The sequence below is a fragment of the Lygodium microphyllum genome, chromosome 1, assembly GCF_053477565.2.
Source record: "Lygodium microphyllum isolate KBCC chromosome 1, Lygodium_microphyllum_v1.1.10, whole genome shotgun sequence".
In the NCBI taxonomy this organism is placed as follows: domain Eukaryota; kingdom Viridiplantae; phylum Streptophyta; class Polypodiopsida; order Schizaeales; family Lygodiaceae; genus Lygodium; species Lygodium microphyllum.
The window spans coordinates 198,526,969-198,599,057 of NC_141135.1; the positions used below are offsets into that span (position 1 = coordinate 198,526,969).

A 72,089-nucleotide genomic window follows, 5' to 3' on the forward strand; every position below is an offset into this window, starting at 1 on the left:
TTCGGCCATATCTTCGTCCTCTTGTCTTCTCAACTCTGCCTCCTCTTTCCTAACTGTTTTTTCTCTCTCTTCTTCTATTTTCCTTGCTCCCTCGGCCAACCTTTCAGCTTCTTTCTTCTCCTTATTTTTCCACTCCATTGCCTCTCTCAAGGATTCCTTTTTTGCTCTTTCCAGATTTTCTTATTCCTTTTTCCTACCTGCCTTCTGTTTCTTCCTATGAGTTGCCTTCCCAGTGAACTCCTTTGTTTTTCTTCATTCGGATTGAGCCTCCCGCTCCACCTTCTCTGTTTCACTCAATTGCTCCGTTTTTTTATGGGTTAGCGACATGTCTAGGCCCTCATCTGCTCCTTTTCTTCCCTATTGGGCCTCTTTTACAGCCTCCTAGATGATTACCATTAGTATGCTTCCATACCCGATGAAGGAGGCTTTCGAGGAGGGTTTCTTTCTCTCCGTGTATTCTTAGATGAGGGGGATTCTCCACCTCCCTGTTTGTTACCCACGGCTAGTGCTTTGGCCACCTATTTTGCGCACATAGCCATTTCAATCCACCTCGTCCAGGGTGCAGGCTACCACATTCTCTAGTATAGGTACACTGATCTGGTGCATTAGGGAATTGTAGCATTGGCTAGAGAAAAGGGCATGCACCAACTTTGCTTGTAGGTGAATCTCAGCATCGGGGATGTCTTGTAAGCTACTACCGTCGTTTGTCAAGACCTCTTCTCTATTCGTCTTCAGCAGGGCATACACATCCCTTTTACGTTTTTTTTCCACCCTAGGTTCTAGTCCTAGTGCTTTCTCCACCAAGGCCTAGGTTAGTGGTACCTGCACTCGCCGGGCATTGTCCCCCCTTCCCATCGTCACCATTCCACACTCTCGATCGGGGTTGTACATTCTCAAGAACTCCACACACTTCGTGTGGTCAGGTTCCTGTGCAAACTTCTCTGGGTACTTGTGGAGGTGGCACTGTTCCACTATTCTCCTTGCAGCCTGCTCCTTGGCCACCATCTTCTCAAGGTTGTGAATGCTATGGAATTTTAGCTGACTGTAAGCTCGATTTTTCAGGCTGATGTTGTATTGTGCTCTCTCTTCTTCTGTGAAGGGGAGTCAGTGGGCCCGGTCTTGTTGTGACATCTTACATTCCTGTCATGAACCATACTTCCCATTAGTGCTATAATTATTATACATACAAGAATTTGCTGAAAAGAGAGATTTTATGTTTGTTGAAGGACAACATTAAACTCCAATACAAATTCTCCTCTTTAGACTTGGTTTGTGACATCCTTCCTTCATCACCCGTTTCTTAGGTGTTTATTGCATTTAGTTGATCTTAATTGGTTTTAATTTGGTTCACCTTCACCCTATTTGCCTTCACTCTACCCTCATACCCTCTCCCCTTCTAGATTGAGAAGAATCCTTCCTAGGATCGAAGGTTAGGAGATCCAAGGCATTCGGCTAGGAATAAGGCTTACTTGCTCATGAGCCAAGTATAGAATTCTGGGTTATATTGCAACTGAGCCTTGGGGTCTAGAGCAAAGGGTCGAGTACTTACATGTGTGATGTAAGTGAGGACATCGGTTAGGAAATTGTCAGAATTGATGTGGCTAGCGATTTGGAGCTCCTCCTCGGTCAAGAGGTGATCAAGATATGGGTGTCCCTTGACATGGTCTTCCATGGGTCGGCCACAAACAGTGGTTAATACTCTATATGAGGTGCGACGCAAGTTGGGTCATACTCCGATGTCTTGATTGCATGGTGCTGCTTAGCGTTGGTCATGATTTGGTATCCTTCGAGTTCCCACTGCAATCGTAGAGTGTACCAGTTTTGTAAAAATGGGGAGTCGATATCAACTAACGCTTTCAACTCCTCGACTTCTTTGTCAGTGATGGTCACACGCTTATCATAAGACATAACGAGGCATTGTTTGATGGCTTGGTCTCTTGATATCTCAGCGTGTAGCAATTCGGAAAATGATCGGGTTTTTTTGACAAAGGCGAATTCCAATGTTTCCCAAGAGCAAGGCATCGTGCAAACTTCCGTCGCTAAGGGCTCTTGCAGTAGGCCCAAGTCCAAGCGGTCATAACTTAGAGCCAGTGACATGAACATGGCATCCAAGCATCTAAGACAAGCAATAACGTCATCCCCTATGTCTTTGGCTAGGTTCTGTGGCGGCTAGAGTTAAGAATGATTTCTGCTTGTAAGATGGTTTAAGGCCAGCAGGTGGCTAGGGTTTGATGGGGCTAGTAAATGCAGCGGTAGATTGTGGTAGTTGCCCATGATGCGGTGGTTGAGTCCCGTGGACAGGCATTGGAGTAGTGGCTGCTATCGATGGGCTGCTACACTCGGATTGGGCTTGGCAAGTCTTATTGTCATTAGTAGGGGTTGAAGGGGGTGACACTATTTGGGGTTTGGGCCAATAGTCTTACTCAACTCCTTGGAGCTCATGCTGGGTGAGCTAGTAGCAGGCAAGCTCAGGAAACATTGTGGCTTCTAGTTCCAAGGTTCCACGGGGCTCGGGTTGGTTAAACAAGAGGGTGGTGTTTGAGTGATGTTTTGGGCTCTCTAGCCTTAAGGATCCATAGCCAGGCATTCCCCTCATAGTATCCCTAGCAGCGACTCTGTGCTCACATTTTTAGTGTTTGGCAACACGTAAAAGATCATTAGTACAGTCTCAGATGCAATAGCAATAGCGGTTCAATACTTGCCGAGGAGTGCATATGAGCGGCCCCCATATGGGTTTAATTGGGCATTAGTGGGCTGTAGTGGTGGTTTACCAAGTTGGGTCCAATGATTGTGAGTTAACACATTGAAGTCTACTCCCTCGTTGATCAAGGCATTGAAAGCGCATGTTTGTGTGGCAGTGACCGTGATGTGGAGGTATGTGGGTTCTATGACTTGCTCGTCCTCGTCACCAACTTCTATAATTGTGGCGACTCATATTGTGATAGGGGGTTCCAACATTGGTGGCTCATGCAGTAGATGCATGGGAGAGTAGTACTTCTTAATGCAACTGCCATTAAAGAAGCCGATGGCTTCGCCGTCTAGAGTCTCGAGCTCAATGTTGCCGGTTCGACTAATTGCGTGAACCTTGAAAGGCCCAAGACCTCTAAACTTCATTTTTTGCTTGTGTCCTTTGACTGAGTATAGAAGCAATAAGTCACCTCGTTCAAAGTCGCGATGTTTGACATGCTTGTCAAACTAGCTCTTACGTCATGCCTTCTCGCATATGAGCACATGAGTGGCCAAATGGCGTGCTTCCGAGAGGCGTTCAAGCTCTACCAGGTGTTGTGTCCATGCCTCCTTCCCTTTCCACCATTCTTGAAGTGTTATTCTCAAGATAGGGACAAAGAACTCTACTAGTAGAATTGCCTCAGTCCCATAGGTTAACCTAAAGGGGATATGGCCGACAGCCATTTTATAAGCTGTACAATAAGCCCAGAGGGCTGCCATCAGCTTGTTATCCCAGTCACTGCACAAAGCAGAGACTACTTTGGTCAAGACGTTTACAAGGATCTTATTTGTGGATTCTGCCTGTCCATTTGCCTAAGGGTAGTATGGAGAGGATTTTCGATGGATGATAAGAAGGAGGATAGAAGGTGCACTATCACTTCATTGATGAAGTGCATGCCCTGGTCACTGACCAGTTCAATGGGACAGCTGAATCGTGAGATCACCTGTTCCCATAAGAACTCGGCAGTAGTTCTAGCATCATTTTTGCGTGTCGCTCTCGCTTCCGCCCATTTCGTTAGGTAGTCTATGGCCATAATGATATATTTGGCATGCGAATACTGTGCCGCAAGACTAATGGGTCCTACAAAGTCGATTCCCCATTTTTTGAAGGGTTGTCGTGCAATGATTGGGATTAACTCCATTTGATCCTTGTGAATTGGTACCTTTGTTCATTGACACTCGTCGCAATGATTAACGAATCATGTTGCGTCACAAAAAAGCATGGACCACCACAATTGAAACTGCAACACCTTGCGGGTTGTGATGTTTTCGCTAAAGTTTCCTCCAGCAATTTCACTATGCACCTCTATGAGCACATCGTGCATCTCATGCTCGCATATGCATCTACGCAATAACCCATCTTGCCCTAACCTATATAGTTGGCGTGCTACCAACTGATAGGGCTGGATTTTGAGGATGAGTCGCCTAAGTCAACCCTTTTCTATTGGCCGCTCAAGCAGTCCGTGCTCTAGTATGTGGACGATGTTATATGCCCATTATGGTGTTAGATCAACCTTGAATAAATCTCTTTCGTTGGAAAGGTTAAACAAATGGGTGTCTGGCAATTTATCAGCAATGCCTTGTTTTGCAGCCTCTCCTCTGTGGGGATGCATGACATGTGGTCAGCCATGTAGTGTTGCTTTTCCTTCCGTACCACCACAGAGAAGTTGAATTCTAAAAGCAGAAGGAGCCATCAAGCTATGCGTCTTGTAGCGCAAGGTTTGTTCACTAGGCACAACCAGGCTTGATGGTCCACGAAGAAGGTAAAAGGCGTAGCCAAAAGATAATGCCGAAACTTTTTTACTGCAAATACCATGGCTAAGCCTTCTCTCTCAATGGTTGAGTAGTTCATTTTGGTCTCAGTGAGTTGTCTGCTAGCAAAGCTCACTGGGTAGTCAAGGTTGTGTTCACCAAGTTGGCACAATATTGTCCCCATGGCGAATTTCAAAGCATCAATATGTACGTGGAAGGTGACGGTCCAATCTGGGGCTCATAATATTGGTGCTATAGTCAAAGCCTTTTTCAATTCCTCGTAGGCTCGTTGACATGATTTAGTCCATTTGAAAACGATCAATAGCTTGTACAAATGTCTCGCAATCAATGCATAGTTCAGTACAAATCGTCAATAGTACCTCGTATGGCCTAGGAAGCATTTGAACTCCCTTATAGTTAATTGGGGGTGGAAGATCAACAATAACCCCGACTTTTGAGAAGTCAGTGGCAATGCCATTCTTCAACACCACATGCCCTAGGATGCACCCATGTTTCACCCAGAACTTGCACTTTAAGGGGTTCAAGGAGAGACGATATAGGTGATACCGCTCAAAGATTGCTTGAAGTTTGCCTAAGTGTTCTCGCCAAGTTGAGTGAACACACAAGTTGTCCATGAAGACCTCCAATTCCTTGTGAAGCATGTCTTTAAATATGGTGCACATGAGGTGTTGAAAGGTGGCTGGGGCATTAGTCAACCCGAAGGGCATGACTATGTAAGCAAAGATGCCCCATTCGATGGTGGCGTAGGCTGTCTTATGCATGTTGGCAAGATGCACTTGCACTTGATTGTATCCAGAGAAGCCATCTCGAAAATTGTAGGCCTCTTTGCTCGCCACTCTTTCGAGCATGTGCTTGGTGTATGGCAATGGGTAATTGTCTCTCTTAGTGGCAGCATTCACCTTCTTGTAATTGATGCACACTCTAATCTTTCTGTTCTTCTTCATTACTATGACTACAGGCGACTCCCAGTCCGTGTGCTCAATTTTGTAAATGAATCCTACTTTCATCAACTTGTCAATCTCTTCTTTGATTGCATGAGCGTGTTTTGGATTCATCGGGTATGGTCGCTGCTTGACCGGAGTTGCATCTAGTGTTATGGATATGTTATGGGTCACTACACTCAGATCCACCCCCTTAAGCTCCTCCAAGGACCAAGCGAACACATCTACATACTCTCGCAAGAGAGCAACAAGACTTGTCTCCTCTTCCTGAGTCAAGTCATCGACAATTAAGACTGGTAGGGGTGCCTCCCCTTCCTCTGCTAGGTTCACCTCCTTGACCTTGGCTGGTCCCTCAATGGGTTCACTCGTTTGCCCTTGGCATTTGGCACCCAACAGGATCATTACCCTGTCACCCTTTTTGAACTTTGTAAATCTCCTCAGGAGATCCTGCAGCTTCCTTTGCTCCTCCGTTTGTGTGTCCCTAGGCTGTTTTTCCCTATCTTCCTTCAACCGTTTGAGCCTTAGGTGGACGAGTAGGTCCCCCTTGGCGCATCTGGTCTTGGATGGTCGAGGTATCTCTAGGTCGCTATCTAAGCTCACTTCCGACTCGAAATCAAACTCACCATTTTCACTAGAAGAGGTGGTTTCTCCTGGTGGTCGCAGTTCAGAGGGTGACTCTACTCTAAGCACCGATGTTGTACCTAGTCAGGTTAGGTCTACTTGTTCAAAATCTATGGCTCCTATGTGTTCCAACCACGCACGGTCACATTCCATGTGCATGACCCCTCGCTCCATCCTAAAGGCACCCTTTTTTTGTGGCCTGGAGTCTGCTCATATCTGTTCTATTTCTCGTTCCTCAGTGTCATATTCCATCGTGTCTGTTTTGCCCTTACTTTCGTCATTGAAGGAATGACAGTCTTTGTACTCATCTATGGAATCATCTTCGTTTGACTTCTCATCGTCCGCTAGGTTTTGGCACAACTCTTGTCTTTGGTCAAAAACAAGAGCCCAATTGTACATGAGGTTTAAGTCATGCACCTTGGTCCATTGCTACCTAGGTCCATTTAACAGATCTTGGAGTGGCTTGAAGTTTGCTACTAGATTGCCAGCTAGCATGCTAGTCAAATACTCCAAAATCTCTTGGAGTTCCTTCTTGTTAATTGGCACTTGGAACGTGACAGTCTTAGGTCACCCACCAAGGGTTCCTGCCATTATACAGATTGGTGTGGAGGGTGTGTTTGTTGTCCTGCCAACTATCTGGATGGCTTGTTCGTATGCCTCATGATCTGAGAATAGCACGTCGATTGTAGCAAGGGTGTGCATCCAATCTCGCTCATCCTTCGAGCATTGGATATACTTGGTCAAGGGACCATAGGGCTTCTTGACCTGAGTGTTATCCTTAAGCATCGCAGAGATAGCATTCAAGTTGACTGGTGAGGTTTTCCACGTGTCCATCTCTACCCTCATAGCTTCTGTCCTACTGCCCAACAAGATTAAACCGTTACCCCAATCCTCGATGACTCTGGCATTGCGCATCCAGGGTCGGCCTCATAGGATGTCGTAGTCCACTCCCTTCATGATTATAAAGTCGACTGAGAACTGGACACCTGCGATCTTCACTAGCCAATTTTTAAGTACCCCGAATGGTTTCACTTTCATACCGTTTGCTAGTGTGACATTGAACCTGGTGGTCTCCATAGGCGGGCTTCCCCACATCTGAAGCACTGTGTGGCTTAGTACACTAACCCCCACTCCTGTGTCTACAATCCCCTTTCGAGTTGTGTTGCCCAAGGCTAAGGTAGGTAGGACTGCATGCGTCTTGGTGACTTCCTAGAAAGCATTAACATGCAAGGACTTAGGCATAGAGTGTAATGTTAGGCTTGGTATTTGTGTCTCTACCTCACGGTCGTACAGGTCTATAGCAGCTTGTTCTCATGATCCTTCAACCCACTGCTTCAAGTCTTGCCATAGGGTGGAATGCAATCTAAGCAGGTGTTAACCATCAGACGAACAAGGTGGAAAATCTAGAAAATCTAAAGCAGAAGACAAAGGCTAAGGCAAAAGTAAATGGAAGATGAAGACGCGCCATGAAAAATATGGAAACATAAGAAGTGCTGAAAAGTCCTAAATAAAGAAAAATTGCGCCCAAGAAAAAGCGTAAGTCAATACTTTTGTAAAAGAGCGCAAACGCATCATGATTTAATTTAAAGAGCATCGGGCTCTCACCCATGCAATTTGTAAAGGTAGATGGTTGATAGGAAGGAAGCTAGGAAGATAGCAAGACAATGGGAAAAAGGACCTAGACCACAGCCGGCCATGTAAAAAAGGGGATAAGGGGATGACCACCCATGGGGGTTTTAGGGTTTGTATATATAAAGTTCAAAAAGTGAATGAAAGCTCATTCTTTGGTGTGTGGTTAACAGGAGTTCTCTCTTCTTCCCTTCTTCTCCTCTTCTTGCTAGTGTGTGTGCTCTTGAGGGAGGGAGTGTGAGAGTGTGAGTGAGTGAGTGAGTGTGTGGAAGTGAGGGATCAAGAGGGTGAAGCTCTTCACCATCTCCTCTTCTCTTTTTCTCTCTCGTCCCTTCCCTTCTCTTACCTTTCACGTGGCTATGGAGAATGAAGCTTGGAGATGGAGGAGACTTGAGGATGCTTGAGCTAGCATCTAGGATCGTGGGGCTACCGGCTTGTGTAAGAGAGGAGGCAACTCGTTTCGGCATCATGATAAGCTCACTACAGCTCGAGCAGATCGACGACGCTTCGGCTAGGTGAGAGATAGCCATGAGAGCTCGCTTGGAACACTTGAAGCAATAAGCAGTCCGTGGGTCTTGGCGGTTGAGCAAAAGCTCCCACAGCAGGTCTCCCACACTCAGCGTCACAAGGGTGGTCATCAGCATGGTAAGGAGGTTGTTGACTGCTCGCATTTCTCCTATTCCGGATTATCTTGGCCAATGGCCATGATTGATTTTCTAGCCTGTAGCGTTGAGGCTTTGCCTATGCGATACTGCTTGCGACACAGTTGCATCTCTTGCTTTCGGTCGAGGGGTGAGACTGGCGTGCTTATGCTAGAGAGATCCTTGATCTCGTCCTCTAGGATGGGCTCTGCATCTTTTAGGTGCTCTTGGGCCTCTCTTACACATTCCTTCACTTTCTCAATAGCCTCTAGTTGGCGCTTAGGATGCGGGTACTCCTCTACCCTGGTACTTCCCTTTTCGACCATCTTAGGGACTAAGGTTTCTACCTCCATGTTAGTAACCTTCTTTTCCGCAAGTAGAGTGATGGCAATCTCAGTTTTCAGCGTGATCTTAGCTTCGGGTTTCTTCTTTCTCCATCTACGACTCTTCTTCCCAATTGAGGCTGCATCGAGGTTGCTCGGACCTGGCAACGATATGCCGGCATGCTTTATCTGTGCGCAAGTCATGACATGCAATGGGATAAGTGTGGCCTCCCCATCGAGATTCTCAACGCCGAACAGCCCTAATGGGACAACACATTGACTGAACTTGAGGATGGTTTTTGCTTGGGACAATCAATGAAGAGGTGAGTGATTTTGCATTCTGGGCATCTTAGGTTTGCCTTATCTCTATTTGATTTCTCCCGTTCAGGGCAACGTGATGAGACGTGCCTTGGATGACCGCAAGTCCAACATATGATTGGATCCTGCATCTGCCCTCCTAGGCCTCTACCTCGGCCTCTTCCTAAAACCATCACCGGCACTGGCCGATAGTCCATAAGGATTGCGTTGCCCTCATCTCATGCGAGACGTATGGGTATACATAAGTCTCCTCCTCATTTGGCTCCTCCACATAGTGGACTGGCGCGTCAGTTTGGTGGATGAGTCACGTAGGGACCAGGCGGTCTTGGTATACATGTAGGATTTATGTCCATTCTAGGAACAGCCGGTTTAACGTCATTAGGCGCAGGAAGGGCCAATGGGGCCACCCTTCCAAAGAATTGTTGGGGTTTGCTCGCTAGGTATGATTGGCAGTAGGGTCATAAGTAAGGGAGTCTTCTTGGTAAAATGCAATGCGCAACGTTGTGACCAAATCTACCGCAATTAGTGCAAGGTCGTGACCTAGGGTCTTGACACTCGGCCAGCAAGTGGCTTCTGCCACAATACATGCATTGTATGTGCAGGCATGTTGGTCGTCTCAACATGTCCTGCAGTTTGGCTATCTCCATTTTCACCTCAGTCAAGTCTTGGTTTGTCTCAGAGACCTTTCCCTTGTCCTAGGCTGTTGGACCTAATCGTTTGCTAGAGGCTGACGCTCTCTTCGAACTTTGCGAGTTGGTTTCTTCTGAATTTGAGCTCCTGGAGCTCCACTCTTTTAGCTAGTCATCCACTCGAATGGCCTCTTCAAATACCCTAGCTGTCGAGTCTCGTTGCAAGCTCGAATTACCTACCAATGTCTTATACAGCTCCTTGCTCCATATTCCACTGATAAATACGATGGACACTGCTCTCTCGGTAAGCCGTTCGCCCACGAGGATTCTCTTGAAGAGGCTCCTTACGTGGGTGACATAGTCGCGAATGTCCTCTTTCTCCTTCTACTTGACATTCATCAGTCTCACTAGCAGATTGACAGATTATCTAGGCTTGGAGAACCTCTTAATGAAGAGGTCTTTGAGGCCGTTGAAATTCACTCGTTCTTCGGCATCTAGACTCGTGTACTAAGTCCTACCCTTGTTGCCTAAACAAAGCCTGAATGCTTGAGAGTATTGAGTCAAGTCGATGAGGCTGATGGCCTCGCAAACTTGCTCGAATTGCTCCACAACACTGTATGGGTCGTCGTGGGGTTGGTACTTGTCGAGTTCCTTTGCAATGATTGGGATTCTAGACTGGCCCTTAGAGCCTTAGTTTGTTCCTAATCCTGTTAGTAATGATGTTGCTAGTGCTGCAACACTGTGCTCTACTGCGGTGTTATCAAGCAATCGCTTCATGAGAAGCTCACTCAATGTCAAGTCTCCTTCCAGGGCTCTCTTGTGATCGGTACGATTTCCACTTGCCAGGTTTAGTGCCCATTGTACCTCGTGCAATTCTGTGTTCTGGCTTAAGCTCATAGCATGTTGGTCCTGGTTGTATTTCACTATGCCTTGCAATGCCTTGTGGGCTAGCTTTCGTTCCTCCTCCAAGTTTGTTATGATGGCTTATGTTGTTCTACCGCGGTGCTCATATCGAGTGTGCACATCGTAGCTGCTTACCAGCTATTGGATTGCCTCTGGAAAAACTCCTAAGTCGAGTTCCTCATTTGGCCTATGGTCTGAGCTTTCCTCTGACATGATCGTATTCTCGTGCTCCACCAAGCTGTCGATCAGGTTGCACAAACTGGTGAGATCCACTTCTCTAGTGCTGCTTGCTTGGTCCTACTCTGTACTTTGGCTGTCTGTCTATGTCTTGGAATCTTCTCCTACTAGTGGGTTCCTTGAGATGTTTATTTGAGCGAGTTTCTTGACTTATTGCATCCAATCCTCAATTTACCCCTCCTCAATGTGTGTGTTCTTTCCCGTGCACTTGTGCTCAATCAGGCTTTCCACTATCCTTAAGTGTACTTTAGGTGTAAAAATTCAGGGTGAGTGCAGAAAACAAGTGTCTAAATGGCTTATGTACCCTCTCGCTTCGTTTTAGGCCTAGTAGGCTTGTTGACCTACGTTTGGCCATCTTGTCCGTCTTTGGGTCATTCTTCCAAGTTGCAGGGGCCAAATGTGTCACCCGAGCGGGCCGAGGGCCGAATGGGATCGTAGGCTGAGTGAATTCACTCGAACGGGCCAAGGGTTGAATGGTAACTAGCCCGAATGGGCCGAGGGCTGAGTCAAGAGGGCCGAGGCTAATGGGCCAAGGGTCGAATGGTATTGCAGGCCGAATGGGCTGAGGGTCGAATGGTGTTGCAGGCCGCGTGGCCGAGTCAAGTGGGCCAAGGGCCAAGTGGTGTATTCACATCGAGCCAAATGTCAACTTGTCCAAGCAGGGTTGGGCCATCTCAGCAGGGCCAAGGGCCGAATTTCAAAGTTGGTCCGAATGCTTCACTCGGACGGGCCGAGTGAAAGGTGTCCGAGTGTAGTGGGCCAAATGGTGGAGTGGTTCGAGGGCCGAATGGCCGAATGGTCCGAGGGCCGATTCTGAGACTCAGCCCAAAATCGTCGACACTTGGATGAGCCAAGTTGTGCACGACGACGGCCGCATCGGAAATGATTTCATTGAATCTAATGATCCTCACAATCGTCAAGCACAACGCCTTCCAAATCACAACAAATACATAGCAGAGAGGTCCTGACATACCTAAATCGCACGGAGAGCTCCTCAATGGCAAGATTGAATCGAATCAATGTTGGAAGCACACTCTCACTCTCTCTCAATGTCAGGGCATGAAATGAGCTCTTCCCAGTCCCCTTGGCTCTTAAATCCCTTGTTGGGTAAGGTTTCGGTGTCCCCAATCACTCACTTGTCGACATTAACATCCCAAGCATCTTTTTTTCCATTTTTGCATGACTTGTGCCCAACTTTACCCTATTTTTCAGCAACAAACCCTACGCTGTTCCTATCTGGTTTCCTAATCCTATCCTACTCTAAATGCAACAATGGTCGAAGGCAAAAAATTGAAATGATTTTTCCATCTTTTCCGATCATCAAACTAGCAAAATAACCCAAAATACGTACTTGTTTCGAAGATAAAAAAACCCAAACTTCCTACCTACCTCAAGCTTCGATTTGGGGATGAATCCCTTACTTTGATGCTCGATATGCAGCGCACGAGGGCTCAAGCTTGAATATGTTGGTCCTGGCAACGAAACCAAAATCTGGGAGCTTTCGCTCAACTGCCAAGACCCACGGACTGCTTATTGCTTTAAGCGTTCCAAGTGAGCTCTCATGGCTATCTCTCACCTAGCTAACGTGTCGTCAATCCTCTTGGGGTGTAGTGAGCTTACCTTGATGCCGAAATGAGTTTCCTCCTCTCTCACACAAGCTGGTAGCCCCACGATCCTAGATGCTAGCTCAAGCATCCTCAAGCCTCTTCCATCTCCAAGCTCCATTCTCCATAGCCACGTGCAAGGTAAGAGAAGGGAAGGGACGAGAGAGGAAAAGAAAAGAGGAGATGGTGAAGAGCTTCACCCTCTTGATCCCTCACTTCCACACACTCACTCACTCCTCACACTCTCACACTCCCTCCCTCAAGAGCACACACACTAGCAAGAAGAGGGGAAGAAGAGAAGAAGAGAGGGCTCTTGTTAGCCACACACCAAAGAATGAGCTTTCATTCACTTTTTGAACTTTATATATACAAGCCCTAAAACCCCCATGGATGCCCATCCCTTTTTACATGACCGACCCATTGTGGCAAGGTCCCTTTTCCTAATTCCCTCTTCTTGCTTCATGCCTATACCCATCTATGCCTTTAGAAGTGGCACAGGAGGGAGCCTGGCACTATTTTACAAGAGTTTTTAGAGTTTTTGAGGCACCTTTCCTTTAAAATTGCTCTTTTTGCCTTAGTTTAGTTTTCGAGGCCGCCTCTACGCCTTTGCTCTCTTTCTATTCTTTTTGTGCTTTTTCCTTTATTTTTCTGCCATTCTAATTTGAGGTTAACAAGTAACAATTGGTTTATCTAATCTATGTCATTATGAATCTGGTCTTCATCTTACAAGCTCCACAGCTGCCATGCTCTAGATCCATGTTTTTCAACAAGAGTCATACTTTGATATTTACCCAATCATAAAATTATCTTCATCTCTCTTCATCTAGAGGGATTTTCCCACACATGGTGGTGCTACATCAACCATGAGAGAATGGTCAATTTGTCGATTGAGAAGACTTTAAGATGTATATGGTCCCAGTCTTTTTATCCTTGGTGGAAAAAGAGAGGTTGGCAAGACAATGGTATTAGATTGACCAACGTAATCTCACAAAGTGAGAGTATACAAATAAGTTTAAACTTGACCATATATGTTGAAAGTGTTTGTGATTATGCAAAATTGAACAAGTACATCTATGGGTTAGAGCCTAGCTTTATGGGCTATGTAATGGCTCGAAAACCTTCTACCGTATTCGACACAATTGAGTTGGCTAAAGTATATGCAAGGAAGTACAGTAAAAATGAGAATTTTTAGTAAGGTTTTGGATAGCCATGCACCGAACTGAGACTAGGCCCCTATGGAGGTGTTTTTAAAGGCAGCTTGATACGTAACAGTAGCTCCAAAATACCTATTTACCCCAAATTTTGGGACACTTTTGGGACAGCACTTAGGTCTAATGGCGAGGGTTAATAATACTAAAAATAGACCCTAAATTGCATCGGTCGTGTGAGTAGTCCAAGTGGTCAAAATTTAATTCCCTAGATGTTGTGAAGGAACGAAAAGAAAAAGGCCTATGTTTTAATTGTGGTGATAAGTATATGGTAGACCATGCCTCAAAATGCCCCTACAATATAGAAAAATGTCAAAGTTCATAGCATATATGTAATGGGGGATTGACACAATGATAAGGAGGAATTGCATACCTTACATGCTGCAAACAACCTTACCCATGTTGAAAATGAGTATGCAAAGGACTTGCACCATGTGCAATTCTATGATCCAGAGGATGGGCTTCCCTTTGACCCAGGTGGCTACCCACCTCATGATGTTGGCTTGATTACCTCTACTACAACCCCCCTAGCTACCACTTCCCTTTGCTCCATCTCCATGGACGCATGGACTAGCTCTAGGAGCCCAAGCACTCTCTGCGCATTCAAGGAAGCATTAATGGAAAGCATGTATTATCCTAATGGATATGGTAGCACACATAGTTTTTGTTAATAAATTAGCCATTGATAAGTTAAAATACACCCTTATGACATTATAGCACCCCTTGAAAGTTCAGGCACCAAATGATGAAGAAGACATCAACACACATGTATACTCCATGGTTTTACTATGCTTGGCCAAAAACTATGTGGCATCGATTGATCTAATTGCATTAGACATGGGCCCCATTGATGTTGTCTTGGGTTGTGATTGGCTAAAACACTTGGGTAAAATTGTTATGGACTTCTCTCAACTCTGCATGGAGTTTATGATGCATGGCTAGCTCATCTGCTTAGAGGGAGTTCGTGATAATGCTAATTTGTAGGTAATTATAGCAAAGCAACTCAAAAGGGTGTTTAAGAAATGCTCATAGATCTTTATCTTGCACTTGATTAATCAAAATTTTTATTACCCCTCCAAAGTATCCAAGAATTCACCCTTGAAAGCCTTACTAGAGAAATATAATGATTTATTTTAGATGCCTATAGCCCTTCCCCCTAAGAGGCAAGTGGACCACCCACTTGATCTAAAGTTCCATTCTAGATTAGTGAACAAGCCACTTTATAGGCTCTCCAAGTGTCAATGTGAAGAAGTTCTAAAGCAAGTCAAAGAATTACTTGAGATAGGAATTGAACCAAGTCCCTCACCCTATGCATCTCCAACCTTGCTAGTCAAGAAGAAAGATGGCTCTTTCCGCATGTGCATTGACTAGATGGACTTGAATAAGATCACAATCAAGAACCAATATCCCATCCCATGGATCGATGACTTGCTAAATGAGTTGAATGGGGCATGATATCTCACTAAGATTGAGGCTACCATCAAATATTTATGCAGGAGGGTGATGAGGTCAAAACAACTTTCAAGACTGATCATGGGCTTTATCATTTTCTAGTGATCCCTTTTGGATTGACTAATGCGCCATATTTCTGAGCCTCATGAATAAAATCTCACACCCCTTCCTTTTCAAGTTTGTACTAGTATTCTTTGATGACATTCTCATTTACAACAAATCATAAGAGGAGCACAGATAAGTGTTTAATGTCTTGAGAGAGTGTAAGCTATTTTCTAAGGAAAGTAAGTACATCTTCATGCAAACATCAATGGAGTACTTGGGTCACATGGTTAGTGAAAATGAAATACATGTTGACCCTAAAAAGGTGGAATGTGTTAAGGTCCGGCCCATGCCATCCAACACTACTCGCATGGGTTCCTTAGTCTCCCTTCTTTTTCTAGATATTTCATCAAGCACTATGCCACCATTGCAAGCCCTCTGACAAATTTGTTAAAGAAGGAATCATTCTTTTGGGATGTTATTATTGATCGCAACTTTCACCAATTGAAGAAAATGCTTACTTTAACCCCCATCCTTGTGTGTCGTAACTTCTCAAAAGAGTTTACCATTTAGTGTCATGCTAGTAGTCGAGATATTGGTGCAATCTTGTTGCAACATCATGGTGTGATTGCTTTGGAGAGTCGTAAGCTTGATGAAAAGGAGATGCAACTAGATGTTTATGACTACGAGATGTTAGCCATTCTTCATGCTATTAAGAAATGGCACCATTACTTATATATCAGTCCGTTTAGAGTGAAGAGCAACCATTGAGTCCTCTAGTACTTCTTGATTTTATCTACTTTGACTTCTGAGCAGTGGAGATGGGTGAAAACCTTGCAAAATTATGATTTCGACATCTCTCAAACTAGGGAAAAAGAGAATATAGTGGTTGATTCATTATCATGGACATGAGTATACATAGTGGTTGATTCATTATCATGGATGTGGGAATATAGTGGTTGATTCATTATCATGGATGTGAGTATACAGAGTGTCTTCCATTTCAAAGTCACATACCGAGTGGATTGAGGAGCTTCGGGAGACCTATTTGCTAAATGAGGACTTTAACCACATATTTTAAAAATTACAATATGTGGTAATGGACAAAACTCCCGATATCAGCTTAAAAATGGCCTTATATGGTCCTATGGCAAGATTATCATCCCTCACACTTCTCCCTTCACATGGAAGATTATGGAAGATATGTATTCTTGCCCCACTGTTGGTCATTTGGGTGCTTTCAAAACATATGATTGGATTGCCAAGAACTTTCACTAGAACGGCCTATGGAGGGATGTTAAGGATTTTGTGACCAGTTGTGTCTCGTGCCAACAAAATAAGGATAGTACACTTAGACTAGCTGGTCTCTTGCAGCCTTTGGCTATTCCTAAAGGGAGATGGACATATATCACTATGGATTTCATTAATGGCATGCCCGTCACTAAGAAAGAATGGAAGAGTATATATGTGTTAGTTGACTGCCTGCCTCATTAAGGCTACCCACTTTATTCCCACTATAACTCAATATACCACATCTTAAGTGGGCACTTAGTTTATGGAGCATGTGTTTAAGTTGCATGGGTTACCACGATTCATAGTGCATGATAGGGATGCCAAATTCATGAGAAACTTTTGGCAAGTGATTTTCACCTCTAATGAGCACCAAGCTTGCTCCATCCACCACATATTACTCACAGATTGATGGTCAAATCAAAAAAAGGTAAATAAATAGCTTGAGACCTACTTAGGGAACTTTTGCCATGATGTACAAGACAGTTGGGATATGTGGCTCCACTTGGCTGAATTTTCATATAACAACTCAACTCAATCTAGCATCAAAGTTTCTCCTTTAAGGCACTATGCGATATAAGGTTCCCCTCCCTACTGTCCTATTCAATGACAAGATCATCCCCTAAAGTAAAGAGGAGTTAGAGTGCATGCATGCCTTGCTTCAACAATGCAAAGTGAATTTTCAAAAGGCATAAGATCACATGAAGCTTTATATTGATAAGAAAAGAATGCATTTGGAATTCCAAGAGGGAGAGCTAGTTCTATTGGCAATGCCTAAGTCATGTTACTCCACTCTGAAGGAGGGTAGCAGTAACAAGTTGACCCATCGTTTCTATGGCCTTTATCAGATCCTAAAGAGAGTTGGTGACTTGGTCTACCGGTTAGAGCTTCCCCTCATCACTGTGATTCACAATGGGTTTCATGTCAATCAGTTGAAGCCCTTCATTAGCACCTCAGTGGACTGTATGGAAGAGCTACCTCCCATAAACAAAGAAGATATCATTCAGTATATCCTTGAGGAAATCATTGGGTACCAAAGTAAGCACTTAAGATCTCAATCCATCAACAAATACCTCATCAAATGGCAAGACCTACCATTGGAAGAAGCTCTTGGTTCCTAGCCACTATCGTGGAAGAGTTTCCTCGCCTACAAGAGGCCCAATGGGCTGAAGACTAGGTGGATATTGACCCCATATTGCACACTATTTTAGAATAATTTTGTACTTACATTAATTACAACCATATGCATGCATGGGCTAAAAGTGCTCATCATAAGCTCCGTTTTGATATGTGCCATGCACCATTTGGAGCAATCCATCAAAATTTATGATCAATTTACCTTAGTAGGCATGTGGTGGACAGCATATTGTCCATAGTCTTCATGCCCTCTGTCAAAATGAATTGGTGGCCTTGTTTCCTTGCAACCATGTCCATGGCATGCATGTCAGCTATAAATTGCCTTATGCCCTAATTCTCCTTGGATACATGCCCTCTCGCCCCTCCAATCAAATCTTCTCATCATAATGTTGATCAGAGTAGCACTCTATAGTCCCACTCACTAGCCACTCTGATAAGTCCCTCTAGTTGTCTTTTGTCTTTTAGGGCAAAAACTTTTGGGGTTGAGATGGAATGTAACTAGCAAGGTGCACAAGAACTAGGGGTTAAATATCCAGTCACACTAATCAGGGTATAAAAGGTATAAGAGACCCAATTTTAGAGCATCCACGTATAATCAAGAAGTGACTCTTCACCTTCTCCTTCAGCTTTCATGGCCTTCTCCCTTTCTTTCTCTCTTTTCATGTCTTTCTCTCTCCTTTCCTAGTATTTCTCTCTCTTCTTCTTCCCCTTTTTCTCTCTCTTTTACTCATTCTCCCCTCTTCTCTCAGCCTCATTCATTACAGTTATATGCAGTCATGATGTTGTTCTCAATGAGGAGAAGATGCATAAGCAACTTGAGCATGTAGTTGAGGTATGTAGGGTGATCTTTCAAGAGGAGCCTCTTGTGACAATACACGTAGCTAGATAGCTTGAAAAACTAATGTTCTAGTGGCCCATGATCATGATGATGCACAGGATGTATAGGCCTCACAACCTATTTTGAGACTAGAGTCAACCCAATGGATTTGAGCCCTCCATGGACTATGTTACAGTGAAAGATTCTAGTGAGCCCCTTACTTATGATAAGGAGGCCATACGCAAAGGTAATAGTTACTCTTGGGAGGGGGCCATACAATTAAGAGTATGACTCATTGTAGAAAATTCATACATGGGATTTGGCTCATTTTCCCAAGGGGAAAATATGCATTGCCATGCTTGGGTGTACAAGTTGAAGAGTATCCCTAGATGCCACAAGCCAGTATATAAGGCGTGATTGGTTGCTAAGGGTTTTAAGCAAGAGCATGGTGTTGACTTTGATGAGGTTTTTTCTCTTGTAGTCAAGATAACTATCCTACTCTTGGTGGTGGCCTTGGTTGCTTAGCTAGATCTAGATCTCTATTAAATGGATGTTAAGATGGATTTTTTACATGGGAACTTGCATGATGAGATTTCTATGTAGTAGGCTAAGGACTTTCAGGAAAAAGGCATCTAGGTACAAGTTGAAAATGAGCCTTTATGGTCTTAAGGAGGCACCTTGGGAATGGTGTCATAAGTTTGATGCATTTATATAGTTGTAATCTTACTACCGCAATGATATGGATTTGTGTCTTTACATGATAAGGCTTGTGATGGTAGCCTTATTATCTCGATACTTTATGCGGATGATATGTTGATTACTGAGAGAGACCATGATGAATTAGATGCTTTGAAAACTCAACTCAAAAAGAGCTTTGAGATGAAGGCCATAGAGTAGGCCTCACATATACTTGGTATGTACATCATGCGTGATTGCTCTAAGCAGCTCCTTTACCTATCATAGCAAGCATACATATAGAAGGTGCTTGAGCAATTCCATATACAGGATGTTAGCCTATTGGCTATCCTTCATCTTTCCATGTGAAGGTCTGTCAAGCTAATTGTCCCCAGTCATATGAGTAGAAGGTTGAGATGGCCAAGATCCCTTATGCATCTGCAATGGACAATTTGATATATGCCATGATAGCCACTTGCCTTGACATAGCATTTGCAATGGGAGTTGTGGTATGCTATATGGCTATACCTGGCTAGTGACATTGGGATGTCGTAAAGGCTATCATGAGGTGTAGATATGAGCATTTGTGATGGTGGCTAGGATACTATAGTCGTGAGTTACACTGACTCTAACTATACAAGACATGTAGATAGTAGGAAGTCTACATCTAGGGGTGTCTTCATTTTTGCTAGAGGTATTGTTTCTTAGATGTCCAAGGCAGAGAAATGCACGACCTTATCTACTACTAAGGTAGAGTATATTGTAGCCACTGAGGCTTGCAAGGAGGCCCTATGGTTATAGGATATCTAGTGCAGACCTTAGTACTATTGTCACTCCTACACAATGCATTCGGATTCTATGTACTATTATGTTAGCTAAGAATCCAATCTTTTATGCGAACACAAATTACATGGAGATGTGATCACTTCATTAGGGAGGTGGTAGAGGACAAGTTTATTGAGCATGTCAAGATCTCAACTAATGGGAATCCTATAGATCTCCTCACTTAAAGTTTCTCAGCAGAATGTTTTGCTTTCCTTAGGAAGATGATGGGTGTAGGATGAGATGCTATCTATTCCTTGTCCAATTATACTTTATATACATTTGTACTTTGTCACTTTTTTCTTACTCTCTCTTCACTAGAGACACATTCACCTTTAAGTGGAAGCTTGTCGAGGGTAAAGGTGCTTGTGTCTACGTCGCCCTATGTATACTTCATACACTATGACCACACACCTCTACAATACTACAGGTGGTGGGTGCCCATCAATGCCACTTTTTTCTTTATTCTTTCAATGACTATTGAATAAGGGAAGGCCGGTCACACATTGTGACTGTTGGAGTTCCCACATACGGTGTCTCTCTCTCACTCTCTTGCTCCATCCACCATAGCTCTTGCTTCCACTTGGGCTCTACCTTTCACTAATGATTTCTTGCTCTTATCATATTTTTTTTCTCATTTAAGCTTATTTGATCAATTGTCTAGTTCTATGGAGTTCTTCATCCATCTTCTTGAGCATTTATTTTGAAACGTCTATTGTATTTAAAGCATTAGAAAAATTCATAGGAGTCACATAATTATGTCTATATTTCTTTTAAGGTTGTGTTGGGCTTTGTTGCTATCCCAATTTTGCTTTCTTGATCTTAGGGTAGAAAAACATTGGGAACAATAACCAATGGTAATCATTTGAGGACCAAAAGGCAAGGTAGCTACCTTCTTTTCATTATACTTCTACATCTTCTCATAGTTTTTTGCTTTGGCTACTACATCAAGGAAGTAGATGTATCCAGATGCCTTGACTTGATATTTTAGTTCATTCTTCATACCTCCAATTGTGTTCAATGTGTCACTAATCATTTCTAGATCATACTTATGAGTCATAAAAGCTTTACTTTGAAGTTGTCAACACAGAGATCATGTTTGTCTTCTTCAAATTGTTTAAAGTTTTAGAATTCCATTTCTTTTGCATATTGTAACAAGGAGCGCAATATCTCTTCTTGGGATGAGTATACAATTCCTCCCATACAACAAGACCAGCTTGAGTCCTAGTTTGTAGGTAGGACTTTTACTATAGTTTGGCAATGATGTGAAGCTTTTGGATCACAATCCTAGCCTTTGATTCTTTGGAAAATAACCACAATGCAAAGAAATCTTTAAGCCATTCAAGCCATACTTCTAAATCCTCTTCTATCTTCTTTTTGGCACCATCAAATTTGTTTAGCTTTATCTTCTTGAAAACTTGCTTAATAGTAGATCACCAACATTATCTTCAATAAATCTTTATTTGTTTGTTGTGATTTGGGTTACTAAGATAGCTGTCCATTTGATTTGCTTGTGCCATTTGTAGTAGTGTCACCACCTAGATGCACAATAATCTTTGGAGTCTTCATGGCTTCTCTTTTGACTTGTTTTCTTTCTCTCAAATCAGCAAGAAGGCATTGAATAAGTTTTTCTTGTTCATTGATCCTTTGCTTTAAAGCTTCCATCTTTGTAGATATGAGCTATTCTCATTATTATAAACTATTATTGTATTGCTAATTAATAATATTTAATGTTAATACTTCATAATAACAATCATTATGATAACATATCATTTTGAAATATATTATTATTATTATTATTATTACTATTATGTAAAGTGTTATTATAACTATAAATATTACTAATATCAATGTTTATAATATAAAATAAGAATATTAATGTTTATATATAATGAAACATGGATATTGTAGTGTTATTAATAGAATTAAGCTTAATTTCAACATATCAAAATTAAAATTCTAATTATGATTACATCAATATTAATATAAAATCTTAACAAAATATTGCTATTGTATTCATTGTAATATGATATCAATAGTTTGTAACATCTTATTATTAGTGTTTTATGATATAATATTTACCTACATAACTTTTAATATGTTACAATAATAAAAAAATTGCAATATACATATATAATAAATTTCAAACTATATATAATACTAGCATCTTATGATAACCTTTTATATAATATACTATATTAATATCTTTGATATATTGGTATTGATTCTGAATATGATTATTAATTTTATCTTATGATAAGTTTAGTATTATAGAAGATATTACTATTATTATATATTTATACTAGCATATTAATATGAGTTATCAATATTAATATTGCCTATCACAATGCTTAATAATGTCAATGTGTTATAAGCATTAATATAGTACTAATATTAATGTATTAGCTTATTAACATTACAATATTGATATATGATAATTAAATTATCGATATTAACATATTGAATACTATATTAATATTAATATTATTAGTACTATTAAAGGTCTTTCACCTTTATATGGAAGAGGAGTGAGGGAACAATGAGAGAATACAAATAAACACACATGCATGTGTGCGTGTGTGCGTGCACACACACACACACACCCCCCACCACACACAACCACCACAAGTGTAAAACAACGACTTAGATGTTGGAGAATGCCATGTTAAGCATCACACACACACACCACACACAACCACCACAAGTGTAAAGTAGACATTGGAGAATGTCATGTCAAGCATCACACACACATGCGCACGCACACGCACACGCGCGCTCGTGCACACACACACACACACACACACACGTACATGAATGTAAAGCACTAGACTAGGCCCTAGAAGCACTCTCAAAATCAAGGAGTAGATGCGAAAGATATTTAGGAATTTTCAAATAAGAACTAACGAGTCTCTCATATAGTCTACATGGCCTATGAATTTTGGGATATGTGGTTTATTGACTGTGCTTAGCATCAAAAGTAATGACACCTTATGGCACGATGTCGGAGGGGTTTTTGTCGAAAGGTCGAATCCACCAGGGGTCAGAGGTAGAAGGAAGTAGAGATAGGAGATGGAAGAGAAGAAAGCGAATACACAAGTGGTAAACACGACAAAGACAAAACACAATGAATTGAATCAATATGCATGAATTGAATCAATATGTATTGAAAGAACCTGGAATCCTTGCACTACTCAGAAGGAATCTCTAGGCATTAGATCTCTTGGAGCCTCTTTGTAAAACAAAACATGCCTCAAAATTACAACTCATTCTCTGATGCTCGGAACCCAAATCTGATCGCTTCGTTGGCTCTGAAAGGGGGGTAAAACAATAGAACACTTGCTCACGGATCTCCCAGATCACTTCTTCTTCCTCTTCCAGTTCAAACTGTAGTTTTCAGCCTATGAACAGCAATCGCGATGCGCACGATTTCGTCGATCTGTCCTTCTTATAAAAATCCCATAATTAGCTGAAAAAGCAACTAGTTTTTTACATGCCATCCTAATCTAGAAGCTTTTCTAACTTTTTCGAAATTTTACAATAAATAATATTAAAAATAGGCTAAAATTATCCAAAAATCTAGTATTTTTTGATAATCCATGCAACTCACACTAGTACTAATGACTCGGATCACATCAACTCTCTTGATCAATAAGAAAGTCGAATGATGATGAATTCCATGCTTTTTCACACTGTGTCCGCATAGCATCACAACATCCACCCCCTCTGAACCTGCACATCTTCTGGTATAAGTCAATATCCTAGTTGTCACCAGATTCTGAGTCCTCCTCATCCTCTATAACCATATCCTTTCCTTTTTCATCTTCCATATCTTCTTGGCTAGCCCTTGTGTCATGGCCACCATTTTTTTCCAATTCTGGCAACTCATAAGCAGTAGATTCCCGTATCTTGAATAATTTGATTCTTTTTCCTGCTACCGTAAGTTTTATGACTATCCCATCCAGTTCATTTAATCCATAAGTAGCATTATTAAACACTTGTCTTACCACATAGGGTCCAAACCATCTCTTGGAAACTTTACGCATGGCACTATGGTGGTTGTCTAAACTGCTATCATAAACCAATACCCAATCCCCATCTTGTATGGTTCTTGGTCTCAGTCTATGTCTTTTGTCAAATCGTTTCTTGTTCTATATCCTTGCTGCCCTTTAATTTTACAACTGTTGCCTCTATGTCTTCTGAATTCCTTTCCAATTGTCTAATGTGCAAGGCCAACAACTCCTCTCGATTCAACTCCTCCTCCCAAGGTAGCACACTCCATGTGACCTGTCATCTCTTCTATCGGCATGATAGGTTTTTGGCCATACATCAATTCAGCATGCATATATCCTGTAATAGCACTATGTATTGTTTTGTCAGTCCATAAAGCATAAGGGAGCAATAGTGGCCACTCTTTTAGCTTATCTCCACATGCTTTTGCCAATGCCTTCACAATAGGTTGATAACCTCTTTCACTTTTACCATTTCCTTCAGGCTTATAGGTTGAAGTTAAAGTAAGCTTTATCCCAAACCGTGCAAAGAAATCATGAGCTTCATCTGCATCCAGCTCACCCCTATCTGCAGTAAATTTTCCCACATAGCCATACCAACAAAAGATCTCTTCTAAGAGAAAAGTACACACGGAATTTGTTGTCTTAATATGTAGAGCTCTCCCTTCCACTTGATTAGTCAAGTCTTCATGAGCAAGCACAAGATATCTCATTTGCCAAAGGCCTGTAGGCATCGTGACCAAATCCACCACCCACTTAAAATGAAGAGACAATGGATATGTGGGTTGCAATCCATCCCGATGTCTCACAGATGAATGCATTTGACATGTCGTACATGTTTCCACAAAGTGAGCAACATCCTTATACATACCTTGCCACCAATATCTTTCTTTGATCTTTGCAAAAGTACCCCAAATACCTCTATGGCCAACCCATAAGCTTTCATGAAATTCTTGTATAACATTTACTTGTGAAGCTTTGTCACCCAAAACTCGTAATGGCATACCCTGTTTATTTTTAGCATGTTTCCATAAGTATCCATCTTTTAAGAAAAACCCATAGGCTTTCCTCTTGATCTTCTTAAACTTCTCATCTGACCATTCATCTCTCTTTGTTAATGTACTGAGGTATTGACCAATTCTCAGCCACTCTCCTGCATATTTGTCTTCCAAAAACACTTCTACACAAGATGCAAGACATCTTCTCTTTGTTGTCCAAGCTTTTGTTAATGCTATAGCAACACCTTGCATAGCTAAATTCGCTCTTGCAATATCATTTTTAGCCGCAAGAAAGTCATCTTCTTCCTCCTCATCCATCATCCCATCTTCATTCTCATAGCATGCTCGAGATAACATGTCTACCATTGGGTTATCTCTTCCTGCAATATGCTGAAATTTAGGGTTCAAAGATTTGATGTATACAATCCACCGGAGCATAGCAATGTCCGGGGTAGCACAACTAGTAATCATACCTAATACCGGCAAACAATCGGTCTCAATGACTACATGAGCACCCATAAAATGCTCCTTATCATATTTAAGGGCTGTCACGATTCCCCATAATTCTCTTTTAACTTGTGGATACCTTCTCTGTTGTTCAATCAATACTTTAGCTTCAAAACGTATTGCATATCTTTGCTCTTCCTCATCATCTTGCCCAATTGCCCATCCAATCCTGATTGGGCTTATATCAATAGTAATAATGATAGGCTTTCCATGTGAATAGTAAGTCTTTCTCAATGTAGGAACATATTTTAAGAGATGCTTCAATTTCTTCATTGCTTTCTCATGCTTCCTTTCCCAATGAAATTTATGACATTTCCTCAGAAGTTGATATAGAGCATCGACTACATGTGTAAAGTGAGGAATCCATATCAAATAGAACACACATGCTCCCAAGAATCTACACACCTCTGATACATTCGTGCATACATCTTGCATTCTATCAACCCCATCTATTTTTGTTGGTAATGGTCTTCACCCATAGGGCCCACACATATGCCCAACAATCAAAACCTCTTCAACTCCAAAGACAGACTTTTGTCTAGAAAGAGTTAAATGCACCTCCTCTAGACGCCTCAAAATCCTCTCATAATCCACAATATGGTCCGCAACAAACTGTTTGCATCCATGAGCATCCATCTCTTCATTCTTTTCATCCACTACACACCCTTTGATTGGAACATCATCCAAGAAGGGCATTGTCAATTGTGGTATAAAATCCATGAGTACCCTATTCATAGCATTTGTCATGTGTGCCACCGAGTTTGTTGCACCCTGTGGGAGAGTACACATCTGTACTAACCTCAATGGAGTCTTCATGGTTGCGATATCCGTGCTTTCAATTGCAAGCTAAATTTGATCATAACCCAAGTAAAGATCACCCAAAGAATAGATCTCTCTGCTTGCAAAAGCCTCTACAAATTCATCAACCACAGCACCTACACCCACATTTCTTATGGTCACTTTATTGACCGGTTGCATGTCTTGAATAAATCTCAAAGCCCCATTATTTTTTGGCATAGTAAAGCAACGAATTGAGTACGGGGTTGAAAAAGGCTCGAAAATCTTCATGCGAATCTTTTCATTTAGCAAATCCATCAGCTTTGGCAAGTAAGCTTTAGGCACTGGAATAGGCCTCAAGTTCCATGGTACATGTGGCACAGTAAATATGACCATGGGAGAAACAACATTTGGATCCACACAACCTATGTCACTTGACTGAAATGCAAATGCCTTTCCATGCCTAGCCAACATCCACATATAAACAATCTCTATCAGTAGGCAAAAGAAACCCTTCTGCACAAGCTTTCGATTCATGTAATGTTTCAGATGTAAACGAATGACCTATATCTTTAGGATCCCGTAAGCTTGGCTGCCTTAACACTTTTTCATATATACCCTCACTCTCTAGTGGAAGTGGTAAAGCAATTGGTTTCACATTTTTGTCAACTGTCTTATACTTTGTCTCCACAAGTGCTTCAACCCATTGTAATCCTTCTTGCTGAGCAAACAATGCTATGACATCATACATGTCCAAAGAACATACTGATAATACTCTGTTTTCAGCCTCATTTTCTGCATGTATAGTTGCTAAAATTTCAGCCATAGTGTCAACAATATTCAGCCCATAAAAGATGCTTGAAATGTCATCATTTTCAGCTAACAACCCCAATGCTCTTAGTTCCTTAGTAGGCCATTTCATAGATATGCATTCAGCCTTACACATAGCTTCCATAGGCTTAAACCAACATGAACTGTTTGTTGTAAACTGAGAATAACCAATAGGAAATACATGCTTCATTTCATCAAGAGGCGAATATACCCTCTGAACATCACTACTGTAGCCCTGCATTACAATAGTGCTCAATGAAAATCCAGGTCTTTGAATTCCCTTGCATTTGGAGCCAAAGGAGACTCTTGAAGTGTATCCTGATTTCTAGGATGATTAACACAAACAGTAAGAAATTGGACTGCTTTCCTCCCATCCTTGCTTCTGACTCTTGCATAAGTAGAACCATCATCAAGCACCTTTGTTTCCAGACGCACTCCTGTAATATAGGGCTGTCCCAAAATCACTGTATAGAATTATCTTACACAAAGAAGTATTGCTCTTCTTGTACATCACCAATTGTCACATTACATTAGGACATGTAGCATAAAGCTCTCCTGAAGAATTATTTGCTGCCCTCATACGCCAACCATGATTAGTATCTACAGGCCATGCATCATTTTCATACAATCCACGCTCAATGACATTTATCTTAGACCCATAGTCAAGTAAAGCAACACAAAGAGTTTCATGTTCTCTTATTTTCACTACTCAGTGGTAGCCCTAGCCCAATGATTTCTTGTGTAGTGACTTCGAGGAATAAATCCTAGAGTCTTTTCCCCATATTGTTGCATTTGTCTTACTCCACCATGCATATTGCTACAAGACAATGCATTTTCCGCCACTTTCTTCTCTTTTTCATATGCTGTCTACTAATTAGTAGCATCCTGCATAGATAATCCAGTACTTGCTTCATGCTCATATTCAGCCCGAATACCCAACAAGCTAGTTTCCTCTTCAAATTGCAGCAATGCACTACTGGTATCACCAAGAAACTGACGCTTCCTCTTAATTATGTCAATGATCTCATCATGAAATTCTCGCTTGGCGATGCCAAGCACCTCTCCCAAGGTGAATTCCACCAGACTATTTAGGATCCGTTCTTCAAGAACCTTTTTAAGATTTGTGGCTGTCTCAATGTCAGACTACGACTTATATCTTGACTGCTTACCCTTCTTTTTGCCCTCTTGTGTATTATCCTGTTTTTGCTCCTGAGACTGACCTCTTCCATAACATGCTTGGGAGGTGGTTGATTTGCAGCTTTAGGCTGATCCACACTTCTTGTCATTCTTTTAGATGTCCATGCAATATCTTAATCTCTTTTTTGTTTTTCTTCCACAAGTACATTCGTGTTTTGTACCTTTGCTAAATATGCATACACTGAATATGCATCTACAGGTGATTCCCAACTAGTCATGCCACGAATGTTTTGCAACATTTCACTATCAATGGCCTTTCTCTTTTGAGCTGCATGTAAAGCATGTGTCCATATTTCAGCCTTTGGACCAACCATCACTTGGTCATGCATTCTATCCAATTGTAGACCAAAAGTAGAAGCATGTACCGCCGCATAAGCATTTCGAACTGCTAAGTCTTCCAACAACTTTTGCATACCTCCCTTTCCGAAATTCAAAGCATGAGACAATCCCGTTTCTTGTGCATGGATATTGCCATCTTTCCAAAAGATGATCTGTCATGCCAAGGCCTCCTGATAGGCAGCACAATCCTTTCTCTTATGTTGCAAACTGTCACACCACATACATCTTTTTCCTAGTTTAGGGGTTACTACCCGTCCCCTTTCCTCTTGTCCTTTTTCATCCAATTTTGCAACCTTCAATTGAAGATCCCACATGCCTTTGACCAATTCATCTAAGACATCTTTCCTAACAAAGGGAATAATAGTAAGTACAACCATAGGGTTAGCCACAAAAGTAGGTGGCTTACTGGATACATCAACTGTCTTACCCATAACAGTGGGCAAGCTAGAGACATGTAGTCTTTCTCTTCTTCTATGCTTCTTCACAAGTGCAGTAACAGCTTCCTTGACATGTCTCCACTCTGTTTTCAAATCTGTCTCTGTAGTCTGATTCTCCAGCAAATCATCAAGCTTCTCTCGAAGCTCAGGATTAGCTGCCTGTAGAAACAATTCAATTTTTTGGCTTGCAAGAGCTTGCTGTTCTGCAAGATCCAATTGCTCAAATCAACTTTCAAATTCTCTTAACAATTCTATAGCCACAAGACCCTTATTAGGTTGTAAAACCCACTCCTAAAAAGTCTTGCGTGTAATCAAACTAGTATCTTCAATGTAAAATTCTTCCTTGAGTGTCTTCTTGAAGGCTACCCAGTCAACATCTTGCGTGTATAATTCAGTAATCCGCGCTTTCAGTTCATGTACAGTAATACGTACAAAATACTGGGTCCATACAAGTTGAGCCACTCCAAAGAATTTCATATTCTGAGCATAGGTATATACGTATGCAGATACATTCATGCCATTGAATAACTTCACCTCATGCTCAATTGCTTGCAAAGCATTCATCACAACACTTTTTGTTTGAGCAGAAGCTTGCACCACCTGTTGTTGTTATATCTGCATAAGCATAGTCATATTTTGCACCAACTATTGCAAAACATCACTAGAGATTGTGTTCAAAGGTTCTTCCATCTTGTATTTCCTTCTTCTGACGACCTTTCACATCCGGTTCACCAATGTCAGAGGGGTTTTTGTTGAAAGGTCAAATCCACTGGGGATCAGAGGTAGAAGGAAATAGAGATAGGAGATGGAAGAGAAAAAAATGAATATACAAGTGGTAAACACGACAAAGACAAAGCACAATGAATTGAATCAATATGTATTGAAAGAACTTGGAATCCTTACACTAGTCAAAAGCAATCTCTAGGCATTAGATCTCCTGGAGCCTCTTCGTAGAACAAAACGTGCATCAAAATTACAACTCCTTCTCTGCTACTCGGAACCCAAATCTGATCGCTCCGTTGACTCCGAAAGGGGGGTAAAATTGTAGGACACCTGCTCATGGATCTCCCATATCACTTATTCTTCATATTCCAATTCAAACTGTAGTTTTTAGTTTGTGAACAACGATCGCGATGTGTGTGATTTTGTCAATCTGTCCTTCTTATGAAAATCCCATAATTGACTGAAAAAGCCACTAGCTTTTTGCATGCCATCCTAATCTAGAAGCTTTTCTAAAATTTTAAGATTTTACAATAAATAATTTCAAAAATAGGCTAAAATTATCCAAAAATCTAGTATTGTTGGATAATCCATGCAACTCACAATAGTACTAATGACTCAGATCACATTGACTCTCTTGATCAATAAGAAAGTCGGATGATGATGTATTCCATGCTTTTTCACACCGTGTCCGCATATAATCACGATAACGATATTAACAAAGTTCTTTTAATGTGTTTGCAACATTCTTTAGGTTGGCATCCATCTACTATAAAACCTATTTATATGGAAGGATAATGTCCTTCGATATCATGCTGTATAGAAGCCATGTGTGATCATCTTTTTTTAAAAAAGGGCATGTTATTTCATGGAGGCATATTTATGTGCCTCTCATCCTTAGGATAAATCGACTCAACATGATTAATGATTGTAGTTTCTTTGACCACTCATCTAATCCTGCAGCAAGGACTTCCTTACATTCTCAACGTTGGTTAATGTTTGACATACAAGTGTTATGCATCCAAGATTTTATACCATATGGCATGCAAAATGCGAATGTGGATGCTTATTGTTCACAAACATTTTATTTTAAAATAAATAAGCAAAGTGGAGTGTAAAATCACAATGCCCTACATAAGTAATGCTACAAATCCACTAGTCCATCATCGAGAATTGAACTCGATTTCTTATGCTAGGCACATGGATGCCTCAACGGCTCTGCCCTTAGAAGAGGAACATACCTCGTAAGTGCACATCTTATAAATCGAACATAGCGCCCTACACAAGTAGGGCTACAAATCCACTAGTCCATTGCCGGGAATTGAACTCGGCTTCTTATGCTAGGCATATAGATGCCGCAAGCCTCAAGGGCTGCCCTTTCAAGAGGAACGTGCCTCCTAGCTATATATCTTATACATCGAACACAAAGAACATGGTCAGTCGGACTGTCAAGGGCGTTCAACCCACAAGTCGATCAAAGCGTGAACGGCCGTAATCATCAGTCCATCGATCGATATAGCAATCAGCTGCTTTGTCTTCTTCCCGTCTCAAGTCAAAGCTTGAGCTAGCTTGAGTGTTACACACCTTCTGTGTAGGCCCGATACGTCGAGGATCGCCCTCGTAGACACCATGTACTGTGTCCGTTCCTTCGATTGTTTGCGCTCTCAAAATTTCGCCATGATACCAGCATTGATGCCCTTCTCTGCCCTTCTGGGCATCCCCTGTTTGCAGGTCGCGGATATGCGTGAAGAACCTCCCGACCTACCTCACAGAAGAACGGCTGAGGGATCATTTTGCTGCAAGAGGGGAGGTCACCGATGCTAAAATCATGAGAACCAGGTGCCATACACCTGGATAATTTACTTCCTTTGCATTTATCTAACTGTGCCTTCATATCTATTTAAGTGTTTGTGCCGTTTAACAGCTTGCTTTTCTGTAATTCTTTACTTCCCGTACATCAATCCAAGTGTGCCTTCACGGAGCAGTTGATTAATATCTTGAATTGTACATATTTCATGTAATGTCTTGCATTTGCCATCATTGCTTTCAGTGATGGACGATCCCGACAGCTTGGTTTTGTGGGATATCGTACAGAAGACGAAGCCCAGGATGCTGTCACGTACTTCAATCGATCCTTTATGGACACATTCCGGCTTAGTTGTGAGGTATAGTGAATTTCAAGTTTGCTGTTTAATATATGTTTCATGCTTTGAGGTGAAATAAGCTCTTTAGGGTTGAAATGCCTTTCTAGTTCATGGGCTATATGCAATCGTCACAGATGGTGTCAATTTCGCATGTACATTGTTTTATTCTCACCAAATCTGGCTTACCTAGTAATTGTACACATGAAAGTAGATGCAGCCCAGCCTTATAGTTTTCAGGATGCAATTTCATCTATGAAATTGGCATCACAACGTTCAGTCTTTAATATGGGTTTCATGCATCAAGATGAATTAAATTTGTTGGATGCAAATGGTATAACCAAACCTAGCTGCAGTCCGAATTTCACAGATGACAACTAGCTACTACCCTAGTCTTGTAACTTTCAAGGTGTGATGCTTTTTAATAACTGTGGTGCGAGGCCAATTTATTACCCTGATTGTGCACAACATGCAGATAGCAAAGCCAATTGGCAGCAAAGATGTGCCTCGTCCTTGGAGTCGACATTCACAGGGGAGTTCAGCTCATGATAAATCTAACAAATCTGCCAGCAATGAGGAGCAGTCTGAAGTGCTGTCCAAACCACCACCAAAAGGTTCATCAAACAGCAAATCTCAGGATCCCTCAGAGGACTCTCAGCTCCTAGAGTTTTTGCAAGTGATGCAGCCACGCAGCAAGACCAAGCTATGGACAAATGACACTACTCTGGTGAGCAAGGAAGTATTGAAGGGGCAACAGTCAGGCAAAACAAGAAAGGAGAAAAAGACTATTCCAAAGACCAACTCTGCAGGAATCACAGAGTCAAAGCTATCAAAAGTTAGTTGTACCATGAAAGGAATGTCACGACCAACAGAAGATAATTCTGACATTGAGGGGCAAGGGGAAGCTGATATGGATGAAGAAGAAGTGATTGACGCAAGCCCATTTCCAAGGGAAAAGGAAAACTGGGTCAGGGATGATACGATTTCAGATATGGATTATCTCAAGCGGAGAACCACACACAGTTGGAGGGATGATGATGATAGTGATGATAGTGACAATGATGATGATGGTACAGAACCGGATAGTGACAATGAAGGTATACCAAAGGAAGAGGATGACAAAAAACACCATGTGACTCTGAAGGACAATTCAGATTTAGGGCATACAGAAGTTGCTGCAGATGCTTCGCATGACCTTTCTGCAGACTCAAATTTAACAGATAAAATAACAGCGACCGAAGTTGACCAGACTGAGGTGATTTCTGCAGAACAACAGGAGAGTGTGGCAGAAACAGGGCGCCTCTTTGTGCGAAACTTGTCATATACCACCAGGTATATGTTTGGAAATAACCCTGCTGAAATAAGTCTGGTCAAAATTCCTGTAAACATAGGAATACTGTGCCATGGTAAATGTTCAATTATTTGCTCAACATATTTGTCCTTGGTCGTCTGTTTGTCCATTTGGTGCTTGTCTGTGTGCCTGCCTGCTTGCCTAGCTACCCGACTTTCTTATATGTTTTTCTATTTGCTTTTCTGCTTGCCTGCATGCCGATCTACCTTCCTGCCTGGATGACTTCTTATGGCTTTACAACCTATTGACATATCTAACTCAGGCTAGATATCTACTATGAAAAGAACATTTGAATGCTGACCTAAAGTGAAGGTTTAGATTTCAGTGTGCAAAGGAATCACCATATGGACTTGGTTCTGGAACCGAATCTATAATTTGTGTGGTTTTTGTTGTTCTTTTTTGCAGTGAAGAGGATCTTGAAGGGCTATTTAGCCAATATGGAGAGGTTTCTCAAGTTCACTTGGTACTAGATAAAGATACAAAACGCTCCAAAGGCTATGCATACATACTATATATGTTACCAGAATGTGCTGTGAGGTATGAAATTCTACTTTCTGAGAGTGAATAATTTTGAGTGTGGTTTCTTAATGCTCTCTGATGCTAAAATTTATGGTGTCTAAATAGGGCTATGGAAGTGCTAGATAAATCCATTTTTCAAGGGAGGCTGCTTCACATATTACCAGCTAAAAGACCTCCTCAGGCTCCTCAAAATGAACTGTACTTTCTTTCTCCTTTGTCACCATTGTTTTCTGGTTCCAATTGTGCCCTATTTGCCATCTTCTATTGAAAACTGCAGAATTTTATGCTAATGTTGTCTTCAAGCAGTTTATTTAAAGACCATCTGGATACTTGAAAGGCTCAAATTCTAGCTTAGGAAAATATGCATGATTTTCAGCTTGAAGGTTTGAGCACTTCGAGGGATGGAGTGCATGTTGCAAGCTTGGAGAATTCTGAGATGCCAGCTTTCAAGTCAAAACAATTCATTGACAAACTTGTCCAACACGTAGTGTCTAGATGTACACCTTGTGAAGATATACTAGGGTTTGCACTGAGAAAACATAGCATATACGTCAAGACTGAAACACAAAGACTCTGATAGAGACAAGCAAAACTCAAACCCTAAATGCAAAATGCAAAACGCAAAACGCAAAACGCAAAAACGCAAAACTCAAACACAGAGACAAACACAAAGAGAAGAAACTCTAAAGTGAATGAATGTTGTAAATGCTAGAATGCCCAAGGATAAGTGACGTCCACTGGAGATGGATCCGAAGTGCATTAAGCACCAGTCGAAGATGAGAGAGTGTTGAGGTAGAGAATTGTGAGGTGACAATAGAAGAGGGGTTTATTGATGTAGACGACCTATTGGACAACAAAAACACGGGTACTGCAGCAATCGCCCGGTGGGAGAGAGAGCAGTAGCCTGTCTCCTGGCACTAGATGCTGAAAATGTAGGTTGATTAGGTGCTATAATGACGCAGTAGATGGAGGCCTCCAAACAACAAGGCGATGGCTAAAAATAGGCTGCCTAGGGCTGGATAGTGATTGGGCTGCAGTTAGTGATAGTTGGACAGTAGATGGTAGGTGGCTGATAGTTGAAATTTGCACGGTAAAGTGAGAAATCTGCACAAAAGAATGAGGCTGAATGGTGAGTAGCTGTTGAGCTATAAATGCATTAGCTTCACTTAAACAGCCCCGAAACATGCTTAATTAATGAAGTAACCTTGTTTATTTAAAAGAAATGTATTCTAGAGTGTGTTTGTATCCCATAAGCACAAACCCACCTGGGAGGGCCTAAACTCTCTATAAATAGGTATGTTACTCTCCATTTAGTGACATATCTCATTTTTGTAGGTCTTAGGTGTTTTCAGCTTGCTGGCCACACCCTTTTTGTGAAGGACATCATAGTCTCAAGTGTTTCTTGCTGTCATCTACAGTCTGGCGCTTGTTTTCAGCCTTTCACTCGCAGTTTGCAGTTGCTTATAGCGGAGCGACTGTTGCTGATCACTCTCCAATTGCCACTTGCTCAGTTTTCTCTCTCCTCCTTGCTATCGCTGTTGTTTTTCTCTCTCCTCAGCCTATTGCAACAACTTTTCTCTCTCAGCCCGAGGACTCGAAGCACACTTGTCTTCGTAGCCTCTCGCAATAGATTCTCTCTCCACTGTCTGCGTTTGCAGATTTTCTCTCTCCTTTGCTTGCGTTTAGCTGATTTTCTCTCCACAGCCTACGTTTGCTGTTTATAGCATGTGTTTGTTGTTTTTTTCTCTCTATAGCTTGCGTTTACTGCACACACTCTCTCTAGATTGTCGCTTGCTTTAGGTCCATACACAGGCTGCGTTTACTATTGTTCGATATCTGAAGGTTGCCTTGCTATGATTCGGGATTCGTTCGGAGTACGACACACTCTCTAGCTCATTATCGTTGCCTTGATCCTTGAGATACAGGATTTCGAGGTTCAGTATTCATTCATTGCATAGTGTGTTTGCTGTATAAGCATTGTATATTCAGCAGTCATATTACTTCATTTATTTTTTGTGTTTATTGTCTTTGAGTTACCCTAACCCTAACCGTGTTCTTTTATCAATTTGTGCTTTGTCATATAGTTTCTGTTTGTGTTTCTATAATAGGGTATTTCTTTACAACAGCCTGTCTATTTATAGATGTTGAAGGGTTGCCGCAAAAGTTAGGGTTTTGGAGGACCATTGAAACTCTCTTGAACCACACACCAAATTTGCATTTTTCATTGATTAAGCACGTTTTGGGGTTGTTTAAAAATGCTAATCAATTGTAGACCGTGTTTTAGCTCAATACTCCTTTCTTAGGTGTCTGTCTTAGTTTCTAGGGCGTAGGCCCTACACACATTAGCTTACAGTTCCCACTTGTTTATGTGCACCTTCATGCATATTCAGTGTAGTATCTCAGGAGTCACAATTATACATTGGATAATGATTTACCACTACTCCATCTCTTGGCCATGGCTTTAGATGCTAGCATGTTTTCATTTTCTGTCATGGTATCATAGTAGATGTCTTTGTGATCCATGGAAATGTTGTTGCCAAAAACTTTCTCCTTCCTAAAGCAGTCATGCAGCTTTTTACCTAAGTTTTCATACATTTCAGCTCTCATTTGCTTGTATGATTATGCTCTGTTGTTCAAGCTTCATGGATGTCCAACAGAGTTTAGGCCTATTCTTAGGAAGGCTAAAGATCAACATGATATTGTGATAGCAAACATGACCAACAACGCAATGTATTTTAGGGCCAAATAATATGTGAAGCATTGCACAACCTTCTATTTTTGAACTCTGTAGGACAAAGATTGCATATAGTCTTAAGTATGTTGAGATAGCGTGCAAGATGACAAGTTTCTTAAAAGAAAACTCTTAAGAGCCTTGAGTCTCACACACTCAATGATGGAGTGAAAAACTCAACTCACTAGAGGGAGAGTGTCACTCCATAATACTAGTATGCAAATGAGAATACAATGAAGACATATGTACATTATTGATGGTACACCATTCTAGGTGCTAAAAAAGCGGGGCACTCAAGGTAGAGGTGCACATGATCGAAATAGATCTGGTCACCATAGATCTACATCCCTCTAAACAACATTGTTGAAACAAAATGGATATGAGAATCCAAGTGAAGTTGAAATGATATCGTGTAAAAGAATAGAGCATATTGCTATTAGTTAAGGTACGAGAGAGGTCCCAAAACGGCCTAGGCTCAGGTACTTAGTGATTAGTCTTGTAAGCAAAAACCCTAATCGTTAATGATGCATGACTTGGATTTGTGACTGGTTGGTATTTCTTTTTTGAAAAGCTTTGATTAAAAAAAAAAAGAAAAGCGGAAATTTCCAAAAACCAAAGTTGTGAAAAATTAAAAGCCCTAAACTTTAAAGCCAAAAAATGCCTTGAAAGTTGAAACAAACTCAAAACATTGGAAGCAAATCATCCATACATTGTTGGAGATGGGAGAGATTTTGGGGTGACTTTGAGTGCATGATGAGGATAAATGCTTTTCTTCGTACTTGGGATTTTTGCACTTTTTTCACTTAGGGTCACAAATGGATTGTTAAAATAATGTAGAGCAATGGAAGAGAAAAGGTGAAGTGGTTGTAAACATAGAGAATTGAACAAAGGAATAAGAACATGTGAAATCAGAAGTAATAAACTGGAGAAAATGGAATCCATATACCAAGGCACAAGAGTGTGTATAAAGGCATGGGTTGTGGGGGCAACAAGCATAGTGCTCCTAGTCTCTCTCTCCAGTAGGATGCAATGTGCATGTATCATATATAAAGAAATGCTTGTCTGTGGAATACCAACACAATTGTATGACAAACACACAGACTGATAAAGAAACATAGTTAGGGTTACGGTTAACATGCAAACAATGAATACAGAAGATAATGAAATGTGAATAATGAATGAATGGGTACAATGGTCAATGCAGTAAATACACTATGCAAGGTGAAAATTGACCCCCGAACTCCCATGTCTTGAGGATTAGGGTAGAGAGTATGAGCAGAAGAGTGCGTTGTACTTTGATGGACCTCAAAATGTAGCAAGCAGCCTCCGAATGTATCCAGCAGCAGCAAACACAGCCTATGAAGACCGGATTAGTGATAGAATAGGCAATTGGAGCAGGAGGACAACAAATGCAGCATGTACAGAATCTTGATGATGTGGCAGCCTGTTGATGCAACGAATCTAGTAAACACATTCCAAATGATGATGTGGCAGGTTAGGCGGTTCCACAATCAGCAAATGCAAATGTAGATGATGACATGGTGGGTCAGGCGGTTCCTAGGACAGCAAAATGTAGATGTGACTGGTCATATAGTGCAACAAATGCAGGTTTCTGGCCATGTGGTAGTAGGTGCCAATTGGGGAAGGTGTAGGCTGCAGTCTCCTGGCTGAATAGCAAGTTGGAAGGCTGGAAAACAGTCCCGAACAGCAACAGAAGGCTGGACAGCAAGAGCCAAATGGTAGACAGAAGTAGTGGACAGCTTTGGTTGAGATATCTTCTGCCAACGGGCTGTGCAGTGAGAAGGCACTTGCTGCAAGCTGCAAAAACAAGATTAAGGTTGAATGGTGGGCAACTTGTCTATTTATAGAAAGTTTGGGTGCATTGAACAAAGGGTGCTCACTTGTTGCCTTGTGGCCTACTAGGATCTACAATGGTAGATGGAACCATAGTGGGGTTTTTTCAAAGGGGTGGTTTTCAGGGTTTTTTTCTATAAAAGGGCTTTTGACTTTGTTGTAATTTAGCACGAAGTATGAGTTTTCAATCAGTTTTTGTCCTATTGACTAATCTGTGCCTTGAGGGGAGAATAAAAGGATGCCGTCACAAAATAGACAAGCTGTCTCGACCACCATTGGCTATTGGTGACAAAGAAATCTATGAAGGGTATGTGGTGAAGCAAAAAAGATAGATGGTAGCAAAGGAAGATTGTCCTAAGAGGTTGTTATGTGAGTTGTCGCGAATGTGGTTCATCAAGAGTCGACCACTCCAAAAGATTGAAAAGTGATAAATGCACATAGATGCATGTTTATAAGAACAGGATGCCAATGCATGGAGTTATGTAAGATGCATTGCAGACCATTATGCTCATTTAAAATGCAATGCAATGGTGCAGGGAATTGTTTCCTTGCTCAAGCGTCTTTTTACACTAATAGCCACCTAGAGGATGTGGATAATGATACAATGTACGAATAATAAATGCCTTTAAAGCAAAAATGAATCAAAATCGTGTCATTGTTGACAAAAGAAGGCCATCTCTCGCAATGTGGAAGGGAAAGACAAAGAATCACCCTCTCCCCATTAGTCCGAAGGAGTGGGGGAGGATGCATCCATGCCGATCATGGAGGCTTATAGTCACCCCTTCGCGTATTGATATGCAAAAATGGATCATCAATGGGACTTTTACTGTGATCAACATGTGGCACTCTAGCTTTCCTCTTGATCTTTACCGTAATGCTGCAAAGGCGGTGAAGTGAAACAAGAAGGGACAAAAGTAGAAACTTGTGTACCTTGCATCAGAGTAGTAGGAATAGTTTGAAAGTAAGGGACATACTCCAGATCTCTTTCTCCAAGAGGGGGGCCCATCCTTGATGGTCTCGACAACCTTGCATCATCATCAGATTTATGCGCAACATCTTACGAGAAAGAATCAATTATACCTTCTTCAAGTAGCTTTTGTTGAAAGGCTATTTTTTTAAGCTCTTCACTCTTTTTCGCTTTGTGAGCCATGATTATGTGTAGCTTCTCATCTGTGATATGATAATGACATGTGTCTCCAATGTAGTCAAAAGGATCTCTAGCCATGTTAGAACCTTGTGGAGTTGGGTATGGAAGCCACTCTTACTTAGTTCTCATCAGCATAGGCTCCTTTGGGGATTGAGTAGGTATGAAAGTGTTTGATGTTGTCTTCCCTTTGTAGTTCTTGTTTTTGAAGATGGAGCTTTTTGATCAAGGGCCTAGGTTTCGTTAGTGAGTACCTAGCTTTGATACCATGTAAAGAAATGCTCGTCTATGGAATACAAACACAATTGTGTGACAAACACACAGATTGATAAAGAAACATAGTTAGGAATAGGTTAACAAAGTGGCAATGAACACATCAGATAATGAAATTTGAAGAATGAATGAATAGATACAATACTCAATGCAGCAAATACACTATGGAAGGTGAAAACTAAACCTTGAACTCTGGTGTCTCGAGAACCAAGACAAAAAAGTATGAGCAAAAGAGTTGTTGAGCTTTTATGAATCTTGAAACACATTAAGCAGCCTCCGAATGTGTTTGGCAGCAGCAAATGCAACTTGTAAAGTTTGAATTAGTGACAGAACAGGTAGTCAATGCAGGACAGCAAACCCAACACATACTATGATTTGGCAGCTTGTTGATGTAGTGAATGTGGTAAACGCAGTTCAAATGTTGACGTGGTAGATCAAGCAGCTTGAGAATCAGCAAATGCACCTAGGACACCAAAATGCATATGCGGCTGGTTGTATAGTGCAGGAAACACCCATTTCTGGCCATGTGGCAGCAGGCAGCAACTGGGAAGGTGCAGGTTGCAACGCTTGGTTGGACAACAAGCTGGAAGGTTGGAAAACAGTCTTGAACAGCAGTAGAAGGCTGGGCAGCAGGCGCCAAATGGTAGATAGCTCCGGCTGAGATATCCTCTATGAACGAGGTGTGGATAGTAACGAGGTGTGGATAGTAATGAGAAGGCATATGCAAGCTATAAAAACAAGATTAAGGCTGAATGGTGGATAACCTATGTAGGGCTGTTTTAAAGAAGCTAATGCATTTTTAGCTCAACATCATATAATTTGGAGATGGAGAAGAGGTAGCCTTTATATAGGTTGAAATAACGAAAAATAATGAATAGGTCAGCCAACATTTAACAAGGCCATTAATGCAGATTGGCCAACCATGATTATGTTGCTTGCTTAGAGATGAAATACACTTTGATATGATGCTTGGACAACAATGGTACATACATTGCTAACATTCTCTCTCAAATCATGGGTGATAAATACAATAGAATATACAATGCTAAAAGACCCACATAGTACATAGTACACACAACAATGACAATTAGATAGGACTATGGATACCCAAGCAATGGGTGATCTCCACCAAGGTGCCTCGAAAAGTCATTGATGTCAATGTTGATTGTACAAATCCTTGACCATAGAGAGCAGAAATAGCTGAATCTGGATACCCGTCATGAATGAGCTCCACAGAAAGTACATCATGACTATGGATTCCACTTTACAAGATTGCCAAAGTGTCCCCTCATATGGGATCAAACTAGGAGCAAAGACCACCCTTTGCTCACCTCCCATCATGAACATGAAAGGTAAACAAGCTCCAAGATTTGAATTTGCTAGAATTTATTGGTGCTTGTAGAAAGCCACACTCGAAGTCCACCACACTTGCATATGGATGAGGCTAGCATGTCCCACCACCACCACTTTCTTACATTCCCTCTTTGGTATTGGAGAGTCGTGAGGGATGACACCACCACTAGGGCTAGAAGAACGATTCCAAGGCCGTCATGGCTTTTGCCGCATGACTAGAATCAGAGGATGATGAGGAATTGGAGTCCTTGCCCCTCTTCTTCTTCTTCTTCTTCTTCTCCCTTTGTTTTTGCCAACACTACTAGTTTCTTGCAATCCTTGCAAAGATTCCCTTTCTTGCCATAGAAGTAGTACCAACCCTTCTTCGTCTATTGCGTGTCACCCCTCTTTGAAGCAACCAAAGCACCCAAAGGGGGGCCGCCGGAATGAGATGGAAATGTCCCTTCGAATGACTCATGATCAAGTAGCATTGATGTCGTGTTGGGAACTGACGGGAGAATTCGATGTTTGAGCTTGTAAGGCCTTTGCAACACTATCAAACATTAGAGGCAGTTTGTAGAGAACAATCCCTACTAGATAGGCTTCAGGAAGAGTGAACGGCATGTTGTGAAGCAGCGAGCTGATCCTGGATCCGTGTCACTCAAAGAATGAATGGTTATTGTATCATTCGCTTTGAATCGGATATTGTGCAACTGATGTAGAGGTTAACAACTCTCATGGTTGATGGAACCTTGTACATAAGTTGAAGCTTCTCCCACACCTTAGGAGATGTCCCAGAGGAGGGGATCGCCTGCCTAACAGCTGAAAACTGCTGCCAGCTGTTGGATAAGGCACCCAGGCTGGTTGGATAGGTATAACAGCAAAGCACAAAGTTTACAGCAGTTGGGAAGAGCCATTAGACCTGAAACAGCGGTTAGAAATACAGGACAGAACCCAAAACAAGATGCTTGGGCTTCGATACTATGCCAGAATAATGTTGAGCAGCAGAAGCAAAAGGATGAAGCAGCTGTAAACATATTGAACTGAACAGAAAACAAGAACATATGAACTCAGAAGTAATGAACTAGGGAGACAGAATCCATATATTGAAGCACAAGTGTGTGCAAAGGCACAGGCTGTGGGCAACCAGCAAAATGCTCCTAGTGTGTCTCTCTCTCTCTTTCCAAAGGATACAGTGTCTGTATCAGTCAATTGTTAGATGGAGGAGAGGCAGCCTTTATAGAGGTTGAAATAATCAAAAGTAATAAAGAGATCAGCCAGCATTTAATGAGGCCATTAATGCAGGTTGGCCAGTCATAATTATGCCACCTGCTCAGAAATGAACTCAAATATGATGCCCATACAGCCATGATATGTATGTAGGATTGGCATTTCAAACCACTTGATTGGATGTTCATGCATTAGACTCTCTTTGTATCTTGATGTATCATTGAAGTCCTGTACAAGGCTTACTTTTTGTGGTGCTACCTTGCGAAGGTTTTTAGAGGTGCTTATTAATAGATTTGTCTTTTCTTGGGGAAAAAGGATGAAAAACAAAAATGCAGGGGGCTTTTTAAGGCATCAAAAGCTTGATCCTAGACTCAAAACTCTTCATCATTCCTATTGATTCTTTTGATTTTAGCTTGCTTAGTCTTTTCTTGTAGGGAGGGTGAGATCATCAGCTGCCATCATTATCATTAATAAAAATCTGGCAGTACTTTTTCCTGGCCAAACAAGACAGCCAAATATTCATTTTTCCTAGGCAGGCAGTTTTTCTATGTAGAATATGTGTACCTTGCACCAATTCTTGTGGGATTGGATAGACCGGATGTGGCAATGTTCCCATGTTGGTGTACCCGCTTTCGGATGCAATGCTGGTACTATAGATTTTTGAGCCATTGGTTGAGAGTGTTGTATATTTGAATGAAGGCCATGATGTGTATGATGCTGCTATTGTTTTGAAGGATGGGTGCTGTTTTGTGTTCACAGTACTTGGTGTGATGCCTTTTCTTAAGAATTTCCTCCCTGATGTTGAGAGAGATTTCCTCCTATCCATCGAGTTTCATGAACCTCCATGCACCTCTGCAACCCTCCTATCCACTCCATTCTACTATCTTTGATGGAGAGTGCCATGGGAGTGGAACTCAGGTAGCAAGGGGTTAATGTTAACGCCAAGTGAGAATAGTTGTGGAGCAAGTATAAAGTCAAGGAAGAAGTGCAAGGATATTTTGTGTGGGGTATTGTTAGGGCAGCCTGTAATCACATTGGCAAGAGAGGATAATGCATGGATGTGTTGCTTTTGACTGGAAAATCTGGAGTTCATGTGAACAGGGGCTAAGAGCCTTGAGAGCTTTAATGCATGCAAAAGGTGTCTTAGGCTTTTTATATAACCCTTTATATATAGCTTTTAAAGCTAAGCCATACAGACGACAAATAAACGAAGCTTTTAAAGCTTACTTTTTACTCTTTTGAAGCTGGCCGAAGTAAAACTGAAGGCCTAGGATGGTCCCCAAGATGAGAAGGAAGCCAAATATGGCTGTCAACACAAAGGCAAAACCTGGCCAAGGGGGCCATTTTGAGTTTACAATGTTTTTCATTTTTGCCAATACAGACTTCCTTCAGGCTAGTGATGACCTCCTGGTTGGTGTAGGCTGCAAGAGGATGAAGTGGGCTGGTTAGAATGATTGAAGGAAAACCCTAAGCATTGAAACTATGAAGACAAGACACTGAACTGAAAGTAAAAGAACTGGCTGGTAGAGAAACAAGATTGCCTAAGGACACAGAGAAAAACCTTCCTCTCAGGTCTTTCAATTAAGATGCACCCTAGCTCCCTCTGCAAAAATTCTCATCAATGCAAATGATATATTGGTCTCTCTGGCGTTTTTTCAAGGGAAAAAGGGTTCAGGGAGCTGGCAATGAGTGAAATTTTAACATGTTTTAGCTGAAGCAGAAAATCTCTTCAAATTGGTTGCAAGTAAATTCTGAATTTTTAACAAAAACATGCGACTTTGGTTCTCAGAAAGTTGATCTTATGCACAGTGGGTCTTTGGTTTGTTGCTTTACTGATTTTTGTTCATTGGTACTAAAAATGTTCTTGTAATGAACAGTAAAGGTAGTACAGGAATTTCTGGGATGAATCAATTCAAGCAAGAGAGAGAAGCCAAGAAAAGGGCTGCAGAAGCAAGTGGTAACTCACAGGCTTGGAATTCTTTGTTCATGCGCTCAGATACGGTAACTCAGAAATTTATTCAATGATTTTGTACTAAGGTGAGAAATTTGGGAAAATGAAGGCATATGTTATTTCTTGTAGGTTGCAGAGAATGTTGCCAGAAAATATGGCCTGTCAAAGAGTGATTTCCTGAATCCAGAGGCTGAGGATCTTGCTGTTCGGATGGCTTTAGGGGAGACTCATATAATTGCAGAGACCAAGAAATCCCTCAGCAGTGAGGGTGTTAATATAGAGATTTTGGAGGACCTTGCCTCTGGAAAGTTGGATAACATGAAACGAAGTAATCGTGTGATCCTTGTAAAGAATCTTCCATACACAACCATGGACACAGATTTGGTCAATCTGTTTGGCAAGTTCGGAAGCCTAGAAAGAGTTATTCTTCCACCAACAAAAACACTTGCCTTGGTAATGATTGCATTTCTCACTATCTCTTCTCGTTTTTCCCTTTCTTTGAGGGCAAGAGTTTTATCTGCAATTTAACAGGTAATCAGAATGTGGATGGGAAGAGAACAGTCTTTTAGTTTTCCTTTTTTTGTTTCTAGCTTCAGGGAAGGGGGATATTGCTGTGCAGATGCTATTTTTGGCCTAGTTACTGTCCAGCAAGGAATAGGAAGGGAACTTCTCGTAGAACAGGATTGGGCACCTGGAGAATGGAGAATATGGATGTGAGAGCAATGTGACTGCAAAAGAATATGCAGTAAATACGTAGTTGCCATGTTTCAACAATTTTTTTTTGAATATCAGAACTTTGAAGCTAGCATCACACATTAGAGTGACCTATGATTGTAGGTTAACCGTTAATCCAATCCAGCTATACAATTGGCTACATAGGTGTTAAAATTCTAGTCTTTTTGTTCACAGAAATGTCTTTAATTTAGCTTGATCTTTGGGTTTCTGCCCAGCAGTATGTTTCCCGTCTTTGACTTTTTAGGGTGGTGGACTTTTTTCAGACTTAATCATAAGCTAACAAGTTGATTTGCTTGTACAGATTTTCCATAACACATTGTTATCACTAACAGTCTCATAGGATCATCTGATGCAGGAAACTTTACTTTCTTGTTATGAGAGAGTACCACCATACCTTAGATAAGAATTTATATACAGAACCCTGTTTCATCTGCTGAACTCTCAGAAGGTTATCAGCACAGATTAGAATGAACCTTAGCCAACTTACAGTTATTATTATTTTGCAGGTGGTGTTTCTTGAGTCCTCAGAAGCTCGTGCAGCGTTCAAGGGTTTAGCCTATAAACGTTTCAAGTGAGTTGTCACTAGAAAAAGTAGATGGCGAGTTGTAGCTCAGAAATTCCTGCAGGCTATTTTATATGGTTTAATTGTTTATTCTCTGTGATGTCTCAGACATGTACCATTGTACTTGGAGTGGGCCCCAGAAAATATTTTAACAGGCAAATACACCAAGAAGTCAGACAAAAGCTTGGCAAAGGCTGTAGGAGAAGATCAAGTTAAGCGTGCCATTCTGGAACAGCAGCTTGCAGTGTCCAGGGATGCAGACAATGATGTAGATTCTGAGGTAGAATAGCTGATGAATTTGCTCTGCTACAAGTCTTTTATTTCCCTTTGAAGGCATTTCTCAAGATCTTCCTACATGTTGCAGTCGAGATCTGTTTTTGTAAAGAATCTAAACTTCAAGACAAGTGAAGGTGTATTGAAGAACCACATACAGAAGAACATCAAAGAAGGGGCTCTTAGAAGTGTTACAGTAAGTCTTATGATCCAAACACTAAAAATATCTGGTAATGCTTGCTACATGCTTTGATATGCTGACATTCAGACTGTGGAGCACTTGTAGTTCGTTGTATTTTCTTCTGAGCAATATAAGTAGCTGCACTTTATTTTGCAAAAAGCAAAGAAAATAAAGCTTTCTACATGCAAATATATGCACAATAATGTCTTTTACATGCAAATTTAAGAAATGAGCTTAGTTCCATTATCTGGTGGCAATCTTAAGAACTGGTTCTTTTGCATTTATGGCTAAATATACCGAAGCTTGTGTATTTGCTGGAGTTGTATGACATGGCAAAAGTAACCTTGGATTCTTATCTGTTTTAAACACACACCAGATTAAACAAAAGAAAAACCAGTCAGGAAAATCATTATCAATGGGCTTTGGATTTATTGAGTTCGACAACTCGGAGACAGCAAAGGCTGTCTGCAAGCAGTTGCAGGTGGTTGTCTTATACATGTTTTCCATTTAAAAAAAAAGTATACATTGAATCCTAGCTCTTCTTCTGCATTCATGTAAGCTCGTGTCCTCAAGTCAAACTAACCCTATGAAACATGCAGGGAACAGTTTTGGATGGGCATGCACTTGTCCTGCAGTTGAGCCATGGCAAGGATATGACCTCTTCTCAGGTGTTGCCTACATCTATGAAGCCTGGGAAAAATGAAAGCTCCACTAAATTGCTTGTAAGAAATGTAGCATTCGAAGCGACCAAGAAGGATCTGCAACAACTATTTAATCCTTTTGGCCAGGCAAGTTTATCCACTATAACCAGATCTCTATAATTTTTGGTGTGTGATTCCCCTTTCCTATGAATTGTAGAAATTATGTTACCCTTCTGCTGGTCGTGTTGCCGAATCATTAAGGGGTTTAGCATGTAATAGCTTCCTTGTTCTACATCTGGTTCATGCCGACCACAGGTGTAGTGTAACTAATACCTATTGCTATTCCATGCCACCTCATGCTAGCAGACAATAAGCTGTCCAGAAAGGAGTTTTTTCTATCCTTTGGGAGATCAATTTAGTTTGGGGCCTGGCATAAAAACTGGTAAGCATGGCTTCTGAGGTCTTTACCCCTGGAAATCAGCAGAAGCTGCAATGTCTAAAGTGGCCCAAGAAAGGGTCAAGCTGTTGCACAGAAGCTTCCTCTTGTGGTGGGGGCGTTTGTATTGTTGAAAAACTATAAGCTCTCCAGGAAAGAAGCTGACTGAGCATAGGTTAAAATTCCCTTTTTTCTTCTTCTGTTTTCTTGTGCTCCCCTTCAAGCCTGCTCTTAAATGTTTTTGGTGAAGTAAGGTTTACAAATATTCAATTTCCCTACCATTTCTAGATGTTTCCATTTGCTAGTCTTGGGCCGTTGCCATTGTGGGTGAAAAGCGTTTTATGTCTCACTTGTGTAGACTGTAGAGAAGATGAGGAGCAGGATTTCTATATCATTGAAACAATTCTTCCTTTTGCTACTTCGTGCATGCTTACAATGAGTTGCTTCTACTCATTTATGGTCACTGGAGCTTTCTTGTTGTAATTTTGTGCATCCCCATCATATGTTGCAGATCAAAAGCTTGCGTCTGCCCAAGAAATTTGATGGAAATCACAGAGGCTTTGCATTTCTGGAATTTATAACAAAACAAGAGGCTGAAAATGCTTACAATGCACTTTCAAGCACGCATTTATATGGGCGGCATTTGGTATGTGTTTTTCAGATCAGTAAGCATAGGGTTTTAAGTTTTTGATATGCCTGAGTGTACTGAGTTGCAGTAGGGGTCCAGGTGATAGAGAAAGCTAAAGAAGGTGAGAGCTTGGAGGAACTTCGAGCTCGTACAGCAACACAGTTCTCAGGAGATGCAGATGAATTACATGCCAGTGCAAGGCCTAAAAAGAGAAAGAAGATCCTAATTGATAGTGCTGATATGCGCTTTGGGAAAATTACGGAGTGAACTGAAATTTTCCTTGTGTATTAAAGGTAACAGGTAGCATGTTGCAGATTGTACACACAATTTGTTTGGCATTGAATTCACTACACCGGTTTGTTTGCAGCAGACAGGAGGGGAGGTGCTGTTGTTTCCATCTTCAGCCTGCAACATGGGCTTCTACAATGTACCACTTAGAATTGCCTTGGCTTGCAAACTGTGTACATATTTTGCCTTGGCGTGCAAAACACACATATTCCTTCTCTTGACATGGAAGAGGAAAGCCACAAGTTTCTCTCATCTTCGGCTGCTTTTAGCAATGTATTTCTCATTCGGAGGACCTCACCATCTGAAGCATAATGCCGTATTGCTGTCAGAATGCTATTAACAATGTATGATAACTTGAGAAAAATAGCTGTGGTGCAGTGCTCTGTTGCTGCTTGAGATCTAGTGAGGTTAAGGAAGATGCTCAAGATTTGTAACATGTAATCCCCTTGGAAAGGAGCAGATGTCATGTGCTTTACTTATGTCTAGCTCTGTTGTAAAAGTTTTTTTCATCATGACCTACACAGTTGTGGATGTTTCTGCTGCAGGATCAGTTAAATGGCATTTTACGCATATTGCTCTGAATTTCCAAGCTCTAGCAACAGGCTACATTTGTCCATAATGGTTAAAGGCCAGAAAAAAATCGAAATTTGGCATCTGACCCAAGGAGGAAACCTAGCAAATTAGACAGCTTTTTTCTCCCTTGAGAATTTAAAATTGAAGTTATTCAGTCATGGTTAGGTATACCCATGAAATGGTGAGGATGGATTTAAGTAAGATGTAACATTGGATCTTAACATGCTTTTACACAACACATTTAGATACAATCACAAGCAGTAATGGATCATCAGCAAAGAAGTTCCATCATCCGTTGGTTTAGATCCAGAGCTGTGTACTGGTTGCAGGGAAGGCTAAATAAGGTTTATGGGGGTGATGACTAGCATACAAGCTTCATAAGAACTGTACATTGATGGGTATTGGTTAGATTGTGTACAGAGTATAGGATATGCTCTTACATAAGCAATACTGCCATATTCCAGGGAAGGAATTGTATGTTGATGGGTAGCTAGATTGTTTGCATTGGCTGGGGTGGACTTCTAGGTGAGCAACAATATTGGTATTGTTTGTCTTTTCAAGGGGGATTAAAGTCTCATTTTTTTGCATGGGTTGGATTAGGAGCTAGCCATAAGCACTTAAAGTAATTTGAAGAGTTTCAATATCTATTGTGAGAAGCATATCAGCAAATGAATGAATGCACATGGCTCAGATAAGGAACTGACCACAATTGCTCATGGGTAATTTCCCTGATTAGGTTGTTGGGCTTTTTGATAGCCTTTCACGTGTTTCAAGCTTTAAGGCATTTTGAAGGCCAAAATATTTGGAAGTGGGAAAACACAAACATTCTCACTAGACATTGAGAGAAGAAACATAAAAACTCCAAAAGAATGATCAATGAACGGATAATGGAATCCATTCCTTAGAACGCGGGGAATGATTAGTACAAACCACAAGAGTCCCAATATGTTTGGTGACCAACAATGTCTCAAAGCTATCCTTTCCAACGTTGATGCAATGATAGATATGAGATGTTAGATAGTGGAGGATGAGAGTTGTATAAGTAGACCTTAGAACAACACGGGTCCCATTATGTTTGGTGACTAGCAATGTCTCAAGCTATCCTCTCTAACATTGATGCAATGATAGAAATCCACCTCGATCTCAACATAAAGAAGGGCTACGAAAATGAGGGCAAGTTATATGCTCCAAAAGCATAATAGTTTCTTGCACCATGAGTATGTATTGGAGGCTTTGGAAGGACTAAATGATGTTGCAGCAACAAAGATGATAAAATGTAAAGACATATTTTGAAGAATGTTTGGATTGCAAGCTTCATGAATCTACCTTTTGGGTGAGCTTCAATCATAGAGATAGGGTTTGTGATTTGATACCAGATGGAAATAAATGTGTAAAGGAGTGGATGACAAAATGAGGAGGTAGAAGGAACACAACTTGAACAAATCACAAGGTATGCCAAGATAAGAGTAAATTTCAAAGACATACTTAAGGTACAAGGTGATGCAGTCACAAGGGTATGCCAAGATAAGAGTAAAGTCCAAAAACATTCTTAAGGTGAGGAAATGATCATATCATTTAGAAAAGTGAATGGCAATAATACTACATGCCAATACTAGAGTTTTAACATGGTTAAGGTATTTCTAGAGCTTACTACAAATGCCAAGTGATATACAAATACATTGGCCCATTCAAGCAAACTATGAATTGTAGGCAACAAATAATACATCGGGATAAAGTTTCAAAACGAATCTCATCAAACTACATAGGGAGACCTTTCAACTAGAATTAGATTTTGAGAAAAGAATCTGATTAGTATATACATTAAGACCATTTAAAAATCAATCCATTAGATTGCATTGAGTAACACTTAGTTTGGACAAGCCAATAAACATTTATCTTGCACACTAGATGTGTATGCATTCATGAAAATGTTGAATATATGTTTTGAACGTCAAGTATATTTTTGGAATATAGAAAATGTTAACTATTTGATTTTGAGCACAACATTAAAGTGAGTGTTAGAAAGGTAAAAATAAGTAACATGACCTTTTCACTTCCATGTGTTGGTCTTATGTGTGCATGTGTGCACACACACATGCACGTACATGCATGTGCATGTACACATTTTGCATATGGATGTAAAGAAGGAAAGCTAATTGGGTGTTGTAGGAGATATATGTATGTTTTTATGCATGCACACATGTCCAAATGTATGTGAAAAATAAGCCCAATTTACATGAAGCATGATCTTCAAAATCCAATTGTATGTTTATAGTGTTACAAATATGTATTATATATTTATACTAGGGTAAACATGTTAGCAAGAAGGCTTTCACCAATAAGCTTGATGCAACAAGCTTGTCAAGAGGTCAATTCCAAAATCTAATTGATTCACTAGCCACCCTATTTCTATGGCTTTTATACATAAAACAAAGTATACATTGTTCTTCCAAAATATTTTCAGATATTAGTACTCAATGTTTTAATATTGCACTACAATAACTATTCCCAAAATATTATATCTTGTAATATTGATGAAACTTTTGGAATTCATGTGTATAATGCAACCAAGACATATGCCTAACTGTTGCATGGGATTCATGGGGGAGGTGTAAGAAGTTTGTCTAGTGGACCATCATCAAGGTTCTAGTCCAAAGGTGGGAGCACATCTATCCTCATTGTATGTAGGCTTTTAGCCAAGTGCACATCTGGGCATACTAGAAATGTGCATCTCCCTTAGTTGCTAGTTGCTTGGAGGACATGAGTGTTAGTGGAAGCTTTCACTTGTGGGAGCTTCCATAGTCTCTAAAGGAACATCACAGCCTTGAGGAGGACCTAGCTATGATTCCGATTCTAGTTTTCTTGAGATTGTGAAAGAGACTATGGAAGCTCCCACAAATGAACACAAATTCAATTGGCACAAATGGAAATGCATGTAAAAGAGCCATTAACATAAAACAATCAACCGACTATTAAAGTTATCAAAGTTATTAGAGACATCATGCTCCAAAAGTACATTAGTGTTTAGGCTTTCTAAACTCCTATATGATGACATTGCCACCTCAATGAACTACCCATTTGCCCTTCTTTCTAGCTACCTTCATCTTAGTAATTTTACCTAGTCATGCTTTGTGTTGTTCTAGTGTAAGTTCATATGTGATCCATACTTTGCTTTCGTTTAAACATTTTAATTGCTTTAATAGTAAGATTTGCAAAGTCTTAAACTACCACTTTTGTCAATCTATTTTCGCGTGCCCTTCTATTGCTTCAATATATTTAAGTTTAGGATACTTAGAATGTCACACATCCAATTGTACATAAATAAACTCATATTTTCAGAGAGAGACAAGATTCCCAAAACTAACAATTTACAAGGAAATAAGAGAATAAATGATTTAAATTCATTAAGCTTGTGTTGATTTTTGTTGGATACAAGGGGTTACGTACACATAACATGGTTTTTAAAATATATATTCTCTCGAACATTCCCAATTGGGGTATCCTAGGAGATGCCCCAATCTTTGCCTCCTTCCTTTGTGTCCTTTTAGAAGTCCTTCGAAGGGAGGTTTGAAGTTCATCCTTCGTCTATGGGGTCTTTATAGTGGGGCCTCTTGAAGGGTCTTTTCAACCCTTTGTGGGGTATTTTCTAGGGCCCTCTTAGGGGTCTTTCTTGGGCTCTTGCTTTGGGCTTTCCCCTTTGGACTTTTCTCTCCTGTCTTGTCTTGTGCACCCTTTGAGTCCATTTTGTCATCTTGATTTTTTTTTGTTGGTTGTTTCTTGATTTGCACCCTCCATTTCATTTGTGGTCCTCTTCCCCCCCTTGCCTTTTGGAGGGGCCTTCTTTGTATTGGTTGTAATTGGCTTCTTGGTTGCAAGTGGATTTTTGACTCTACAACGGGCTTCTTCTATGCCAACAAGTTTTTTGCTTACACCAAGATTCTTAGCTACACCAACCTCTTAGCTACTGCTGGCTTTTTAGAATTTGTAGGGAACTTGGGTTTGAAGGAAGGTTAAGATGCTTGCTAAGAAGAATTTTGATTGCTTGGGCCCTTACCAACTATACATACTCTTCTTTGTAGCAATCTTTAGTAAATTGCAAAAACAAGAGCAAGGTTACTAAAAAAGATAATAAAAAGGTATTCTCATATGGAAAAACAACAAGTAAATCACTTATAGTTATTCTCTTGTCTTCAACTATGAATTTTGTAGCCTAGAAATCTTCATGAATTCGCTATTACCCTCTATTCACAAGAGGTGTTTGGCTTGTGTGGGACTTATTGGCTATAAACAAATACATCTTTATCCCTTTTCAATGATGGAAACTTGTTCTCCAAAGTAGCAAAAACTTTATTTGATAAATCCTATTGAATATTCCAATACAAATCACTTGAAGAATACTACAAACACTTTAGAACCACAAATAAATGCATACTAATAGTCTCACATCCCCATGGAAATCATGGAGAGGATTCATTAGCCATATTTTCCTAAACTTTATGTCCAAGATATCACTATTCCATTGTGATCTACATGTGTTCAAATAGTTATGGCTTGAGGCCTTTGGGCTTTTGGCCCTCAACCACCTATGACTTGATTACAACTTAAAATTCTCTTAAGGTGTTACACACAAAGTACTTAATGAGTGGTTTTATGTAAAGGAACACAATGACATTTCAACACACCTCAACAACACTAGAATAGTTGTGTCACTGATCTCCTTGTCCTTCTTATGAAATGAATATTGTGCCCTCAATGGAAATGGTAACGTGTTGTGAGTTGTCTTGGACTCTAACATCCACCACCACTTGCCTTGGTATCTCATTGAGCCACCTTGCATTCTCTTTCTCTAGGTCCATTAGCATGTTGAAAATGTTTTCTTCCTCACTTTGTCTCTCATCTCTTCTCTTTTTGGTCTCTTCCTCTCGTATATAACATTCTCTCTCTATACATCCCCTTTTACTTTTTATTTCTTTTCAATATTATATTCCTTTTGCTTTTCCTTCTCAGCCTCCTTCTCTTTACCCTTTTCAACTTTGTCTATAGTTTTTCTTCCAGTCAGCCCTTCAATGTGGACGTCTTCATGCATGGATGCGTTGGACTCTTTTGTCCTTCTTATAGGGAAAATATTCAAAATCTCATAAGCCTTTCCATCACTTGTGTGTGTGTGTTGCGACAAGCTTGTCAAACTTATACCTTATAATTTTTACAATGTGCATGTCCTTGTCCATCATTGTTACCCTATGAGCATGGACAACACACACATAGCTGTCCTGGAGGAAGTTGACCAAGAAGTTTTCTTCAAACTCTTGAAGGCAAGCTATTGCACTACTTTGCCACCTAATATTAAGAGCCAACCTATCACAAATATCTTTGACAAGCCTCAAGAGAGGATCTTTGGAAGTTAATACGTTGAAGCTTTTTGTGCCCTTTTGATTTCTCTAAGCGCATTCATTTGCTAGCTAACCTCTTTTTTACAAGACTTTTGTGATTTTTCTTTTGCAGTGGTAGATGTTACATAGGCAAAGGTCCCTTACTCGCGCTTGCCATACTTATGAGCTTTTTGGGACTTGCCCTCAAAAGTCATAATGCTCGAGTCTCAAGCATTTGTGTCCTTGATTGGTGTGCCTCGTGCCTCTTCTACTTGTGATTCATCTCATTATGGGAGATTTGGACTCAAGTTTGGGCCTTTTAGTTTTAGAGAGAGAAATTCTCTCAACCAATAGAGGGAGAGCTATCATTATGATAAAATGGGATTTTCCAATTTTGAAGTCTTTTATCTCCTTTTTATTTTTTGGAAAACTAATTTGTGAAGGGAGAGCTATCGTTACAGTAAAATGGGATTTTCCAATTTTGAAGTCTTTTATCTCCTTTTTATTTTTTGGAAAACAAATTTTTGAAGGCACAAGAAATAAGAGGTATTGGTACAATTAAAGACACTAGCTGGACACATTTCTTGTTAATCCCGTAGTCTCCTAGTCATTTTCTTAAATTCTTGAATAATATACCTAAACATTTTCCCTCCATTGTATTATCCCTCTCTTTTTCATGAAAATTCAACAAAGTGCGTGTTCTCCCTCCATTTTTGCACATGATTTTCTATTTTCTCTTTTCACTCAATGCCTTCTTCTATTTCATCTTCTATGTCAATGGAAGCTTCACATCCTCAGCGTCCTTCCTCTTCCATTAGAGAAATGGAAGCTTCACGTCCTCAGCATCCTTCCTCTTCTATTAGAGCAATCACAATATATAACAAGTTTGATCTTGACAACAATAGGTGGATCCCTACTACCATCTTTGCTGGTACTTGAGTTATGTTGCAAACAAAGAAGAGGAGAAGATGTGGAAATGAATCCATTGACACTTACAAGGGGCGTTTCAAGTATTTCAAAATCAAAGCATCATTGAAAAAAATCAAGGAGGTGCTCATACAATATGCATATATACACACAGAATTATGCTTGTAGAATTGGCCCATTGACATGCCACACCATAGACCAAACTTTAAGTTTAAAAAATTTCAATAGCCTTAAAATTAGGTTTTATGTTTCGAGAATTTGTTGAAGTTTGTAGATATATTTCCATTAAACCTCAAAGATTGGCAGCCTATTGAAAGCATAGTTGGAACCTTTGATGCATTTCATGGCATGGCTCTATCGGAGAGCAATTGTACAAAGTGACCTCAAATAGGTCATTGGATGAGGAAGGGTTTTTCTTTTATGAAAAATTTTACAATGCACCATCAAGCATGACAAGATTTTGATCTCTTAGGCCTCTTCCACTCCCAACTGTAAAGAGTGCAAAGTGGCCAAATCCGAAACAGGAAACATGTGAATCTTTTAGCTTATGTAGATATTCAAAGATATCTATGACCTAATGTAGCTAGTTCACAAGTGAAGATCACAATTTTCATGCCATTATATGTTTTTGTGGACTTCTTTTATGATGAGGAAGTTTGAAAAACATATTCAATGTTCATATGAAAATTAGAGAAATGCATGGAACAGAAATCCATTGTTTGTAAAGATATGATTGCATCACAAAATTTTATTTTGACTTTCGATTACATGAGATGGCATTATGTGGATGGAAAGATTGTATCAATTGATCAAGACTTATAGGATGATGCTAATAGCCCTATGACAATATTAGAGGTTTGCTTAGAGAATGAGCTCTTAACGATGCTCAATGTAAGGGCAAACATCTCCTGATGCCAAGTATGAATGGACTTAGCAAACAAGGACCTAAATATCCATGTTGCTTATTCATTCAAAGTGCAATGGTTACAAGGTAAATAGAATATGTAATCCAAAATTGTGGTATATGGTCTAATGTGTGTGTGTGTGTGTGTGTGTGTGTGTGTGTGTATGAATCATGGTGAACCTTATGTATAGGTACCCCAGAGAAAAGAGATAAATACTTTATGTAAGAACATTCCCGCTAACAAGTTTTCCTCTTGCCACAACTTATCCAATAGAAATATATACACAATAGTTGTAAATAAGACAAAAAGTAATACACAAATATTTGAATTCCATTGCCAATGATGGAAATTCGATTACAAAGTTGTGTTGTCTATACAAGAGGGAACTTTTTGATTTGAATACAAAAATTTGGCATATTTACAATCTCTGCATTCTCTCTATATCCAAACTTGGTGGATCTGAAGTCTCCTCTACAATGTTAGTCAGGTGGTTGAGATCATCTAAGTCTATAGTATTTCGATGGGTTTCTAGCCTTGTGACTTTTTTTGGGTATTTGGCGTGGCGGTGGAGGCACATAGGTAGGCAGATGATATAGAAGGAGTTTGGTATTTTAGCAAACTCTTCACCCATAGTTGTGGTAGTCACCTTGCTCCAACACTCTGCAACTAATTATTTGTACACTCTTCAGCATTTTGTGGACTTGAAACATAGCCTCAAAGCCCCTGATAAGTTTCTCAATAGATTTATTTTGGTAAAGGGAAACAAGGTTAGTGTCTCTCTTTCTCTACCTCTCCGTCTCCGTCTCCCTCTCCCTCTCCCTCTCCCTCTCCCTCTCCCTCTCCCTCTCCCTCTCCCTCTCCCTCTTTGGGCTTACGAAACTTATTTCTTGATGTTATCATGGTACCTGTCTGTTGAATTGGAAAGAAAACATCTCCTTGGGTAAATGTCATACACTATCAAGCTCCAATGAGATCTATAAGGCAAGGAGGAGAACACAATTATGGAAAAAAAAAGATTTGATATAACTTAGAAGAAACATGCCAAAGAGTTTCTTACCTCTCATTGTATGCCATCACAAGATATTGTACGATATCCAAATTGCCATGAATTCAGCTAATCAAATACTTCATCCTTTGAGACCAATGTCTCATGAGTAGAAGCATTATAGCATTTGTAAGCTTTCCTATCTTGTGCATACCCAATAAAGATGGCTTTTTTTTCCTTTGGATCAAGCTTCTTCCTCTTCTCATTTGGAACATGTACATAGGCCAAACATCCAAAGACCTTAAGATGGCTAATGTCAGGCTTTATCCCATAAAGCCTCTCATGAGGAGTCACCTCATGTATCCTTGCTATTGGTGTATGATTCATGACATACACAATAGTCATTATAGCTTCTGCCCAATATGAATTTGGTAGACTCTTCTCATTCAATGTGGCTCTAGCCGATTCCACGATCACCTTGTTTTTCCTTTTTGCCACACCATTTTTGTGTGGTGTGTACCTGCATGTCAATGGTCTCTTTATCCCATGGGTTGCCAAGAAGTGATCAAAGTCTTTAGAGACATATTCTCCACCACTATTAGATCTCAAGCATGAGATGTAACAAGCCAATTCTTTCTCCACATGTCTCTTGAAGTCGCTAAAAGTATCCATGACACCACTCTTGTGCTTTAGCACATACAACCATGTGTACCTACTATAGTCATATATGAATGACACATAGTAGTGTGATTCCCCAAGAGATGCATCCTGTGAGGGTCCCCATACATAAGAATGTACAAGCTATAATGGTCTAGTAGTGGTGCTTACATGCCTCATAAATGTAAGCCTTGATTGCTTCCCAAATTGACATGATTGACATACATGTCCCAATTCCACATGCTTGAACTTAGAAAGTCCAAGTACAACTTGCTTATACTGCATATTTTTCAGGTTTTGAACATTTACATGACCAATCCTTTTATGCATATCTCAATGTCCCTTATTGAAACATTGTCATGTGAATACATAGCATCATTCAAGGCTGGAATTTTTGTATCCAATGTAAACATCTTGCCATTTCTTTTGCCTTTAGCAATGAGTTTGCATCCTTGACCAAACTCTTCAATGTAGTATCCATCTCTATTGAATCTAACTTGTAGATTTTGTTTAGCCATTTGTCTCACATAAAGCAAGTTTTTGGTAATGGAGGGTACATGTAACACATCATATAGACTCTTTTTCTTGTCACCATGCATCATCAAGGGAACTTTACATGTATGCTTAATGTCATGCTGCGTATTATCCCCTGTGAAAACATATCCATGAGAACCTTCTACCAATGTGTCAAACCATTCTCCATGAGGAGTCATGTGGTTAGATGCCCCTGAGTCTACATAACATACATCATCTGCTTTGCCTTCTGTAGGCAACCCCTTCTTCACATGTTGCATAGCAAACAATCTATCATCCTCCTGCATGCCACTAAAAGAGGCATAATTACCATGTTGCCTTCCTCTTGCTCTATGATCATTTTGCTTCTTGTAGAAATCTTTAGCTACATGCCCATATTTACCACAATAATGACAATCCTTATTTGCATTGGATTACTATCCATGACTCATTTGGGGCTCTTGCCAAGTACATCTTCCTCTAGATGAGTAACCCCCTCTTCCATGATCATTAGAGGAACTTCTATTTGCTTGAGGTTACCTATTTTGCCATCCAATACCTTGCTGTCCACGGGTTGCATATGCATTTCTAGCCCCTCTCCCTCTAAAGTTAGACCTTCCTCTTCCACCTCTACCCCTTTGATTTGAGTAGAAGACAATGTCCCTGTTGTTCTTAGACCCACTGGAACTTGTATTGAGTGCAAGCTTCACTTCTTCATGCAAAAGAAGTGCCACAAGTTCATCAAAGTCAGGCTACTCTTGTCGCACTGATATGGAAGTGTCAAACTACTTGTACCATGGAGGGTAGTGGCCACCAAATCATCATCCTCAACATCAGCTCCAATTGAGCCTAGTTGCTTTGCAATGGTCCTAATCTCACTCACATAGCCTTCAATAGAACTTCCATTCCTGGGGGATACATGGCTGAATTTTTGCTTCAATTGTGTCTTTCTTGCATGAGGGACATGGCCATAATTCTTCATTAACAAGTCCCAAGCTGCTTTTGGTGATGTACACTTTTCAATTTGCATAGCTTTTGTGTTTGAAACACATAAGGATAGCCAATGCAAGACCTTGCTAGCCTTTTCCAACCATGTCTTATGTGCCTTTAATTGATCCTGTGTTGGAGGTCTATCCTCTTGTAGCTTGGGCTCATCTTCAAGACTTGTGACTAGATCCCAATAGCCTCTTCCAATTAAAAAGTTTGACATCTTGAACTTCCCAATAGCTACTTTTGAAATTTGAGAGATGGAATGGTCTATGATTCCACTTGATGATACAACTAATATGCTTCGAATGGTAAGGACATCGAATGCTCTAAGTTGCCCAAACTATGCAGAGTGTGCTATATAGACTTCTTCACTCCCCTTTAGTGGAAACGACTGATGTCTATTGTTGTTGTTGTGTTGCTGGTTGGACAATTTGGCATTGCTGGCTCAAACACATCCATCACATTGATAACAAGCTACAAACAGTCTATCAACACCTGATTTCAGACAATAAATCAGAGGAAGTGGTGTGCCAATCTTTCTTATCCAAAGAATAGTCTGATGAAGGCCCTTGGAAATCATTTTTGGGTCAGTACAAGTTGACATGTATCCACATCAAGTGCAATTATGTCATGGCTCCACATGATGATCGTAAGAGGCATCAATCATCATGTGGCTAAGTGATGATGTGGCATGGAGTGCTTCTACCTTTCCAGGAATTCAATGAGAGGATTGCTGCAGAGATCGATACCTTGTGGATGGCTTAACTTCTGGAAGGGGAGTCTCAGCAAATCAAACAAGATTACACACTGCAAGGCATTAAGTGCACCGCCATGTGAGGCCAATGTGCTAGACAAGGAGTCCCTTGATGACATTTTTAGGTTGACGCTGCTCCAAACCTTGTGCCCCACACATTCATAGATGCGGCTAACTCTATTATCCTGCGCGTGTGCTCCTAGTATGTCTGCAAGGGGCAAATAGAACGTGACTACCCTTCTTTCAAGGTTGAAGAAGGCCACATAGTGGACTCATGAATCTTCCTCATCATATGCTGAAGAGGAACACAAGAGATGGAGCTTGATTTTCTTCATATTTTTGCAAGCTTGAGCTCTGACCCTTTTTAGTTTTCAAGAGGCCATGCTCCGATACCATGAAAGAAATCAGAGAGGGAGAGGGACAAAGGTCAGGCTAGAAGGAGAGCAATCATGCTCTCTATTCATCTTCCATTATCTTCCCACAGACACATAGTGTGTATACATTCAACTAAACCATTGAGAAGTAGAGTAACCTAGATATAACCATGGCTGAGTCAGTGTGACCCAAACCTTATTTAACTAAGGTAATCAACCCCAAAGATCATGAGCTTGAATCTCAACATGATCCCTACTACGTAATGCATGGGTCTCTAGAAGATACATGTCTTACGGTCTGCTATGTTCTATCCATGTCTATGAAAATGTACAAAGACACTATAATGACTCCAAATTGAGGAAAGGGTGAAAAACTAGAAAAATGGAATAAAAGTGACCGAACTAGCACAATGTGGGGGGGGGGGGGGGGAGTGTTCCAAAATTAGCAAGCTCCCCCCTCACATTAGGAATAAAAGTGACCGAACTAGCACAATGTAAAGGGGGGGGGGGGGGGGGGAGTGTTCCAAAATTAGGAAGCTCCCCCCTCACATTGTGTGGCTCCAACTCAAGGGGAGGAGGAGCCACACAATGCAAGAGGGGGGGGGGGGGGGGGTTTTCAAATTTAGAAAGCCCCCCTCTCCCCCTCTCCCCCCCATGTCATGCGGCTTCGCTAGTGGAAGAGACTCACCATAGATTAGAATCAAGAATTTTTTAGATGATACTGTTATGGAGGCCTGAGAGGTGTGCAACGTGTGAAATGAAATTTTAATTTTCAAATTTGGGCTATATAAGGGGATTGCATGTGCTAACATCAATTGGTGCCATGTCAACAAGAGATGTTTGCCCACACGTGAAGATAAATTGTGCATGTACATGCCACATGTCCACCACCAAGGTCTATTTGTATGTGTGGAAATGATTGCGTACATACCCACCATGTGTGTAATACCCCCAGGGCTATAAATGCCTGCATATGAGGGGCACATTTGTCCCCCCATCTTCTCTCTGTCTTTCTCTCTCTCTCTCTCTCTGTGTGTCTACTCTTGTGCTCTCTCTCTCCTCTCTCTTTGCCCTGACTCGTGTTGTGCGCATGTCCTATTCTCTTCCTCTTGCTAATGAAGGACCATCCTCCTATTCTCTCCCTCTTGCTATCAAAGGCTCATCCTCTTTCTCTCCTTAGGCGAGGCCCTCATTGCATTCTCTTTTGGACTATTATTATTGTTTTGGTACTTTTTTTTGGTCGTCTTTTGGGCTATTTGTTTCCCCCCTATGAGGGACCTAGATAATGCAGGGGGGAGGGGGCTTGAGATTTGGGTGCCCACCCCCCTTGCATTGTGTGGGTCCCTCGTTGGGGGGGGGGGGGGAGAGACTCACACAAAGCAACGAGGGGGGGATGACGATTGTGCGAGTCTCCCCCATACAACACGATGGGGGGGGGGTGTTCGGTACCCCCCCCGGTCTTGCATTGTACAGGTCCACCCTCTGGACTCCCTTTACCAATTGGAGTTTCTCATGTAGTTGTATTATAGATGGATGCTATCGAGGTGCAGCATGTGGAGGGAGATCAAGAGCTTGCAAGGAGTAAGGGTACCTCTCATGCTCTTGCACAAGAGACTAGGAGTAGTAGAGATAGTCCTGAGGATATGCTTCTAGATTTCCTTTCTTGAGTGGGACAAGAGAATTTTCTACCACATGTATATTACATGTGTTTTCTATCACTACCACTATAGAGGAATGGATTAGGGCCTCACACATCTACATTGAGGAACAAGAGGCAACTTTTGTGGAGTGAACATCTACTACTAGAGAGGTTCATGTTGAGGGCCTTCTGTATGTTTATATAACCAATGTATTTTATGAAAAGCCCCTAAGGAAAAGAATAGTGCTAAGGGTTCCTGAAGGCATGAAGAAGATAGATTTACAGTGCCTCACACACAATCAAAAGTGTTGTGTTGTTGAGTACTTTTATAGGTTTGTTTGATTTCCGGATGTGTTGCTAGGGGATGAAGAGAAAGAGCTTATGTCCAAGACCTAGAAGATACACATCATATTGAAGTGGAGACTAATGAAGTGCAAGAGGTCTCCTAGCTAGTAGATGTGGCCAGTGATGAGAGGGAGCAAAGTGCTCAACTTGATATTGAGGCTTTGAGAAGGGAGAACACAAATTTAATGTATCTCACTTGGGCAAATCAAACAAGGACTTGACTTCTAACTCTTTGCCAATCAACCATTCAGATATGGAGTGAGAAGTTATTGGTTTTAGATAAAAATCAGAAGGTTAGTTTCATGGGCTATGTTCATTTGGATACTATATTGATTTCCATAAGAATTTTGCAATAATTCACTAGGTATGTTTGCTATTTTTTAGCTTCCTATATGAGGAGATGGGTTCATTGGTCATGCATGCGACAAATGGAAGGGAGGTTGAGGCAAGGACTCTACCTTGGGCCATTATATCAAAGAGCTCACCTTTCCAAAGCTTGTTATTTTCCATCACAAGTTCTTGAGGGGCAATGCAAAGTTTCCTTTTTTTACATTGAAGACCTGCCAAGATATCTTGGAGGGTATCCTATTAGGTGGCACGCAGAGAAGATAATGTTTTTGGAGAAACAAGAAGCTCTATGAATTTTTGGTAAAGGCCTTGGTGTGCACCTATGATGTGGTAAATACCACTTAGCATATGCATCATTTGGCCTAATGAGTAGGATCAAGGATCTGAATGTGCTTGCAAAATATGGAAAACGATGCCTACTTAGAACTAGATTAGTTCTGAGAATTTATCAAAAATCTTAAAAGAACTAGAGCAAGAATTACAAGATGAAGTTGGGCCATCTTCAAAGAGGCCACGAGTAGAGGAGTGAACTTGAAGCATTTGATTGCATTGTCACTTTACTAAAAAATAGTGGTTTAAAAAAAGAGATGTATTTATATTGTGTAAAAAGATCATTCCAAAAATTGATAAGTGTTCCTTTGTGTCAAGATTTCTCCAAAACTCCTCTTGTATTTATTTCATTGTGTATGGGCTTATGAGAAACTATTGTTTATGGGTATCCAAGCCTTTCCTTGTATTTGTTGAGTTTGTCACCACATAGTATGTCTCATTGTTGCATTAGAATTCTCCCATAATTCCTTTCTTCTTCATCTCTCCAAATGTTGGATTGCTTTGTTTATTTCAAATGTTCTTAGTGCTTCTTTTCTATTAGCTCTATGGACAAGCTTTTTATAGGTCCATTCATGTAATTCTTCTAAAATCTTAGCTTTCTCTACTCCTCCACCATGTCTTGCATAGTTGAAATAGCTGGTACGAGCTTGATACTGGGTTGTCTCCATACCTTGAGTTGACCATCCTGATAGATTACCATATTCCTTAGCAAACCAAGGGGTGTGATTATATATAATTGTTGTCAAAGCATAAGAAAGGATGCCTGATTAGTACCACACTTTCAATTAAGTGATTATGCCTTATCAAACATTATTAAAACAAACGTACCATATAGTGGTAATGTGCTGATCTGTCCACGCACTAACCATTGACTTTTTAAACTTGTCCAATGTTGTTTCAAAGCCCTGATAGTCATGCGAGTTTCATACCTACATGCCACAAAACTTAAAGATTATATCTAAAGATTTTCAAACGTTGGCCTTGCATGATTGTGCTTCACCACTATCAGCATGGTTGAAACCACATTATGGATACACTTCCACCTGTTGAATTGAATTCTTTGAGTGGATTGTATTACTTGACAAGGATAATTTGAGGGTGGTACATATAAAAATATTCATGCTTTCAAGCCGCACATGAAAAGTTTCTTTGGTATGTCTCTACCATCATTTGACATTTTCTCATCCTTTTTAATCTTTATATTTCCACCATGCAAACCAATGTCTGATACTGCCTTCTCAAGTGCTGCAATTGCCTTGACTTGTGCAAGCCTAGGTTGCATTGTCCAGGAAAAATATATACAAGAAAAGTAAATTCACAATGATTCTACACAGACCATGCGTTGTGTAGATATGAACTTGAGATAATGGAATATTAAAAATTTTCTCTAAAATTTGGATCTTTGAGGTGCTTGTTGGGTACCTTTCTCCAATTCTTTTTGTCGAGTTCCTTTGCAACACGCATGCAATATATGCATGGCCTCTTTGAATTGGTCCCTTTTGAGACATTGTACATGCACTTTAGGGTCTTTAGATCACTTGCTAGATGCCACTCTACTTTGAATCTTCCAAACCCTTCCACATCTAAGTTTCTCCCATGGACGGCTTGGCATTGACATTGGTTGAAGTAAGCTAGCCACTTGTCTTATGTGCGTGAGTTCTCGCAGTATCAGTGTTACAAAGTTGAATGGCATAGATAGGCAGGGATGTTGCATCCTTTAAAAATCCTTGATAGGAAATGGAGTAGCATTCCTATGGATTTTGTAGTAGGATTGCCCTATACGAATCGAGGTCATGATGCAATTTGGGTTGTGGTTGATCGATTGACGACAATGATTTGGGTTGTGGTCAATTGATTGACAACAATGATGTGCTCACTAAAGATTTGGAGTGATATATTTGTTTTATGGAAAATTCAATGCAAGAGAGTACACTCGTATAATAAGCATGTCGCATAGCCACACTATTAGCACAAGTAAACTTCCAATATAAATATATTGCTCACCTCAAAGGATCCTAGAGAGAATATATTGTTCTCTTACTAGACACTAAACCATTTTGGATTGTGCTTAGAAATTGTTGGATCGAGTGCCCTATTCATTAGGGTGATGGTGCCGCATTCTAGCTTTGTATCCTTCATAATTTGGCACTCATCAAGCTCGAGTACAAATTTCAGGATAACATCACATTCATATAGAGTCACCTCAAATAATTGAAGAAAGTATGACTATAAGACCTCTAAGTTTTAAAATGTATTTTTGTATTTATTATAAACCATGGTCTCCCCTATTGCTCAAGAGTATGTATCTTCGAAATGAAATGGAGCTCCTAAGATATTAGAAATTGATCATTCACTTGTTTTTGTATTCTTTTGAGTGATATTGGGTTTGGCAATATTGATCCATGCAGCTTGAGTTCTTTCATCTTCGATTGAAGAGATTTTCAAATAGTTGTGTATACCTTACTAGATATACCTGCCTCATCCATCAAAGCTTGCATATTGCTTGTGGTTTCCTCTTAGGAAGGCCTCAATATCATGTTGTGTAAGCTTTTGATACTTTGGATCCTTTAGGATTGCTTTGATAGCTACCTTATTAACAACCATTGTAATGTGTTCAATTGATGCCTCCATGCTTGAAGCCTTTTCTTCATTAGGTTGTAGGATATCTATGTATTTAGAACCAAAATGTTCAATTATCATATGGTGCGTTATAACTACTTTATGAGATGGAGGAAGAAATAACAAAGAGCTTACTTACTTCAATGCATATATCCTTTTCTTAATGCACCGCTTCATAACTTCATATCTTGAATATTTCAAAGTCTCCTGTATTGTTTGCAAACCCCCAATACTGTTTCTTTAAGCCTCAATTGAGCTCTTTGTTTCTCCAGCTCTAAAATAGTCTCCTTGTTATGCAGTAGTTTATGCTTACGTTGCTTTAATGTTAGCCTCAAAGAGGCATTCTCATTCTCTAACAAATCTCTTTCTAACTTATATACATTGCTAATGGTATCTAAAGGTTGTGTGTATCCTAAGAGTTCATTATATACCATTTTCCACAAAGCTTACTAAGTATGTAATATCCTTGAACAAAGGCACGGAGTTATGCAAAGGATCTTTTGTATACAAATTTTCATCAGTCCATAGATCTAAATTCCTCTTTCCTTGTAACCTACATAGTTCTTTGGATGTAGAAGACATGAGATAGGGTTTGTTTTTCTTACTCAATGGCTTATACTCACGAACGATCAAGCTCGACATGGAGGTGATATACGTCTCTCTTATATCTCTATGATGATGATTTGAGCATTGTCATCTCCATTTGTGATGTTGATTCCATCTTTGCCATTTTTATTTGTGATATTGATTCAGCCCCAACAACCATCCCTATTGATTGCACCCTAGCCATCTCTGTTTGTGATGTTGATTTGCTCCTAGCTATCCCTGTTTGTGATGTTTGTGAGTTTGCTTCCAAAAAATGAGAGAGAATAGATGGAATCTTTCAAAACGTAATGTGGCGAGCACAACTCAAGGCTTCACATTGTATTTGGCTCATCTTTTGATAAAAAGAGACTACACTGTTAATCCCAATTAATCTAGATACGAGTTGTTAAGTTCTGAGCATCGGGAACTTAATTTCAAGAATTAACCTTTAGAGTCTTAATTAGGGCTAATTGAAAAATTAAAAGCTATGGGATAATTTGTGTATTTTGATAAAAAGGAGAAAATTCTAAATTTTTTTCCATTTTTAATTATTTATGAATTAGCTCTCTCTATGTTGAGATGGAATTTCTTGCAAGGCCCAAACTTGAGTCCAACCTCTCCTAATGTATGTAGTCTCCATATCATCGGTGTCTTTGATTGGTGTGCCATGGGCATCTTTTACCAGTGATTCATTTTGTTGCAGTCTCCTTATCATGTGGTACATGGTCAACTGATCTCTATGGCTGTTGTGTCTCTTGTTGGTTGATGGACGTCCTCTTTGCCTATTATGTGTCCTGAGGATTTTCTCTTTGGTTTAGTGTTTTTCTCTTCCTGGTTTGGTGTGCACTCTTTGAAACCTTCTTTGATGTGAATCTCACTCTTGCCATTGGACTAAGTCTATCCCCTAGTTCGATAAAGCAAAAAGGAAGGCTAACAAGACCATGTTAACATAATAAAATCACACAATTTGAGAGAATATGGCATTCAAAACTTAGAACATGTAGGGAGGCAATTTGGAAACACAGAATTGCCTCTTTGTGCAATGTAGGGTCCTGGTCCATGTGAATGGAAAATGGGGTTGGAGTCAAGTTCTGTGGTGATCCTAATAAGAGTGTGATGACAAAGAAATTGGTGGACAAGTAGTAACGATGTAAAAATATGAAGTTGAACAAGAAAACTTGACAAACATGTATAGATGTGAAGTCGTGTACCAATCTTAACAAACATATGGAGATCTCAAGGAATCATGAAAAGAAAATTTGCATCCAAAATTCAATATCTTGAGAATTTCCACACATGGAGGGAGCAATCCTTGGAAGTCTTTGGTTGGAGAATCCTTTGATGCCTCTAGAGGTCTTGGGAATCTATTGGAAGCCTTTGCAAGAATTTGGAGGCCTTTGATATGGAAACAAGGGAGCAAGGAAGGAAAGAAGGTAGAAAGGCAAGAAGAAAAGAAGTTAGCAAGGTAGGAAGAAAAGACGCTAGCACGGCATGAAGATGGTAAAGAATGTAGCAAGGAGAAGAAAAGAGGGAAGCTTGAAGGTGGAAGGCTTTGATGTGCAAACTAGGGATCAAGGAATTAACAAAGGTAGGAAGGCAAGTAGGAAGGTAGTAAAGAAGGGAGGAGAAGGAAAGAGACTAGGGTGGGTCTTCGAACGAGGAGGTAAAAATAGAAATAGTCCTACAACCGAGATGAGATGTGTCAATAGGATGTGCTACCATGTGTGCATGAATGCAAACTTTGTAGTTGAGCATTTGTTGCATGGCAATCATGGCGGGATTCAAGAGAACCATTGGTAGGTAACATGATTGTGGATAACCAAAGATGGGGTTATGAATTCACAAAACGTCATTTTCAAAGTATCATTGCTCGGTTCGAGTCTTGCATCTTGCCATCCATCTCACTTTCTAATTGATCTCCTACCAAAGGTGTGATTCTTTTCTTATTTCATATTGATTTTTATTCTTGGTTGGTATGCTTGGTTGGTATGTGCTTATCTCTCTTGCTCTATCTTGCTTTTAGAAATTAAGGGGAAAAAACCCCAAAAGCCTACGATACATGTGGAGCCATTTCAAAGGTATCTAAAAAAGGTTCCCTATGTGGTGCTATAGGGTTTGGGTCCCTTGTGGATGGGGGACATATGGTATCATCAAATCTCTTATCAAGTTGTTACGTTCTTAGATAGTACAATTTTGTCACTACTAATGTCTCTTGAGGATGAGTCTTCGAAACATCTTGGGCTTACATTTAAGTCACATTGTAACTTTTGATCTTATCAAGCTGTTACATTCTAGATAGTACAATTTTGTTATTGCTAATGTCCCTTGAGAGGACGAGTCTCCCAAATAGTCATAATCTCTATAGAGTTTCTCTCATAGCACCATACAAGGTGAATGATTTTGAGACAAATCTTTGGGATGCTTTACGTTGGAATGGTTTTCAAGTGGATGTCCCTCCTTCTTAGGTAGAATGGTTTCTCTTCTCTCCATGCTCTTAGAATCTCCATGGATATCCCATAGTGCCATTCAAGATAATGATATTGAGCACATAGTACTCATAAAAATGAATTATAATAAGCCTCTACCATTCAAGGTGAATGGTTTTCTAGCTACCTCTTCCTTGTGCTCCCTAGGGAACTCTAAAGAACCCTTCTTCCATGGGAAATTTCTACTTGCAAGATCTACTCATGAAAAACCCACTAGCCAAGCATCTACTTCAATAGCCCATGAGCAACTCTTAATTCATAATATTGTTTCCATGAAATGCTCCTTCTACAATAAAAAGGGATATATTGTAAGCAATGTTTGGAAAGAATCCTTAAAAAATGAAGTGCAAAAAATGTAAGAAGGCAGAGCATATAACTAATAAATGCCCTACCACCCCTAAAGTACCAAAAGTATTGGAGGCCAACTTTGTTTCCACAGCACCTGATAAATCTAAGGGGGTATAAAGGGTAGATGAGTGTGAATGGACTAGAGGGAAAGGGAAACCCTAACCATAGCCATCTAGAGGCTATTTAAATAGCCCTAAGGGCCACTCTCAATGTGTGAGAGAGTACCCCAATTGTACTTGTGAGCAACTTACTAAGCAATTTTTTGTTCTTGTACTTTGAGCTCTCTTCTCCCTATTGTCCACACTTCCCCATGCTACAACTTTGATATTGTAACATTGGGGAAGAGGAGGCTATGTTAAAGGAGCTTGATGTCACTAACTTAAAAATGGGTAGTTTCTTGGAAGAGGAGCAAAAAGATATACCAATATATATATTGAATCTCTCACCTTGGCAAATGTTCCCTCCATTCCTATACTAGGGAAGAAGTTCATGTTGCTTAATGGAGTCCAAAAATTCACAGGGCTCAGGGAGGAGAAAATTGTGGATGATACCAAGGAGGAATTCTCCATCATAGATACGAATACCATACATTTTGTTGAGGCCAATGAAGATCTTGGATTTTGCCTACACAAATATTTTGAGCACTTAGAGAAACTTTCCAGTAAAGAGTTTTTGGAGACTCAAAGAAGAGTTGGTATTGGGCATATGAGAAAGGAGATGGAGAAGGTCATTGTGGAGGGACCCGAGCTAGGTTGCATCAATTTGTGGGTAAACTACAAGGTTACAGAGGAAGAGAGTCTTGAAAATGTGAGCTCTATTTTTGTTTCTTTTTTACCATTTCTTTATATGCTTGAATATATTATTTTCAATTACTCGTTTTTCACTTTTTTATAGGTATCACTTGACAATGATGATGGCTTCCTAGCTCATTCTAGTGAATAGTGGAGTAGATTGAGGAGCAACATATCAATGATTAGGCTACCAAGGAACCTTCAATGACATTCGAACTACACCACACACCATCATTTGCCATCATGGCCATCATCTCCCTCTAGTGTGGTACCACCCAAAGGAGAACTCCATCCCCTCCTCTCATAAGCATTGCCTAGCCAACCATAAACAATCAACCCCACTATACATTTTGAAACAAGTGACCATCCATTTAAGAAAATGAAAAGGGAGAGAGCTTGAGAAGGTCGATGATGTCTATGAGAGAAACCTCCAAACCCCATCCCACCATAAAAGCCTTAATCCATTAACATTGGGGGGGATAGTCTTTGCTTTTTGGACACACACACACACACACACACACACACACACACACACACACACGCACACACACACACACAGAGCTACAGGACATGAGTATAGATTTGCTCACCGATTTGTATTTTCACATCCCAAGTCCTATAGGTATGATGTGAGTGTCATTTGATGCTTATTGATCATAGTTAGGACCTTGGTTACAATATTATAGTAGGCTCTAGGAGTATTTGATCGATTTTTTGCCACTCTGGACCATTGCCACCACACTTGAACATCGTCTACGGGCCTTGGATGGCCTCAACTGACTCGGACAATTTGAGTCACAGTTCATTTAGATGACAACAAAAGTGTACAAGCCTAAAACTCGAATTCGGACCCTGAACCTCATTCGGCCTATGGAGGCCATCCACTTGACCTAAAACAGGTTGGCTTGGACAGGGCCATCTATTCGACCTCGGACGGTTGAGGCATCAGCTCGGATTGGCATGCCACTCGGACTTAGATGTTTGAGTCTAAAACTCGGACACTACAACTTGGATAAGTATACATAACAGCATTTCTGGCACATCAAATCCATCCCAGGGTGGCTGGCATAGCCTGAGTCCAAGCTAGGCAATACCCGTGTAGGCCTCCAGAGGCATAGAATGGCTCATAGAGCCAATAGACTCAATAATCATAACCTCCTGGTCAAGGATGTTGCACTAGTTTAAAAGGATATGGTCAGTTTTGCGAGCAATGAGAATTGTGTGAGGTAGAATTCCATTGCATTTAGTTGGGTTATGCTACAAGGTCTTTATGATTTGTTGTCATTCTATGTTGATAATTGACTACAATCACATGCAACATCAAGACAATGGATACACCAAGCATTGAGAAATGGATGCTTGGACTCACATTTTTGTCAAATTTGAGCCATTTTGGTATGGATATTTGCTTTCATTGTGGCTGGAACCCAATTTAGCCCAATGTGAGATAAGGCACATGCCTTTGGAAATCTTTTCTAGAAGTGTAATTAGTATATATTTTTGAAGTGCTTGACTTTTGCAAAAGATGTGTTTGCTATTCTCCTAAGTAGTCTTCCAATGAGAGACAATCTCTATTATTTGTTCATTGGCCATTCTTAGATCTATCATCTCATATGCATGAGTGAGTGCCATGATGTGTGGTGCCAAGTTGAGTGAAGCAATTAGAAATTGGAATACTGATTTTTTCAACCAATTTTGTAGCCATTTGGTAGGTTGATTAGCTAGTCTAATGTGGCTTTACTCCTATTGGTGGTTGTCACTTGTTAGAGGTGATGTAATGGTGAATACTTGTTTGCTTAAGGTTGCAGTCTCCTTGGAGTAATTGGGCATATCCTTAGAGTAGTCTGGCTATGTGCTGTCCCAAGAAGGTTTAGGTCAATGCATTGATTAATAAAGTCAACCTAATGATGCTTCTTGTATTTGAAGGAGTATCCTAGTAGGATCTCTCATCCCACATTTTCTTGATTAGAGAGAACTTAAAAAAGCATCAAAATGCTCTATGTTTCAATGGTCACCACAAACTTACTCTTGCCTAGTACTAGATAAGATGAGCTTCTATATGGATTTAGCTTCACATAAGGTGGCACTAATGGGGCTTTTATGGCAAGGCGTTAAAGTGTAAGCCTCCATCAATGAGAGCATTGGCAAGGACTTCCTTAGAAGCAATAAGTTGAATGCACAGGTAGACTAGTGGTACAACCATTTCTACTTCGTGATCCAAGTTACTCATTGTGACTACTCATACTTGAAAATTCTATTGTGGGGATGTATTGTGGCCTTTTTTGTAAGGATCTTACCTCTTTTTTTGAGGAGGGTTACCTCCACCATTGATAGGTACTACAAACTTTTTGTATGGAGGATTTCCAAGGGGGTAATATATTTTGATGTGGCTACCATTAAAATGGCCAATCCCATCCCCTCATCAAGAGTTTCAAGGTCCACATATTTAGTTTGGCTAATGACACAAATGCAATAGGATACCAATCCTCTAAAATTTAGTTTTTGCTTATGTTCCTTGAGTAAAGGAGAACTAAATCTCCTTGTTCAAACGATCTTTGTTGCATGTGTTTATCAAACTAGACCTTCATGTGGGCTTTTTCTACAATAAGCACATGGGTAGCTAAGTGTTGAGTTTTCATTAGATGTTTTAATTCAGTGACGCACTCAATCTAGGCCTTG

At 40.5% G+C, this 72,089-nt stretch overlaps 1 protein-coding gene across 3 annotated transcripts; it reads left to right on the forward strand.

The window, feature by feature from the left end:
• The first annotated feature begins 30,984 nt into the window (after positions 1–30,984).
• LOC148042141 (nucleotide/nucleic acid binding protein) lies at positions 30,985–48,449 on the forward strand. 3 transcript variants are annotated; one of them, XM_087685631.1, is made up of 16 exons: positions 30,987–31,233; positions 31,334–31,441; positions 31,653–31,767; positions 32,219–33,075; positions 33,500–33,631; positions 33,719–33,811; positions 44,055–44,178; positions 44,258–44,581; positions 45,370–45,434; positions 45,534–45,705; positions 45,790–45,894; positions 46,256–46,360; positions 46,479–46,667; positions 47,468–47,602; positions 47,684–47,877; positions 47,952–48,449. In XM_087685631.1, coding segments are annotated over exons 1-15 (2,694 nt in total). In that variant the 5' UTR covers positions 30,987–31,231; the 3' UTR covers positions 47,852–47,877; positions 47,952–48,449. The 3 variants fall into 3 exon arrangements, with proteins under 3 accessions (XP_087541764.1, XP_087541757.1, XP_087541752.1); XM_087685626.1 differs by having other exon boundaries at positions 30,988–31,233; positions 47,955–48,449; XM_087685638.1 differs by lacking the exon at positions 47,952–48,449 and having other exon boundaries at positions 30,985–31,233; positions 47,676–47,813.
• The last annotated feature ends 23,640 nt before the right edge of the window (positions 48,450–72,089 follow it).

What these genes read in the sequence shown, in the direction of transcription:
- LOC148042141 (XM_087685631.1), top strand. An exon ending in GGGCTCTTAGAAGTGTTACA is followed by an intron (nt 45,895 to 46,255) that starts GTAAGTCTTATG and finishes AACACACACCAG; the next exon opens with ATTAAACAAAAGAAAAACCA. An exon ending in CTGTCTGCAAGCAGTTGCAG is followed by an intron (nt 46,361 to 46,478) that starts GTGGTTGTCTTA and finishes TGAAACATGCAG; the next exon opens with GGAACAGTTTTGGATGGGCA.